We start from the raw sequence: 72089 nt of genomic DNA on the forward strand, positions 1-72089 counted from the left end.
TTCTTTTTCGCTGCAGCTGTGCTGGTTTGGGCTCTTTTCCGGGGCTTCTATTGGTCCAATGTGGTCCAATAGAAGCTTTTTCGGGGCTTCTATTGGTCCAATAGAAGCTTTTATGGGGCGGGGTTGACTTCGGGGGGGGGGGGGGGGGGGGGGGGGGAATGACGTAAGAAGTGACGCCAGGGGGCGGGGCTGATGACGTTGGAGGCGGGGCGGGGGTTGACTTCGGTTCGGGCTGATTTTGGGTGGGGAAATCCCGTCTGGCAACCGATTCCTTTCCTTCTAACGCTGCAAAGACAACGATTCAGCTCTTCCTCAGAGTAGCCGTCGGTTCACGTCTAATCATGTTAAGCAGCAGAAACAAAATGCCTGTAGGAGTTTCTACTCAGGTAGGAGTTTGTCCTTAGCTTCCTGCCCTCTCTATACAAACACTGCTTTCAGTTTTCTAACCTGGACCGCTGCAGTCAGCCCTGATGATTTTAATAGGACCAGAACAGACCCCGGACCCTTCGGATGATAAGGAATCATGCAAAGTACCTTTAAAAGAGCTGAACAGAATAAATGAATCATTCAGCATTAATCTAATAAGCAGTGGATGCCTGAAAAAAGTTTTCTGTAAATTCCATTTTGCAGGATTTAGCAACCCAGTATCTGTATGTGGAAGTTTTAGCCAACCTATCTGCAGAATATGCATTCTGAACATCAGGTCAGGTGAATTATCTTATACAAAGAAGTTTTTATCAGTTTAAAGTTAGGGTTAATATTAATGCATCTGCACTTAAAATGAATAAGTGTTGTGGGTACCAGCTGAAAGCGTAACTTTTGTCTTCGCCTCTTAAGTTATATGGATAACTTTTGACTGCACATGGAATTACATGGCCAAAGTTTGTTGACAGCTTTGTTTCAGACAAAAGTATATATGCATTTATAACCCGATGCTGATTGCACATGTGCTGTTGACTTTTAGCTGTCCAATTACGTACTTTTCCAAGGTTCTTAGTGTTTGGTATTTAAACTCAATGTTCATGATCACCCTAAGTTTCAGGGTGGAACTTAAAGGTCATGAAAATGTGTATGGAGTGGGGGGGGGGGGGGGGGGGGAGAGGAGGTATCAAAAGGCGTAAAATTTGCCTAGGGCACCTAATCCCCTTGCACTGGTCCTGCTGTCTCCTCCCTCAAGCATCCCTGTTCTCAATTGTTCATATTTTCCCATGCTCTCTCAAGCTTCTTAATCCTCCCCATCTCATGTTCTCTCTTCCTTGTTTTGCTTCTCTTGTTGTCCTTTCTCTTGTTCTACCCTTATGCTCTCCCACCCTCTCTTCTCCACCCCACCTGCTGCCCCACATTCCCCCTCTTCTCCCAACACACTCCTCTTTACCTACTCTATTCCTTTCCCCCCTGTTATATCCCCTCTCCTTCCCCTTTTTCACCTGATCCCCTTCACTTCCATACCTTTCCTCCCTTGTCCTCTTCTCCTTCTTATTCCCAGTTCTCTGCACTTCCTGTTCACACTTCTGCTCTCACCCCATTCTTTACCATCTCCTATTTATCTTTTCCTCTGCACCTCCACCTATTCTCTTGCTTTCCTTTTGTTCGCTCTCGTATCCATCTTTCTCTCCGTTCCCCCCCCCCCCCCAATCTCTTTCCTCTGCTACAGCTCTAGGAGAACATATTTCTCAGATGTGGCTGCTTCCCTCACTTGTCAGTCCAGGGAATGGATGAACAGCATCAGCAGGTCAGAAATGCTTCCAATCCACGCATGTGGCCCTATAAAAATGTTACCATATGCTTGCAATATCCTCCCAGTGGTGGGGTCAAAAACAGTGGTAGAAAGGTTAGTATAGAAAGCCCATGTCGCTGCTGCCCAAACAGAAGAGGCAGACCTAATAATAATATAAACAAAACACAAGAGAATCCCTAAATAGAAAGAGGATGGAATAAATAATTAAATGACCTTAACACTTAGGCCCAGATGCATTAAAGACATTGGTAATTCCCGTTCCCTACCGATTCCATAGCGAATCGGTAGGGAACGGGAATGCATCAACGATAGGGAATGCAAATGAGCTACTCGTTGTAGCTCACTTGCATTCTCTAGTCCTTCGGTACCTGAGTCGGAGAATCGGGACGTCCCTTTAGATTAGGTTCCTCTTCAGCCAATCAAAGCGGGCTTAGCTGGCTGTTGTCAGCGAAACGCGCTCTGATTGGCTGAAGAGACCAGGAAGAGGAGCCTAATCTAAAGGGACGTCCCGATTCTCCGGCAACCAGGAAAATAGAAAATTTTGCTGTGGAGGGGTAAGTGGCGCGGCGAAGACTAAATAGAAGGGGGAAAAAAACCACGAGCGCTGGCAGAGCAAAAAACTGCGAAAAAAAACATCTCTCACAAGCGCAGGGAGAGTACGTCCTTAAAGGACGCCCCTCACATGCGCTCCCTGCTTTTTTTTTTTTTCTTTTTTACCTTTTTTGGGGGCCCTTTTCCTTTCCGATTCCCTCACAGGAGCCCTAACAAGAGGTCAGACATCTCGTTAGGGTTCCTACGGTAAGGGAATCGGAAAAATGGTAGTGCATCTGATTATAATGGGCTGCAACGGTACTGCAGCTCATTATAATAGCTTTTCAATCATTTGCATTCCGTTTTCGTTGCCTGCTACCGTGGCAGGGAAAATGCCCTTAGTGCATGCCCGGGGTGAACTACTTGCGTTTTAAACTGGCTGGAACCAGTTTAAAACGCAAGTTGTGGGCTCATTAGGTTTTGTGCATCTGGGCCTTAAGGCATAGCGGAGCCACAGGTACAACCCTAAACTAATATGCAGGAGTGAAATCCGCACAGAGTGACGGGTACAACTCTAAACTGAGTGGAGGAGTGGCCTAGTGGTTAGGGTGGTGGACTTTGGTCTTGAGGAACTGAGTTCAATTCCCGGCACAGGCAGCTCCTTGTGACTCTGGGCAAGTCACTTAACCCTCCATTGCCTGCCGCATTGAGCCTGCCATGAGTGGGAAAGCGCGGGGTACAAATGTAACAAAAAAAAAATAAACTAAGGCACTGAAAAGTTTTGCAGAGAGGCAGGTACAGATCTAGGTGTCATTATAGATAATTTTGTCCAGTGTGTGGTGGCAGCGGCCAAAAAAAAGCAAACAGGATGCTAGGACTTATTAGGAAAGGGATGCAAAATATGACCAAGAATATTAAATTGCCTCTGAATCGCTCCATGCTTCAATCTCACACTGAGTATTGCGTTCAGTTCTGGTCGTCATATCTCAAAAAAGACTTAGGACGAATCTGAGGAAATACTCTTTCACGGAAAGAGTGGTGGATGCTTGGAATGGCCTCCTGGTGGAGGTCGTGGAGACAAAGACTGTGTCGGAGTTTAAGAAGGTGTGGGACAGGCACGTGGGATCTCTTAGGAAAAAAAGGAGTTAGTGGTAACTAAGGATGGGCAGACTGGATGGGCCATTTGGCCCTTATCTGCTGTCATGTTTCTATGTTTCTATATAGCAGAATTAGAAAAGGTTCAAAGAAGAGTGACCAAAATGATAAAGAGGATGGAAGTCCTCTCGTATGAGGAAAAGCTTAAAGAGGTTAGGGCTCTTCAGCTTGGAAAAGAGACGGATGAGGGGAGATATGATTGAGCTCTACAAAATCCTGAGTGGTGTAGAATGAGTAGATGTAAGTCGGATTTTTATGCTTTCAAAAAGTAGAAAGACCAAGGGACAGTCAATGAAATTACATGGAAATGCTTTTATAGGATGAAATATTTTTTCACTCAATGAATAGTTAAACTCTGGAACTTGTTGCTGGAGGATGTGGTAATGGCGGTTAGCATAGCTGGGTTTAAAAAAGATTTGGACAAGTCCGTAGTCTATTATTGAGACAGACATGGGGAAGCCACTGCTTGCCCTGGGATTGGTAGCATGGACTGTTGCCACTATTTGGGTTCCTGCCAGGTACTTGTGACCTGGAAACAGGATACTGGGCTAGATAGACCATTGGTCTGATGTAGTATGAAAAAAAATTATAAATTAAAACTCTAACCATCTAATTAGGCAGACTAGATGGACCGTGCAGGTCTTTATCTGCTCTAACTTACTATGTTATTACTTCCCAGCGTTCAGCAAACATATCCCTTTTACTACAGACTCCTACAATATCCCTTCTAATTATAAGCCTGCAGGGAATAGAAAGAGTGGTATGGATAGGGATGAGAACAGAATGTGCTGGGGACAGGTTGGGGGATGGGCTGGTGAAAGTGATTGGAATGGCTTGTGGTGGAGGGTGAGAAGAAAAAATCATTTGACCTCAAATATCATGAGGGATTCTTCTGCTATGTTAGATATTTCCATTTACTAAGCTTCTTATATGCATGCACCCTATTAAGCATTTTTCTCAGGGTCCATCCTTCCTTTGAACTCTTCAGTCGCCTCAGGAATGACATGAAAAACAAGAAAGAAGAGGGTGTTTTAAGGTTTTGCTTCTTCTAATGTTGCTTTGGAAGGCGTGAAAGTAGAATAATATCCCTGCTCTCTCCCTTGGACTTAGCAGGGCTGCCGAGAGTGGGGCAGGGGGGGCAAAATTCTTCAGGCCCAGCCTCCAAGGGGAGTGGGGCCAGTGCCGGGGTCTCTCTCTCCTGCTCCTGACGGGACCCGAGTGATCAAGTCCCGACAGGAGCAGGAGAGAGAAAACTCCAGTACCAAGCCCCCCTTGGAGACTAGGGAGGAGCAGACACAGCAGGGCTTCTGGCCAGGGCCTCTGGTTTGACTGGCGGGGATCCCCTCCAGGCCTCGCCAGCAGAAGAGGTTCTCCTCCAGCGCTGCACTTCACTGTCTGCCGCATTGCCTGCCAAGCAGCTGCTTTTCCCCCCAGGCTGTGCATGCTCAGTTTTGAAACCAAGCATGCGCGACATGGGAGAAAAATCAGCTGCAGGGGCAGACAATGAAGCGGCAGAGTGAAGAGCACTGCAGCGCTGGAGAAAGACTTCTGCTGGCAGATCCCTGCCAGCCAAGGTATTTGGAGTTGGGGGGGGGGGTGGTGGTGGCAACGGTGGTGATCCTGGGAGGGGGGGCGGCAACGATGGTGATCCTGGGGGGGGGGGGGCAGCAGTGGTAATGATCCTGGGGGGGGGGGGGGCTGCGGCCCTGCCCCAGGCCCAGCTCAGTCTCTTGGCGGTCCTGGGACTTACACAGAAAACTCTCCTCCTGCCCTGCTGTGCCCCAGTGCTGAGAGCTGTCTTGATAGGAGTGATGTAGAAAGTGCTAAGTGTGGAAGGTCTTTGTGTTTCAGGTCCCAGTAACCTTTGAGGATATCGCCATCTATTTCTCCCAGGCAGAGTGGGAGGATTTAGAGGAATGGCAGAAAGAACTCTATATGGATGTGATGAAGGAGAATTATGAGATCCTTAACTCACTGGGTAAGGGATCATTTTACATTTTTATTAGCAGACCTGAGCTTTTATGACCCCCCACCCCCAAAAAAAAAAAAACGGTTCTGAGTTTGAGGTTTCTTTCAGTGTGATTTGAGTATTAAACTCTGAACTGAATTGTACTAAGACTAGAGGTCTGTGCTTCAGGGGTCTGACAGCAAGAGGCTGAATGATTGTGTTAAGGAAACCCTAATCGGGAATCCTACAGCTGAAGGATACAGAATGTTGCTGTACAATAAAAGGGAGCAGTGAGAAGGCAGCAGATCTCAGTGTAAGAAGGTTTACACTGGTAAAAGGTTATCAATAGAAATCAAACAAAATAAAACATGGAAAAGAAAATAAGATGATACCTTTTTTTATTGGACTTAATACATTTCTTGATTAGCTTTCGAAGGTTGCCCTTCTTCGTCAGATCGGAAAAAATCAAATGAGTTAGCAGATAGTATATATAAGCAGTGGCGTTCCGACCCTAGCTGACACCCGGGGCGGATCGCCGATGCGACCCCCCCCCCCGGGTGCAGCGTGACCCCCCCCCCGGCGAAATGACCCCCCCTGGGTGCACGCCGCTGGGGGGGGGGGGGTGCTGCGGCGCGCGCCTGTTGCCCTGGAAATCGGACTGAAACAGGGCAACAGGTGTGCGCCGTTGCACCCCCCCAGCGGCGAGCACCCGGGGTGGACCGCCCCCCCCTTGGTACGCCACTGTATATAAGTGAGACATCCAAGCATTACTTTGACAGTCTGGCAGGGTGGGAGGGAGGAGGTGGGCATACCTCCTACCCACACCTCCCTCCCACCCTGCCAGACTGTCAAAGTAATGCTTGGATGTCTCACTTATATATAGTATCTGCTACCACATTTGCTTATTTCTGATCTGACGAAGAAGGGCAACCTTCGAAAGCTAATCAAGAAATATATTGTTATGTCCAATAAAAAAGATATCATCTTATTTTCTTTTCCATGTTTTATTTTGTTTGATTTCTATTGATAACCTTTAAGAGTGGACTAACACGGCTACCACACCTCTCCACTGGTAAAAGGAAATAGATCAATATGGTTCTTTAAAAAGGTGGCTGAAATAGTAAGAGCAAAGAGGGACGCATGCACATAATATTTTTAAAAAGCGCAAGCAGAGTGCCACCCCTTCTTGGGAATAGTCAGAATCCAAACTTACTTCCAGGGCAGAGTCTCTTTTTCACTGTGATCTGTAAAGTCTGGTGTTTACACTTTCATTTAAACTCTGGCGTTTGAGTTAGGGGGGAGGGTATGGGAGTCCTCTTACAAACCAAAAATGGGATCATGATTTATCTAGGTGTTCTTTTTGCTTTTTAATGTTTCTGCTTATCACTGTGGTCTGTTTGATTGCAGTCAGATACTCGTTTGCTGCTGTTTGTTTTTTTTTTTGGTTGTCTAGATTTGTTGTCTAGTTGTTAGACGTTGGTTTTGTTTGATCCTGAATAAAAATCATTACAATAGCGGGTAGGGGGAGAGGAAGTGACGTCAGCGTTGCAAATGGTGGCTTAAAACGATAGCTCCCGAACCAGCAACCGCAAAGCTTTAATTATAGGCGCGATCTGCACCACGCTGTAAGGCGAACCCCCAAGGGAAAGCGGTGTGAAAGCGGAGCGCAGGGGACGATGGCATCTGGAAGCGCCAAAACAGCTGATTTGCAGGCATTTGCGTTTAAACGCAAAGACGCCAAGACAATGCAGCAGCAGGAAGAAAATGGCGCGAGTCAAAAGACCGACCACGAAGTCTCGGCTCTCCTAGAGGGCGGAGTGGCGGACGCACCACAACAAGAAGTCTGGGCAAAGCTCTGCAATTGGTTCCAGGAGATCCGCACAGATTTAAAAGACCTAAAAGAGGTACGCCAAGATATAGCTGCCCTAGGTGCGGAGCTTCGGGGAGAAATGGCCGAACTAGGCAGCCGCGTGGTGGAGTTGGAGGCGGGCCTAGAAGAAAATGCGGAGACGCTGCAGACACTAGAGCAACGTGTGCAAGGCCAGAAGGCAGAGACTCAATACCTACTAGACAAAGTAGAAGATCTAGAGAATAGAAGCCGACGAGCTAACATTCGGGTACGGGGTGTACCAGAATTACCGGATTATGTGAATTGCGAAGTGGTGGTACAACGCATAGCGGCCCAATTGCTCTCGGAGCCGGATAGCCCACTAGACGCGGAATCCATACAGATTGAGAGAGCACATAGAGCACTGGGCGGTCGCAAAAATAATGCGCCAAAAGACATTGTGGCCTGCTTTAAAGACCATAAAACAAAAGAAGCGGTGATGCGGAAAGCTAGGGCGGCTGAACCGATCGAGTGGGATAGCTATCCCATAGCAATTTATCATGATTTGTCATCCACCACCCTGAAGTGGCGCAGCGAACTCAAACCCCTAACAAACCAACTGAGAGAAGCAGGGATTAAATATAAATGGCAGCATCCGTTCGCCTTGATGTTTTACAAAGAAGGCAAACAATGCAGAGTGGGGTCGATTGAGGAAGCACAAGACTATTTGGCGGCTCATGGATCAGATGAGGCTACTACAGCTCCGCAGAAAGCAGGTCAACCACGGAAAGAAAGGCCGAAATGGCAGCGAGTGTCCCAAGGAAGGGGGAGACTGAGACGCCAGCTATCAGATAAGCGGATGACCCCATCGGCGAGCATGGGATGACCATTTGACTATAGCCCTATGGGATGATTGTTATTAACAAAAGACTGGAGTTGTTTCACACTGAAGTTAACTAGCCCTGTGGTGCAGAGTGATGGTATGTTGAAGGTTGCTGAGTTATTGACGTGATTTCCTCTTTAATGGACATGCCAATATTGGGTAAATTGGCATGTCAAACACAGATGTGGGGGGTAGGAGGGGGGCTGGGAGGGGAAAGGAGGGGAGGGAGAGCACTAGGTGGTGGATATATAGGTGGGGAAAAAAATAGAATGCCATGTCGGTATGCACGTATGTGACGATGAATGTGCGAGGCCTAAACACCCCCCAGAAAAGAAGGCAGGTGTTCAGAGAGATGCTGCGTCTGAAAGCAGACGTGGTGTTTCTTCAAGAAACCCACTTAAAGCGAAGCCATGAACACTTGATGAAGCATAAAAGCTTTCCAATAATACAGTATGCGTCGAGTCTAGATGGCAAAAAGACGCGGGGGGTGATGGTGGCTATGTCTGGTGCTCACCCATGGTATATACATAAAACAATAAGGGACAAATTAGGCAGATATGTATTGGTGGTGGCATCCCTATACAGTATATTTTATACATTGGTATGTGTATATGCTCCAAATGAGGGACAGGGAGAATTTTTGGAGGAACTAGAGGAACTCATGCAAAAACACATACAGGGACAGTTTATGGTGGGAGGTGACCTGAATCTCACGATGGACCCAGCACTAGATAATTCGGGGGGAAAGGTGACCTATGCCAAAAAGGATAGAGTGGCCCTTAAGGGGTGGATGTTGAGATGGGGGCTAAAGGACCTATGGAGAGAGAGGCATGGGCCAGTAAAAGACTTTACATATTATTCACCAAAATATAATTCATATTCTAGGATAGACTTTTGGCTAGGTGAGGAAGCAATAAGGGATAGAGTGCGTGATGTGGAAATTGAACCAAGAACTTGGTCAGATCACTCCCCGGTGGTTCTAACCATGAGGGTAGTAAACGCGCCTAAAAGACAGTGGAAATGGAGGATGAATGAGGCTCTCCTATTAGACCCGCAAAATATAAGTACCATAGAAAACTATATAACAGAATACCTCAAATTTAATGACACGGGGGAAGTACAGCCTATTAGCATATGGGAGGGGCTTAAAGCAGTACTTAGGGGACAGCTGATATCACTTCAGGCCCACTGTAATAAAATCAGGGCGGAGCGGGAAACCACTCTCAGGAGAGCAGTAGCAGATCTGGAAAAAGCCCATAAAACTGACCCGGCAGATAAGAAAAAGGCGGCAGAGCTGCACGAGCTTAGGGCGCAATTAAATGAACTACAGTTGTCAGAAATAGCAGCGCAAATGCAGCAAACACAGCAAGAATAATTTGAGTTTGGGAATAGGGCTAGCAGACTACTCGCTTTTAAGCTTAAAAAGAGTGCGCAACGGAATGTCATTACTGGCATAAAGGATGCTCTGGGAGAACACCACACTCAAACAGAAAAAATACAGGAAATATTTTGGGAATTTTACACCAAGTTGTATCAGTCAGAACAGACAGCATCTGAGAATGAGATAGCTCAGTATTTGAAGGAAGTTGACCTACCTAAAATGGCCTATGAGGAACTGGAAACACTGTCAGGTCCTATGACACTAGAAGATATAGAAAGGGCAATCGCAGATCTAGCCAATAACAAGGCCCCTGGTCCAGATGGGTTCCCTGTCAGGTTCTATAAAATGTATGCCAAATGGTTGGCCCCTGTGTTGCTGAGGGTGGTGACCTCCCTAGAAACGGCCAGAGAACTACCATACTCTTGGAGAATGGCAGAGATAGTACTGATTTTAAAACCTGGTAAGGACCCGCTTCAGTGAGGATCGTACCGACCGATTTCGCTCCTAAATACTGATTACAAGATATTCACTAAAATGCTGGCTAAGAGATTACAGGGGGTAATGCCACGCTTGGTGCATGAGGACCAAGCGGGCTTTATCGAGGGACGGCAGACATTTGACAATATAAGATGTCTGCTCCATATTATTCAACAAGCGAAGGATGATGAAGCCCCAGTGATTGTGTTCTCGGTGGATGCAGAGAAAGCGTTTGACCGAGTAGAGTGGCCATTTTTGTTTGCGGTCCTAAAACAGATAGGACTAGACGGAAGATTTCTGACTTGGCTTCGCCTGCTATACGCTAACCCACTGGCAATGATTAAGATAAATGGTACACGTACCAAGCCGCTGTCTCTGAGCAGAGGTACACGACAGGGGTGTGCGGTCTCGCCACTGTTGTTTGCACTATCAATTGAGCCACTAGCCAGGATGGTTAGACGCCATCAAGAGGTACGGGGAGTGGTCAGAGGTAGACGTGAGCACAAGATTGTGCTGTTTGCAGACGATATCTTACTAACCCTTACACACCCAAGACAATCACTGGAGCGGGCGATGGAGCTCATGGATCACTATGGGCGCATGTCAGGCTTTAAAATTAATGCAAACAAGTCAGAAATCTTAAACCTCACGACGCCTCCAGGCGAGGTAGAACAAATACAGAGGGCTCACCCATTCGTTTGGGCAGAGAAATCCATCAGATATTTGGGAATCCAAATTACTAATCAGGTAGAGACAATGTTTCAAGCAAACTATCCCAGAAAGATAAAGGAGTTGTTTGAAGAGTTAGACAGATGGGAAGGTCTAAACATATCATGGATGGGCAGAGTCCATGCAATAAAAATGATGATACTCCCCAAACTACTATACCTGTTCCTGGCCCTTCCAATACCAATTCCCCGCTCGTTTTTCCAACAATTAAATAGGAAAATGTTTGCGTACATTTGGCGGAAGAGGCCGCCCAGGGTGCGCAGGTCGGTGATGTTCCAACTCCCGGCCATGGGAGGCATGGGTGTACCAAATTTCTATCTATATTATCAGGCTGCACAGTTGAGGATTCTAGCGGAATGGTACCCTGAAAATAATAAGAAATGGTTACACTGGGAGAGAGCATGGCTAGGAACCCGATACTTAGGAGCTATACTATGGGCCCCGGGGAAGGACCTCTGGGCAGCTATTAGACGGGCTCCGGTGGGGATAGGTCATCTCTTACACACCTGGTACCACATTCGAGCGCAGACATTCCCAGACAGGCTATCTGTGGAGCTCCAGGATTCCCACTGGGAAAATCAGAGAGTGTGTATCAAAGGTGGGCTAAGCAGGGACTCCATAAAATAGATCAGATATGGGATAAGGGGACAATACGGGAATTTCAGGATCTGCAGGTGGAGTATGGATTGGAGGAGAAGGATCTGGTATACTATCATTGTTTGAGAAATTATATACACAGACGAGCGAGGGAAGAACTAGAGTTGGCTGAAACAGTGCTCGAGAGAGCAATCAGGGGGGGAGGGGGCAGGGGCGGTGTGACTAGGCTTTATAGGGCCCTGCTGCTGCTCTCAACTCCCCAGGAATATTATGTGAGGAGATGGGAGTCGGTGCTCCAAACTAGCTTTACGGATGAGAGCTGGAGGAGTGTGTATAGATATTTGTTAAAGCCATCTATAGCACAACCCCTAATTGAAAATGGGTATAAGATGCTGTACTGGTGGTACTACATGCCGGACAAACTCCAGAGAATTTACACGCACATGTCTGCAGACTGTTGGAGAGGCTGTGGGATAAGAGGGACGTTTATGCATATTTGGTGGGAATGTCCAAAAGTCAAGGTGTATTGGGCACAGGTGCTGGAGATGGTTCATACAATGGTTAAGGTGACATACCCTAGTCAGGCAGGATACTGCTTATTACACCTTCGGCCCTCGAAAGTCAGGATACACTGGCATAAATTAGCGATCCAGTGTTTTGTAGCAGCTAAAATTATGCTAGCGAAGGCCTGGAAGCAGGTCGAAACACCAGGCATGCAGCTGGTGGCACGTAAATTAGATTATATATACCAGATGTCCAAGTTGACAGCAATTAGAAAAGGCCATGTTAATTTGTTTCAGAAGATATGGCTCCCATACGAACAGAAGAGAGAAATGCTTTTGTCACCACCATAGTGCGGGGGGGGGGGGGGGGGGGGGGGGGGGGGGGGGGGGAAAGGTTGCTTTATTTGTAACTGTTTTGAATTGTATGTGAAACATTGTCTGAGACTTGGCAAATGTTATTTTTTTTTTTGTTGAAATTGAAAAAGCAATAAAAATATTTGGAAAAAAAACAATAGCGGGTAGGGGGATGTAATTGTTAAAAGTTTGATTACTGTCTGTACTATTATATCTTTATTATGTATGTTTGGATATTGGATTCTCTGTTTACTCATTGTTGGATTTGTTTACTTGTCATCAATAAAAATTGTTGAAACATAAGCTCTGGAATTTGTTGCCAGAGGATGTGGCGAAAGCAGGACCAGCTGTTCCATGAAGCAGAAACTTTATCTCTGTAGCTTGTCCCAGTGATTTACACAATCAGTACCAGGGTAAACAAAATTTGTTAGCCTTCCTAATTTCTGTCAGCATTTCACTGTCTTGCTCTTCATCCTTTCAAGGTGAATGTAGTATACTCCACACACAGAATTGCAGCACCTCCTTACCTCTCTACCCTCATCTCCCCTTACGTCCCTACCCGTAACCTCCGCTCTCAAGACAAATCCCTCCTTTCATACCCTTCTCCACCACCGCCAACTCCGCCCTTTCTGCCTCGCCTCACCCCATGCTTGGAATAAACTCCCTGAGCCCATTTGCCAGGCCCCCTCCCTGCCCATCTTCAAATCCCTAATCAAAGCCCACCTCTTCAATGTCGCCTTTGGCACCTAACCACTATACCTCTATTCAAGAAATCTAGACTGCCCCAACTTGACATTTCGTCCTTTAGATTGTAAGCTCTTCTGAGCAAGGACCGTCCTTATTCGTTAATTTGTACAGCGCTGCGTAACCCTAGTAGCGCTCTAGAAATGTTAAGTAGTAGTAGTAGTTGTTTGACTCTATGTCCTCCTTAGCACATAGTGCCACTTCTCTGATGATTTGATCCACTGTTTAAATTGTACCCATGCATTACAGGAATGGGTAGACGTGAAGCGTCTGTTTACTCTTTCCAAAAACACCAGGATTAGGGGGCATGCGATGAAGCTACAAAGTAGTAAATTTAAAACAAATTGGAGAAATGTTTTCTTCACTCAACGTGTAATTAAACTCTGGAATTCATTGCCAGAGAATCTGGTAAAGGCGGTTAGCTTAGCGAGGTTTAAAAAAAAGGTTTGGACGGCTTCCTAAAGGAAAAGTCCATAGACCATTATTAAAATGGACTTGGGGAAAATCCAGTGCTAATTTCTGGGATAAGCAGCATAAAATGTTTTGTACTTTTTTGGGATCTTGCCAGGAATTTGTGACCTGGTTTGGCCACTGTTGGAAACAGGAATTCGGGGCTTTATGGACCTTTAGTCTGTCCCAGTATGGCAATACTTATGTACAGTGTCTTATTGGTCATCCTCTGAATGGGTGAGTGAAGTGATGTAGTACGTAAGATGGAGGCCTTGCGTGAAAACAAGGAAATCATTCAGATGAGGTGAATGAAGATCTTTTATGTGTAGATTGAAATCCCCTAGAAGGATAAGGTAGGAGGAGTCAAAAAGTAGATGTGCAATCATATATCGAAGATCTATGGTAGAGCTAGCAGCAGATGGCAAAGGATTATAGAATAGAAGAAAATCAATATAGCTGAATTCCTCTCCCATAAAGATATGCATTCAAGTAATGGATGTGGCTGGGAAGTATGATACAAATCTATAAATAGACCCCTGATTGAAGAAAGATAATCAAATAATATACATTTATTTGCACTTGATTTCTAGTGAAGGGAAAAGACCTCAGTGGCTGTCATACTTCCAATAAGGAATGCATGGAAGAACCTTACAATCATACCACATTAGTGATAAAAACCCTTCATATTTTTAATTATCTTCACAGAATTTTGTATCTATATTTTACTTATTGTGAAGTATTTATAGTCTTATTAAAAATCATCTACTGCATTCAAACTTGTCAGAATCACTGCTTAATATCAAAATATCGATATTCAAATATTCTCAAACAATTCTCAAACAGTTTTTTCAATCTCTTGGTATTAACCTTAGACTTGATGTTTCAAAAAGATAAGTAAAAAAAAACAACTTATGTTCTGTGGCTAATTGTATCTCCCAGGCCCACATTTCAGTGATTTAGAAGAATTAGACAAGTTGTAACTCCACCGGAACTAATAATGCAGCTTACAAACAAAATAATAGCAAGTAACTCAGTTCACGCATATCTGTAAAATACCATAGTCAGTACAAGACGCCAAATAAGTTCAGATGTGAAAAGAAAACTTGGGTTTCCTGAATGTGCTGTAGTTTTGTGTCTTCTTAATGGAACGATCTAAGGAGTTCAATAACATAAATACAGTGCAAGAAAAGACCCTGTTGGTGGTAACCAGTTTCAATTCACTTGTTAAGAATTTCAATTGAAGATCGTAGATGCCTAATAGGAAGATACTAAGAACATAAGAATAGCCATACTGAGTCAGACTGATGGTCCATCTAGCCCAGTATCCTGCTTCCAACATGACCAAAGTACCTGGCAGAAACCCAAACAGTAGCAGCATTCCATGCAGAACCCCAAAGAATAGCAAGATTCTGGAATCCTAAAGAGTACAAGATTCCATGCAGAATCTCAAAGAGTAGCAAGATTCTGGAATCCTAAAGAGTACGAGATTCCATGCAGAATCTCAAAGAGTAGCAAGATTCTGGAATCCTAAAGAGTAAGAGATTCCATGCAGAATCTCAAAGAGTACCAAGATTCCAGTCTACCAACCCTAGGGCAATCAGTGGCTTCCTCATGTCCGTCTCAATAGCAGACTAAGGACTTTTCCTCCAGGAACTTGTTCGAACCTTTTTTAAACTCAGATACGCTAACTGCTGTTACCATATCCTCCAGCAACGAGTTTCAGAGCTTAACTATTCGTTGAGTGAAAAACTATTTCCTCTTATTTGTTTTAAAAGTATTTCAGTGTAATTTCATTGAGTGCCCCCTAGTCTTTGTACTTTATGAAAGAGTAAAAAATTGATTCACTTCTACTCGTTCTACACCGCTCAGGATTTTGTGGACCTCAATCATATCTCCCCTCATCCATCTCTTTTCCAAGCTGAAGAGCCCAAACCTCTTTAGCCTTTCTTCATGTGAGAGGCGTTCCATCTCCTATATCATTTTGGTTCCTCTGCTTTGAACCTTTTCTAGTTCCATTATATCTTTTTTGAGATACGGCGACCAGAATTGAATGCAGTACTCAAGGTGAGGTCGCACTGGTGCACGTTTTGTTTCAGATATCTAGGAGCTACAATCTGGAGACCGAATCTTGAATTTACTGTTAAACTCAATTGGGAGCTAGCAGACAGAATACAATTTCTATACAGTTTTGAGTTGCTGCTGTAGAAAGAAACTTTCTTAACTTCTTCCCTGTGTGCAGGGCCTCTAAATTGAGACCTTTATGGTATTTTGCATATTTATTTATTGAAGTCACTGGACAAATTCTTTTTAGTCTTGAATTTACGCAGATTCAACACAGAACGATTATGGGAAAGTTAATTCATTGCTCTTACCCTGGAACAGGCTCTCCAACTGTCACCCCTGATATTATATCCCACATTGAACGAGAGGAAGAGCTGTACATCAGGAATGAGCTAAGATCAGAGGAAAGAGAAACTGGGAAAAGCAGCTGCTCAGGTGAGTCCAGTAATAAGAGGGACTGGGGTAAAACTGCAGAACTGAAGACTGGAATGAACAGCCCTTTTGATGACCTCTGTATTCATTTGCATAAGTACGTGCACGAGTCCTTTTCAAAACCTGGGTGCATACTATCATCTGAGAGCCATAATGTAATCTATTAATTTCATGTATAATTAAAACAAAACAAATGAGGAAAGCATGTGGAATGTGGCTTATGGAATTCTTTCTAACCCTTGTGCATGTGCGGGTGTGTTTTCCTTTGTTGTCTTGCTGTGTCTTTTGACCTGGGGAAGGGAATTAATGGAGCAATATCCAAACATTCTGTTGGTTTAGAAAGAATGATAAAATGAAACCAAATGTATGTAATATATTAAACCGTTAGATGTAATTTGTCAACAGATTTAAAAGGTATTAGTTTGTAGCACATGTAGCAACCATTAAGAAAAACATATGGTTCAGTCACTGGGTTTCACAGTAGAATTTATAACAAAGGAAATGAAATACACATCAGAATGACTAACAAGGGAGCCCATCGGGAATAGGGGTATGATGGTAGAAAAAAGTGGTGTAGCATCCTTTATGGAATTATTTTGTGTGTGTGTTTGTGTGTGTTTGTTTTTTGTCTCCAAAAGAGTAGAGAAGAGGGGAGAGTTTTAAAGAAGCTTTTTCCTAACTACTGTGTTTTGGTGTATCAAAGTTTCTATGCAGCAAAAGTTGAGCTACTGGTGCTTTTTTGTGTGTGTGTGTGGGGGGGGAGGTTTATTCTTCTGGTACCCCTGGTCTGATCTGTCCCATTTTAAAACTTAATATATCTTTTCACTGTTTTTCCCCTGTGCCAATTTTAGCCCTTTAGTTGAGTTTTCTTGACCCCTTATAAAATTCCTTTCCAGCATTCATTTGAGTTGGGAAAAAATGAACAGGTTGAGAAACACTATGATAGATATTTATCTAGTCAATATTCAACCTGTGGCTGTCGGTGTTTTTTTTTTTTTTTTTTTTAACTATCTTGAACCTTAGAGCTTGTCCTATCTGTCTCCAAATATCAGCCTTGAAAGAAGAGATCAACAAACTCAAGAAGGAATTAACTACAATTAAAGAAGCGCCCAGGATTACTCATTTCCCAGCTAATTTACCACCACCACTGCCTCAGAGAATGAAACATCAGAGGAGAATAGATGGGTCACAGTAGGCTCTGGTAGACTAAGATCTGTGACACAGAAACACTGGCCCTCCCAAGCTTTGCCCCTGTCAAATTCTTTTGCAGCGTTGCATCATTATGATAGCGAAAAAAGAAGTACTGTGGAGGAACCAGAGGCAATGAAAGCAGCACAACCCCAGAAACAACCCCCAACTAATGACAGAATTGTGAAAAGCAGAAATTATTACTGCTCGGAGACTCCATTATCAGAGGCATTAACGTAGGAGCACAGTTCAGGGGTTCTTCCAGGATCTTCAGCTACAAGATGTACAGACCAAATACTGAAAGTGATCCAAGAAGAGAGCGAGGCTTCTAACGCTGATGTTGTAATTCACCTGGGGACAAATGACCTGGCCAACAATAGCAAGTTTACAGCACAGATGTTATGATTGGGGTCAGAACCCCTCTCAAACTTACCTCTTTCCTGGGGGTCAGCATGGGGTTAATTGTTTCTCTTTACTACAGCTGTGTGGGTGGACTGAGTTAGCTCTACCTCTCTTTGGGTGTACTGGCTTCAAGTGCTTCACGGTGTTGCATTGGTGTGGGTTGGGCCTCTCTGGGTCAGTGTGCTTTTGCCTAGGTCTAGGGAGTGTGACATCATCAGGGAGGGCCTTGATAAGGAAGTGGTGTTGTTTCCTTCAGGGCCTTTGCAACAGTGGTGTTTGCTTTAGGTAGGGTGGTGCAGTGTGCACTTCTGACTTTGTGTCTAGTTTCCCTGCTTGCTTTTGCTAAGGGCCAGGTTAGTGTTAGTGCAGTGTGCACTGGTGACTGTGTGTTTAGCTTTCCTGCTTTTCCCTTATGGTTCCCCTGCTTTTCCCTCTTGGTTTTGGAAGCATTGCTATGTGTAGGGCTTTGGAAGCTCTGTTGCTGATAGAAGTACTTCAGGGTTTGGTGTTGTTAGGAACACTGCAGAGTTTGCTGTTAGAAGTACTTCTGGGTTTGTGCTATTGGGAGCATTGCAGTCTTTGCTGTTGGTGTTTGGTGATTTAGAATCACTTTTGGCTTATGTGTTAGCTTTCCTGCTTTTTCCTTGTAGCTCCCCTGTCTTCCCTTTTAGTGCTAAGGAAGTCCCTTTCTTGAGCAGGGCTTAGGAGCTCCTGTTTAGTATAGGGCTTAGGAAGTCCTTTTGTCAGTTTACTGTTAGGAACACTCCTGCTGGTTTAGGGCTTGGGAGCACGTAGATCAGTTTAGGTTTAGGAGCACTTCTGTTTCCAGTCCTGGTCCCTGTGTCATCCGGTATCCAGTAAGTCCTGCCGGCTACTCGAACCCAGGAGCTCTACTCCTGGGGGGCTTAGTAGCTAAGTGCAGGTGAAGCTGTGTGGACCACTCCGGTGTGTTCCAGTCCAGTGTTCCAGTCCGGGGAATTCCAGTCCAGTGTTCCAGTCCATGTGTTCCGGCTCGCTGGGCGGTGCCTGCAGTCCCTGTCAGTGTCGGTGTGCTTGCCCAGCGTTGGTTGGTGGGTTTTGCCTGCTGCTGTCGCTCCTCGTCAGCAGCCCAAGGGCTCACGTTTGCTCCAGAGCCCAGCCCCGCGGGCTCTGAACCTGAGAACCTGACAACAGAGAGTGTTCCAGAAGTTTGGGGAGGGACTGAAATCTTTGGTTCAGACTGTGGCTTTTTCTGATGTAATTCCTACGTTGGGGAGGGGAGAGGAATTCAATAAATGGCTTGAGTCTTGGTGTAAAGAAGAAGGTTTTAGATACATAGGAGAATGGGGTAATACGTGGAAAAATAACAGGCTGTACTGTAATGATGGGCTACATCTTTCTGTGATGGGAAAAAGGATTCTTGGGGAGAAATTCAGACAGTCCAGCTGATTTTCGAAAGAGATCGCCGGCCATCTTCCGACACAAATCGGGAGATGGCTGGCGATCTCCTGAATCTGGCCAAATCGGTATAATCGAAAGTCGATTTTGGCTGGCTCCAACTGCTTTCCGTCACGGGGCCGGCGAAAGTTCAAGGGGGCATGTAGCGAAGGCAGGACGGGGGCGTGCGTTGAGATGGCCGGCTGCGCACGATAATGGAGAAAAGAAAGCCGGCCTTGACGAGAATTTGGTCCACTTTATTTGGTCCCTTTTTTTTCAGGTCCAAGTCCCAAAAAAGTGCCCCAACTGACCAGATGACCACTGGAGGGAATCGGGGATCACTAACCCCCTCCCACCCTCAAAAAAACAACTTGCCTCTATGCCAGCCTCAAATGTCATACTCAGGTCCATCGCAGCAGTATACAGGTCCCTGGAGCAGTTGTGGTGGGTGCAGTGGACTTCAGGCAGGCGGACCCAGGCCCATCTCCCCCTACCTGTTACACTTGTGGTGGAAAATGGGAGCCCTTCAAAACCCACCCGAAACCCACTGTACCCACATGTAGGTGCCCCCTTCACCCCTTAGGACTATGGTAGTGGTGTATAGTTGTGGGTAGTGGGTTTTGGGGGGCTCAGCACCCAACGTAAGGGTGCCCAGATTCTTATCAGGAATACTTTCGGGCAGGCCTACCAGTCGGAGGTTGCTGCGTCTGGCCCTGTTCTCGAGCTCATCTTCTGCTTGGCTGGCCAGCTTTTCTTTTAAGCTTGAAAGGTCTGGTTCACAGAGCTGCCATGTGTCCTCCAGCTCTGAGACTCTTTTCTCTACCTCCGTGGTTCTGCTTTTAATATCAGCCAGCAGTCCGTTGAGCTTCCCCAGCTGTCCCTCTAACGAGGTGAATCTAGGCTCTAGCGCGGTTCTGACCGCCGCCGCGAGCTGCGCCAGCTGTCTAGCAGTAAATTCAGCCTCACCTCGAGGCGACGCGGCCGCCATCTTGGATTTGCTGCTAGCCATGGGTGTTTTTTCTCTTTCGCTTTTTGCACTCTTCCTCGTGTTTCCGAGCGGCATGGATATGAGATATTGTTCCATGCAACCTTCTCGGCACTCCAACGGGTCAGGTTCAGTTCTTCGGAGGATTTAATGGATCGCAGGGGACCAGAAACGAGCGGGGCTCTTGGAGCAGCACTGAAACGCTGCTACTGCTCCCACTGCATCACGTGACTCCGCAAGGATATCTTGTTTAATGACTGTTGTTGTAATCTGCCTTGGGAAGCCTGGTATTATAAAGATTGGAAGTAAAATTAAATTCTCCTTTCATTGGGGCACATGGAATCACATCTTCACCTAATCTCTTTTGTAAATGGATTATTGAGCATGTTTCAGGGACAAGTGGTTTTCATAAGTCAAAATTAATATTTAAACAGAACTAAATGGGCTATAAACCCCTAATGCAGTCCATTGGTTTTCTTATATTTTGTCCTTGTGATGACTTACACTGTGCCAAAACTGGAAATACAGTGAAACAGAATGATAGAATTCAGTAGCATCCAAAACTTATTTTTTGTTTTAATCATCTTTATTCAAACCACAACATGTTGGGTGATAAGCTTCATACAGATCAAGAAAAGACAAAACCGTGAACTGTCCAACATCGTACAATAAAAACTTTTACTGAACTCATGCGAATTAATTTCCCCTCCACCAGATTTGTTCCTGTCATTCAGCTCCAACTCTTTTACTGCTTCTCTCCCCTAGCCATCATTACTCCCAGGACACATCTATATACATTATTCCATCTCATCAAGCAGATCAATCCATAGACTGGTGGGTTGTGTCCATCTACCAGCAGGTGGAGATAGAGAGCAAACTTTTGCCTCCCTATATGTGGTCATGTGCTGCCGGAAACTCCTCAGTATGTTCTCTATCTCAGCAGGTGGTGGTCACACTGCAGCAGCTCTGGCTAGGTCTCCAAGCCTAATTGTTTAGGTTTTGTTGAGTACCTGGGGTTGAGGGTTCTTCTTGAGCAAGTGAAACCTGGTGGTTCCAGGTCCCTCCTTTTCTCCCCCCTCCCGCTGGCTCCGTTAAAAAAAAAAAGAAGAAACGAAAGCGAATTGAAGGTACAGCTTTCCTTGCAGCTGCTCACTGGGACACCATTTCATTGCAGCTCGGAGCAAGAAGCAGGTAATTTTACCGTTTTTAGTGGGCAGGGGGTTCCCCGAACGTCTTCCACATGGCTTATGGCGTCGTACAGCAAGGGCGCGAAAAGACGCTCCCCAGACCGCGTGCGCGCGTCTAGTGGGGAAGCGGGGGGTTCGGAGTCAGAGACGCCTTTTCAGAGTTGAGCGAGTTAGCCGGTTTGTCCTCTGTTGCGGCAGTTTTTCCCGCCTTAGGCGCCCATCCCCCATTGGCCGCCGTTCCGGTTTTGGCCGGCCACGCTGCTCGGATGGCTTCTTCTTGGGCCGCCCTCGTGGTGGGAGACACTAAAAAGGTGGCCGCCCTTGATTTGGGCGGCGGTAAAAAGTTGGCGAATTTGAAGCGCCATTCTTCCTGCGCGATTCCTTTGCGGAGTGACGCGGCGGACGCCATTTTGAATGCACAGCGCGCCTCTCCCCCGCTCTTAGGAGTGCAGGTTGAGAGTGCCTCTAGGACTGTTGTCCAGGCTGCAGAGCTGCATAGGCTGGGGGGTTTCTCCCCTGAGTTCATTTTGCTGCTGCATCAGGCCTTTCTTATGCAAAACGCTGCCCCTGCTCCCCTGTCTGACAAGGGTGATGAGGCTTCTATGATCAAACGCCCTCGGGTGGATCTCCAGGCCCTAGGGGACTCTGTGTCCTCTGATGTAGATGAGGGCAGCGTATCTGAGTTCTCCCAAAGGTCCTTCGGGGATTCTTTGGAGGAGGCTGATCCTCGCTCGGATAGAGTGGATGACCACTCTGCAGCACGGCTATTTCGCTTAGAGGATTTGCCCAACTTGTTAGTGCAGGCCATGAGCATTTTAAACATTTCCTCTCTGGAGGAAGGCCCGCTTTCAGCCTCGGCAGGCTCAGCTATTATGCTGGGAACTAAGCGCCCACCTAGAACCATCCATATTCATGAAGCCATGCAGACTTTAATTTCGGCTCAATGGGATGTCCCTGAAGCGAGCCTTAAAGTAGCCAGGGCCATGTCCCGTCTGTACCCTCTGCCGGAGGGTGATTGGAAGGCCTTTCTCTGGCCCACAGTAGACTCTTTAATCACTGCAGTGACTAAGAAGACGGCTCTGTCTGTGGAAGGTGGCACTGCTCTGAAAGACGCTCAGGACAGGAGATTGGAGGCGGCCTTAAAGTCGGCCTTCGACGCGGCCGCCTTGAGTTTACAAGCCTCGGTGTGCGGCTCTTATGTAGCCAGGGCATGCCTGACCGTTTTGCAGCGGGCTCCCCCCCTCGGATCCTTCCTTGAGGGCGGACTGTCCGGCCCTGGAGTCGGGCTTGGCCTACCTGGCAGACTTGCTGTATGATGTCTTGAGAGCCTCGGCTAAGGGTATGGCTCAGACAGTCTCTGCCCGGCGGTGGCTATGGCTTAAGCACTGGTCTGCTGACCATGCTTCAAAATCTCGTCTAGCCAAGTTGCCTTTTAAGGGCAAGCTGCTCTTTGGGGACGAGCTGGACAAGATCGTGACGGAGCTCGGCACTTCTAAAGGCAAGAGGTTGCCGGAGGTCAGGGCGCAGGCCGGCAGTGTTCGTCCTGATTCCTCCAAGGGCCGTTTTCAGGAAGCCCGTCAGTATCGCCCGGGCAAGTCGGGCTCCTCTTCCTCGTCCTCCTTCAAGCGGAATTTCTCCCCCAAGCAGCACTCCTTTCGCAGGGACCGCCATCCCAGAGGTTCGTCCTCCGGCCCTCCCCCAGGGTCTCGTACCCAATGACGGGGCCCTGGTCCATGGCCCAGAGCAGATAGGAGGGCGGCTGTCCTCATTTCTGGGCGAGTGGACCAGGGTAACTTCAGACGCTTGGGTTCTGGAAGTCATCAGAGACGGCTACATGTTGGAGTTCTACCAGCCCCTGAGAGACGGGTTCGTGAACTCTCCCTGCAAGTCTCCTGTCAAAGCAGCAGCAGTGCAGCAGACTTTGGACAACCTGATCTGCCTGGGCGCGGTGGTCCCAGTACCAGTAGATCAACTTGGCAAGGGACGCTACTCCATTTACTTTGTGGTGCCAAAGAAAGGAGGTTTGGCTCGGCCTATTCTCGACCTCAAGGGAGTAAATCGGGCCTTGAGAATATGGCATTTCAGAATGGAGACTCTACGCTCCGTGATAGTTGTGGTGCAAAAAGGAGAATTCCTGGCATCCTTGGACATCAAGGAAGCTTACTTGCACATTCCCATCTGGCCGCCTCATCAGCGCTTTCTGCGCTTTGCAGTGCTGGACCGGCACTTCCAGTTCAGAGCCCTCCCGTTTGGGTTGGCTACGTCTCCGCGGACCTTCTCCAAAGTCATGGTGGTCATCGCGGCTTATCTCTGCAAGGAAGGAGTGCAAGTCCATCCCTATCTGGACGACTGGCTGATCCGAGCCCCCTCCTAAGCAGAGTGCGGGAGAGCTACAGACAGGGTCATTGCTCTTCTGAGCTCCCTGGGATGGATCATCAACTGAGAGAAAAGCCAGCTGCGCCCGACTCAGTCTCTGGAGTATCTGGGTGTTCGGTTCGACACCCAAGTGGGCAGAGTGTTCCTGCCAGACAGCCAGAGTATCAAGCTGCGGGACCAGGTGGACCGGTTCCTAGCCTCCTCTACTTTTCGGGCTTGGGACTATGTGCAGCTGTTGGGGTTCATGTCGGCCACGATGGAAGTAGTGCCCTGGGCCAGGGCCCATATGAGACCTCTACAGCACTCTCTGCTGCGTCGTTGCACTCCGGTTTCGGAGGATTATGCCATACGCCTTCCCTTGGATCCAGCGGTGCGCAAGGCGCTGAGTTGGTGGCTGAGGCCAGACAAGCTGTCCACAGGAATGCCTCTGAAGACCCCAGAGTGGCCACAGGAATGCCTCTGAAGACCCCAGAGTGGATTGTCGTCACGACAGATGCCTGCTTGACGGGCTGGGGAGCCCACTGCCTGGGAAGGACAGCGCAGGGGCTCTGGTCTCCTGTAGAGGCGACGTGGTCCATCAACCTCCTGGAACTCCGAGCCATTCGGTTGGCGCTTCTAGAGTTTCTCCCGGTACTGGTGCTGAGGCCTGTACGGGTCCTGTCGGACAATGCCACAGCTGTGGCTTATGTCAATCGCCAGGGAGGTACCAGGAGCGCCCCTCTAGCCAAGGAAGCCATGAAGCTATGCCTGTGGGTGGAAGCGAATCTGGAACAGCTGTCGGCGGCTCACATTGCTGGAGTCATGAATGTCAAGGCGGACTTTCTCAGTTGCCATACTTGGATCCCGGAGAGTGGCAGCTGTCTGCTCGGGCGTTCTTGGACATCACGAAGCGCTGGGGCAAGCCGAGCTTGGACCTGATGGTGTCCTCGGCCAATTGCCAAGTGCCGAGGTTCTTCAGCAGAGGACGGGACCCTCGATCTCTGGGAGTCAATGCTCTTCCCCAGCAGGGGCCGGTACAGGAGCTTCTCTACGTGTTCCCGCCCTGGCCCATGATGGACAGAGTTCTAGGCCGGGTGGCAAAGCACCCAGGCCGGGTGATCCTGGTGGGTCCAGATTGGCCCAGGCGTCCTTAGTATGCGGACTTAATCAGGCTTTCCGTGGACAGGCCTCTGCGGCTGCCAGCAGAGCGGGGCCTCTTGCGTCAGGGTCCCTTGGTGATGGAGGATCCCTCCCCCTTTGGTCTTACGTCCTGGCTCTTGAGCAGAAGCGGCTGAGGAAGAAGGGCTTCTCAGACAAGGTCATCACCACTATGCTGAGAGCGAGGAAGCGCTCTACTTCTACCACCTACACCAGGGTTTGGCGTATCTTTGCATCGTGGTGCGAGGCAAGCTCTTTATTGCCCTTCACTGCTCCAATTTCTTCAGTGCTGGCGTTCCTGCAAGAAGGTCTGGAGAAAGGCCTGTCGCTCAGTTCGCTGAAAGTCCAGGTGGCGGCTCTCGCTTGCTTCAGGAGTCGACTGAAGGGTGCTTCCCTGGCTTCGCAGCCAGATGTGGTGCGCTTTCTTAAGGGAGTTAATCACCTGCGCCCTTCTCTGCACTCGATGGTGCCTACGTGGAATCTCAATCTGGTACTGCGGGCTTTGCAGAAGCTGCCGTTGAGCCGTTGAAGGCGGTCTTTTTGGTGGCTATCACTTCGGCCAGAAGGGTTTCCGAGCTCCAGGCGCTCTCGTGTAGAGAGCCGTTCCTGCGGTTCACTGAGGCAGGGGTGTCGATTCGCCCAGTGCCTTCCTTCTTACCCAAGATTGTTTCTCGCTTCCATGTGAATCAGCAGCTTTGTCTACCCTCCTTTCGTAGGGAGGATTACCCAGAGGAGTACCCGGCTCTCAAATGTCTGGATGTCAGACAAGTCATCATCAGATACTTGGAAGTGACCAATGATTTCCGGAAGTTGGATCACCTGTTCGTGCTGTTCGCAGGCCCTTGTAGGGGTCTGCAGGCATCTAAGCCTACTGTGGCACGTTGGGTCAAGGAGACGATTGCGGCAGCTTATGTGGCAGCAGGGAAGGTGCCGCCTATTCGGCTGAAGGCTCACTCTACTAGAGCACAGGCGGCCTCGATGGCCGAGTCCCGTTCCGTCTCCTTGGAAGAGATTTGCAGAGCGGCAACTTGGGCGTCTGCTCATACCTTCTCACAACACTACCGCTTGGATGTAGCTGCTGGGGCCGAGGCCCAGTTTGGAGCTTCAGTGTTGTGTTCTGGGATATTCAAAGTCCCGCCCTGGGTGAGTACTGCTTCGGTACATCCCACCAGTCTATGGATTGATCTGCTTGATGAGATGGAAGGTAAAATTATGTATCACTAGTAAATAAGGCCCGTTTCCGACACAAATGAAACGGGCGCTAGCAAGGTTTTCCTCGGAGTGTGTATGTTTGAGAGAGTGTGTGTGAGAGTGACTTTGTGAGAGAGACAGATTGAATGTGTGTGGCTGCAAGTGTGTCTGTTAGAGAGTGTGTGTGTGAGATTGACAGTGTGTTTGAGTGGGTATGTGAGCGAGAGCGAGAGTGTATGAGAGTGATAGAGTGTTTGACAGTGATTGTGTGACACATAGAGAGTGAATGTGATCGAGTGTGAGACATAGCGTGTGTTGTAGACAGTGTTAGAGAGTGAGAGAGACAGTGAGTGTGTGAGAGAGAGAGAGAGTGTGTGTGAGAGATAGTGTGTGTGACGGAGATACATCCCCCCCTCCCTATGTTGGCTGGAAGGACCCCCTCCGTCTGCGTCTGCCACTGTGTTGTCGCAGGACCCCTCATCTCCCTGTCTGGTCAGTCTCCCCCCCTCCTTTCAGGTCTCCCTACAGCCCTTCTCTCAGGGCTGTGGGTCGCCCCTCCCCCCTTCACCTGTGCTGTCAGGACCCCCTCCTCCGCCTCCACCTGTGGTCTGTGTACCTGTTCTGGCCCTCATCCTCCCCTCCTTGTGCCTGAACTGTTGCTTAGCCTGTGGCAACAGTGGAGAGAGCTGTGCAGGACCTCCTCTTCCAACCCCCTTGTCATGTTTGTAGAGAAAGAAAAGAGGGAAGAGGAAAAGTGGCATAATGTTTGTAAAAAGGAAGAGGGGCACCGCAGGCAGCGACAAAAGAAAACAAAAAGGAGTTTTGTGCTGCCTGTTCAGTCCCAGCTCGTATTCGCTGCTTGAAAGGACAGGAGGGGAGGGTGCACAGCAGGAGCTGACTTACTTTGGCAGATGCGAAGCAACAGTTCTTGCCCTCGTTAGTTCCACATTCAGCTGCCAAGGCCACCGGAGAAAACAGAGAGAGGAGAAACGGGTGCAGAACTCCTCCAGCACATGTGCACAGCAAGGCAGTGACACTCCTGGCTCCTCCCGAGTGACCCCTTCGCCTCTGACGCTCCTCCCTTCTTCTATTTGACTTCCCTCTGATAGGTCCCTCATTTGGTGTGACGCTCCTCCCTTTTCCTGTTTCAGTTCCCTTTGATAGGTCAGAGCGGTGCAGCTGTGATGCTCCTCCCTTCTCTGATAGGTCAGGGCAGGGCAGAGATGTACTCTGATAGGTCAGGGCGGGGCAGAGATGTAGTGTGCTTAAAAATGGTTACAGAGCTTCGAACATACGAACTGTTGAAGCCTCAGAGTGTACTTTAGAACGTTGAGGGTGCTTTTTATGTGCAGATGGGGCGTGGCCTAGGGAGCAGATGGGCGTGGCTGAGTACTGAGGGTCAGTGTTGCCAGGTGGGCGGTTTTACCGCCCAATTGGGTGGTTTTCCGCGACCCGCCGCAGGAAATTTTTGCCAGCGGTGGGTTGCGGTTTTTTGGGCTGTTTTTTGGGCGGTTTTTTCGGCCGCGGGGGGCGGGGTTAGTGACGTTTTGGGCGGAGTTAGTGACATTTTGGGCGGGGCCGATGACAAGGGAGGCGGGGCCGATGACGGCGGGGGAGGGGTTGATGACGGCGGGGCGGGGTTGATGACGGCGGGGGCGGGGGTGATGACGCGGGGGTGGGGGTGTCAGGGGCGGGGTTTGAGTTTGGGCGGGTTTTGGGCTGGATTTAGGCTGGTTTGGGTGGGAAAAAAATTTTCCACCTGGCAACCCTGCTGAGGGTGAGTAGTCCCAATAGCCTAGCCTACCAGGAGGACAGGAGTTCAGGGCTTCACTGCCACAGATGGAGTGAGCTTCAGAACTCTGAGGGGGTATTTTATTTATATAGATACCTGATAATTTTCTTTCCATTAATCATAGCAGATCAATCCATAGCCCCTCCCAGATATCTGTATTGTTTGTGTTCTGGTTATATTTCAAGTTCAAGTTTAGTCTTCAGTTCCTGTTCAGGAGGATTTCGTGTTCAAGTTCTTCCACTTGGATTTTCCTCGCGTTGAGACGATTTTGTGTTACAGTGAGGTGCTGCTTCCTCTCCCCCCATTTTGACAGTAACTGGATTGATAACTAAATTATGCCGGCGCTCCCTCCCGCTTCGTGCGGCAGTAGGGTAGCTTTGTATACCTCCCGCTTCGGTGGTGTTAGGGTAAGCCAGCTCCTCCCACGGTTGCGGTAGCAGGATAAGCCAGTTCCCCCCACGTCGGCGGGTGTGGTTCCCCTCCCCCGCTTCGGCGGTGGTGAGCTGGGCAGAGTGTCCCTCTGTGGGTGTAATTCTCTAAGTGCTGAGTCCTGCAGATGGAGCTTGGATATCGACATACTGAGGAGTTTCCGGCAGCACATGACCACATATAGGGAGGCAAAAGGATTGCTCTCTATCTCCACCTGCTGGTAGATGGACACAACCCACCAGTCTATGGATTGATCTGCTATGATTAATGGAAAGAAAATTATCAGGTATGATACATAATTTTACCTTCAATATCTCTCTTATAAGTAGTAGTAATAAACAATATTAAGTGCATTTTTATAATATACCACTGCATTCCACAAAACAAAAGGCGCAAGTTCCCACAGACCATCTCTCTTTTGATCTAGGCACAGGAAAAAAAGATTTTAAATGCACCCAGGTTTCAACCTAATTTGTTTGATATGGGATATAAATGTAATAAATAAGTAAATAAATAGATAGAAACTCTAAGGGCCCTGTTTACTAAGGTGCGTTAGTGTTTTTAGCTCGCCTACACTTAGTGCACGCGATAACCATGTAGGCGGCTATAGGGATATTGTAGGCACGTTCATGGTTAACACACGTTAAAAATGCTAACATGCCTATAACGCTGTGTAGTAAACAGGGCCCTAAATGTTGAGCACCTGCTTTTCATACATGAAGTCTGTTTTAGTGGTGCTTTACCAGGAGAAATAAATGTCTGCATGAATACAACACATGCTAGGGAGTCCCTATAACCAGCACCTACAAATGACACACTGATTACGATTTATAACAAATTACTATTCTACCCACAGCAGAGGCTCTCGCTCCACCATCCGCAGCAGAGGCTGTCGCTCCACCACCCGAAGCCTTTGCCAATGGTGGCACAGAGGAAGAAGATGCAGAAGGGGGGGCACATCCTCAGCAGAGGCCATCCAGCCACAGGAGAAAGCTACTGCGCCTCGCGACACAATTGCTGAGCCACAATGTGCACCTGGAAGATTACCGGCGCCAGAAATTGGAGCTGCAACGGGAAGCGCTGCAGGTGCAACGGGAAGCACTGCAGGTGCAACGGGAAGCGCTACAGGCCCAACGAGAAGTGCTACAGGCCCAACGGGAAGCGGTACAGCAGCTCTAACAGCTGGAGCACAGCATCGAGGGCCTACGCCGTGACCTGAAAGCACATAGTACAACCCTCATGCAGCAACAAGTGGCGACTACTTCCATTGCACAGCAACCGCCCACAAAGAAGAGGAGCTTGAGATCCTCAGCTCCCCCAGCTACTGGTCCAGCAGCCACCACACCAGCTCATTTTCTGGGTCCTGTGCCCAGGTTGCAGGGCAAGCCAGAGACCGCAAGGTGGCCGGACTTCCACAGGGCAGCCGAGAAAGCAGGCTGCCTTGTGGACACAGAGGAGTTCAGTGGGAGCTCATCAGAGGAGGACTCTCAACAGAGTTTCCCTGCAGCACCAGCTGCAAAGGAACACGGTGGGAGGGGACAGGGAAGGGGGCGGGGGGGGGGGTGCTGGGAGGAAGGAGTGTGAGGGTTGGAGGGAGGGGAATATGCACAGAGCGGGTGATGGTGGTGGGAGAGGTGGTGGTGGTGTGTAAGTAGTATGTGATAGCAATAAATGTCAACTTACTCTCACACAAAACTTGTCTTGATGAGTCTTTGCCTGGCTCTGACCCCCAGCTGGTGTGCACTCTGCTCTGCTCTGTTCTGTGGAGGGGGCTCCTCATCCTCTTCATCTGGGGCCTGCTACTGTGGTTGCTGTGGCTCTTCTGGGAGGGCCTGTCCTCTGCGCATTGCCAAATTATGTAGCATGCAGCAGGCCAGGAATATGTTTGCCACCTTTTGAGGGCTGTACAGGAGCTCCTCTCCAGAACAGTCCAGACATTGGAACCTGTTAAGTTGTCCGAAGGTGCGCTCGATGATGCCACGTGTGGTCCAATGTCTACTGTTGTAGTTCTCCGACGACCCTGTTTGTGGGTGCACTATGGGAGTCATGAGCCAACTCCGCTGAGGGTAGCCTCTGTCACCTTTGGGGAGAAAGAGGATGAGAAAGATGAGTGTGTATTGTTTGGAGTGGGTACCTTGTGGAGGTGGGCGGGGGGGGGGGGAATAGTGGGTTGTGGAGTGAGTTGGAGGGAGACAGTGCTGAGGGTTGCCCGGTGGAGGAGGTATAGTTTGGGCAGAACCATGCTGCACTTACCTAGGAGCCATCCGCCGGTGATCTCCCCTCGGTCAAACCTGCAGAAGATTCCTGAGTGCTGCAATATCTAGGCATCATGGGTGGAACCTGGGTATCGGGCATACATGTCTAGAATCTCCCTCTGGGCGTCACACACAACTTGCATATTGAGTGAGTGGAATGCTTTCTTGTTCCTATAAGCAGCCTCTCGTGCCCGGGGGGGGGGGGGGGGGGGGGGGGGGGTCTGAGTGTGACATGTATGCAGTCAGTGGCACCTAAGACCGAGGGGAAGTGAGCTACGGCGTAGAAGTCCGCCATGTTGTTCTGCAGGGCCTGGGGGGTGGTGGAGAAGGTGATGTACTCAGGTGTTTGTAAGGAAGGCATCAAGGAACTGGATGAGGCAGTTAGAAATGGAAGCCGGGTGAGACCCATGTTCACAGATAGGACAGACTGGAAACTCCCAGTGGCCAGAAAAGATAGAGAAGCAGTGATCTTTAGGTGCACAGGGATGGGGTTGTTCCTACAGGTCCTGGTCTGCAGCTGGTCACAAAGGTGCTGAATGGCAGCTCTATCAAACCGGTACCTAGTGAGACACTGTAGGTCAGTGAGGTCTAGGAAACTGCTACGTGGCCTGAAAACTCTGGGGCGTGAGTACCTCCTGTGGTGCCTCCCCTCTTCCTCCAACATGGGAGCCACCTGTGCATTTAGTGCCTCCCCTCTTCCTCCAACATGGGAGCCACCTGTGCATTTAGTGCCTCCATTTCCCCACACTACAGGTGCAATGCAGTGACACCAGTGCTCACCTCTCCCTACCAACCTGGTGAAACACAGCAGCAACAAACAGAAGCTGACACTCACTCACTCTCCCACCAACAACAAAAAATGCAATCACACACAGCAAAGCCACACTGCAAGCACTCTCTGACCCACTACAAACTCTCCTGCCACACCCTCTAGCCCAGGGGCGTAGCTGCTATGGGGCCACGGGGGACTGGGCCCCTGTAGATTTGGCCCTGGACCCCCCTGCCGGTGACCCTCTCAACCCCCCCTCCCGCCGCCTGCTACCTTTGCTGACGGGGACCCCAACCCCCGCCAGCCGAAGTCTTCTTCCTTCGTTTGGTTTCTGACTGAGTCTGACGTCCTGCAAGGCTTCGTTCCGTTTCTGTGAGTCTGACATTGTGCAGGACATAGTAACATAGTAGATGACGGCAGAAAAAGACCTGCATGGTCCATCCAGTCTGCCCAACAAGATAAATTCATATGTGCTACTTTTTATTTGTACCTGTCCTCTTCAGGGCACAGACCGTATAAGTCTGGCCAGCACTATCTCCGCCTCCCAACCACCAGCCCCGCATCCCACTACCAGCTCTGACACAGACTGTATAAGTCTGCCCAGCACTATCTCCGCCTCCCACCACCGGCTCTGGCACAGACCATATAAGTCTGCCCAGCACTATCCCCGCCTCCCACCACTGGCTCTGCCACCTAAACTCGGCTAAGCTCCCAAGGATAGGACGTCAGACTCAGTCAGAAACCAAATGAAGGAAGAAGACTTCGGCTGGCGGGGGTTGGGGTCCCCCGCCAGCAAAGGTGGTAGGGAATGGCGACGGTGAGCGGGGGGTCAAGAGGGTCATCGGCAGGGGAGGGGTCAAAGTTGTTGGAGGTGTTGACAATGGCGGGTGGGGGGGTTGGTGGGGCCGGGGGGGGGGGCTAAAATGTGCCCCCTCACCTCGGCTCTGGACCCCCCTACCGTTGAAGTCTGGCTACACCCCTGCTCTAGCCACTCACTCTCCAAGCAGCAAATGACAGTCTTCACAAACATGCTGCAGCAGCACACAGGACAAAGAGACAAACAGAGCCAACAAACAGGTAAGGGAATGAAATATGAACTTGGGGACAATGAATGGAGAGGAATAGGGGGAGAGGATGGGGGAGATAGAGGAAGGAGTAGTGGTGTCTGGGTTTGGGGAAAGCTGAAAAGGTAAAACACAAAAGAGACAAGTGAGGGTGAAAACATTCCGACACAGACCAAGGTAACAGGTACTCAACAAACTCTCAGCTTTCTCTCCCAACAACGATCTCGCCACTCTCCAACTCCACAAAATCGTTAATGGGTCTAAAGACGACTTCCCCCTTACCCTGGTCGCTTTTATTTCAGGTCTAACAAAGGACGCCCATGTTCCCTCCCATGTGAAACCATTTCGCTAGCCGTTACACGTTGGAGTCGCCCATCTCGTAACGCTGCCCATAACACGCCCCCCTGTGGGGACATCCTTAGATGGGCGTCCTCGCGCTGAGGACGTCCTTATGGCCCTGTTTCGATTATTGGATTTGGACGACCTTCTTTCACAGGGACGCCCATGTGCCTTTTGTGTCGCTTTTTGGATGCCCTTCTCTTTCGAAAATGAGCCCACAAGTCAACTTCATGCTTTGTAATATAATTTTTAATAGCATTTTCTCAGTTATTACCCAAATACAAATAAAATTATAATGTTAATTATACGACCACGTCTGCCTCTTATGGTAGTTAGGATAACCTGGTGCTGGAGATACCCAAGGTACTCAGGTTTGTCAAGATATTGACAATGAATATTCATGAGAGATTTGCATACAGTGGAGACAGTGCTTGTTATGAAATACTTTGAGACGTAAGCCTGTCTTCAAAACACCCCCTTTGTAATTTGGATACACTGCAGAAAAAAATGCATAGATAAATATCTGCAAATCAGGTTTTGAAAATACAGATTTGGACATTTTGAGACGAAATCCATCCAAATGTTGCTTTATGATGCTTTTTGGATGTTTTTCTCTTTTGAAAATGAGCCCCAAAATATGTCTAAAGTGCTTTCCCATTAGTGCACTTTTGAATGCAGAGCTTATTTTCATACTATTACATTATTGTATTGGGCTCAAAATTTTTTTTTTAAACATGTAACATAGTAAGTGACGGCAGTGGTGTGCTGGTAAATGTTTAACAACAGTCTCTCTCCCCGGTCCCCCTCTGCGCCCCCTGCCCCCCTCTGTGCCTCCCCCCAAATTGCAGAGCTGGCTATAGCCAGGGAGAGAGCCTGGGGGGGGGGGGGGCAGTGAATTACTCCAGGAAAAAAAAATTAAATGATCCCAGGTTCCAATCTAATTCATGTTTAATGTGCGATAAAATGCCATAAATAAGTAAATAAATATAAACTTTTAATGTTGAGCACCTGATTCTCAAAGTGAACATATTCTAAACACTATAATGAAAATAAAATGATTTTTTTTCTACCTTTGTTGTCTGGTGACTGTTCTTCTGATCATGCTGGTCCAGTATCTGATTCTGCTGCTATCTGTCCTCTTAATTCCGTTTCCAGGGCTTCCTTTGCATTTATTTCTTTCCTTTCCTCCTTTCTTCTAGAGAGTTGCACGGGGACAGAAATCTTACCCGTCCCCGCCCATCCCCGCAAGAATTTAACCCATCCCTACCCATCACTGTAAGAATTTAATGATACATAAAAGAAAATTCCAATTAGCTCCCTCAGTCTCTCTCTGGATTTGAGCCACAGCACTATAGGCAAGGAAGAAATGGAAGCTGAAACTTGGAACACTCTGGTGTGCACATGTAAGATTTGTCTCTGATTTACTGGCACTGTGTGCTGAGAGGTCACCACATGCACGCGCCAGTAGGTCAGGTGACATCTGATGCTCATGCCTGTGTCAGAGCTGAGGACTGCTCATCAGCCCGGGAGCAAAGAGGATTAATTGTAACATAGTAAGTGACAGCAAATAAAGACCTGAATGGTCCATACAGTCTGCCCAATAGTCACACTCATTATCAATTCATGATTAAATCAACGAGTGTGATATTATATACTTGATTGTGGTCTTTCTTTTGTGTTTCTGGAACATAGACCATAGAAGTCTATCTGGCCCTATCCTTATGTTCCAACTGCTGGAGTTGTCGTTGAAGCCTACTCCAGTCTATGCATCTTCTCATTTGTGGGACACAGATCGTAAAAATCTGTCCAGCACTGTCCTTATGTTCCAGCCACTGAAGTTGTTGTCTAAGCCCTTTCCAGCCCATCCTAAACCAGACTTCCATCTATTAGACACAGACCATACAAGTCTGCCCGGTATTGGCCCTAGTTAATCACAGCCAAAGTCGCCATCTAAGCATTACTTCACACATTCACATACATGCAGCCATTTAAGGTTAGGTTTTTTATAACTTCCATTTTCTAATTTTCTGTGTTCATCCCACGCCTTTTTGAATTCCATCATCATTTGTGTCTCTACCACCTCCTTAATAGAAGACTTTCCACATTTGTGCTGTTAAAGCAAGGAAGAAGAGGAGGAGGAGACAGCACTCAAAGAACTTGGTACTCAGTAGATGAGAGGCTGGTGCATGTGTAGCTTACACTTCCATGAGAACCCCGCAGAACTGCTTCCGTCCCCGCGGGAACCCCTCAGAACTGCTTCCATCTCTACTTTCTTCTTCATTTCTGGTCCTCAGCTTCTGCCTATTTTCTTCATCCATGTGCACTTTTTCTCCTCTCTTCTTTTTCCCTCGTCTCCTTCCTCACTCTTCCTCTCCCCTCCATCCATGTCCAGCATTTCTTCTCTCCCCTCCATCCACCCATGTCCAGCGACCCTTCTCTCCCCCTGCCCTCCATGCACCCATACCCAGCGACCCTCCTCTCCCCTGCGTTCCATCCACCCATGTCCAGCGACCCTCCTCTCCCCTGTCCTGCATGCACCCATCTCCAGTGACCCTCTTCTCCCCTGCCCTGCATGCACCCATACCCAGCGACCCTCCTCTCCCCTGCACTGCCCTCCATCCACCCATGTCCAGGGACTCCCTTCTCTCCCCTGCCCCCCTTCCTCCTCCAGCCACACACAATCAAGCGACTCCCTTCTCTCCCCTGCCCCCCTTCCTCCTCCAGTCACCCACAATCAAGCGACTCCCTTCTCTCCCCTGCACCCCTTCCTCCTCCAGCCACCCACAATCAAGCGACTCCCTTCTCTCCCCTGCCCCCTTCCTCTTCCAGCCACCCATATCCAGCAACTCCCTTCTCAACCCTGCCCCCCTTCCTCCTCCAGCCACCCACAATCAAGCGACTCCCTTCTCTCCCCTGCCCCTCTTCCTCCTCCAGCCACCCATATCCAGTGACTCCCTTCTCTCCCCTGCCACCCCCTCCCGAGTTGTCCATGAAATTCTTCGGAGCAGGCAGTCTTGCTGGGCAGACTCTCCCCCGCTGACTCTCCCCCGCTACGGATCGCTTTTCAAAATGGCCGCCGAAGTCTCAGCGGCCATTTTTAAAGCGCGAACCGGCAGCGGGGGAGAGTCAGCGACGGCAGCGGGCAGGCAAGACTGCCTGTCCTGAAGAATTCGATGCACAGGTGAGGGACCGGATCCGGAGGGAGGAAGGAAGAAAGGAGACTGGAGAGCCGGCTCGCACTTTCCAACAACCGGCTCGCAAGCCGGTGCAAAATTTAACAACTGGCTCTTGCGAGCCGGTGTGAGCTGGCTCCAGCACACCACTGCCTGTACAGTCCATCCAGTCTGCCCAACAAGATAAACTAATTTTACTTGATATGCGATATTTTATATGTATACCCCAGTTTGATTTGTCCTTGTCATTCTCATGGCACACACCATATAAGTCTGCCCAGCACTCTTCTTGTACTAAAAAGTGTGATAGGAAACTCTGGGGCCCTTTTACTAAGCTGCGTAGGCACCTACGCGTGTCAATTTGAAGTTGCCTACCGCGTGGCCCGTGCGGTAATTTCATTATTTACACACGTCCATTACGCGCCAGAAAATATATTTTATTTTCTGGCACACGGCAAAAATCAGGCGGTAACTCTTGACAACGTGCGTAGGCGATTGCCGCACGATTAACGCAAGAGACCTTGCCACTAAGTCAACGACTAGCGGTAAGGTCTCAGACCCGAAATGGGCACACGCCAATTTTAATTTTGCCACATGTCCATTTTCGGCAAAAATTTTAAAAAGGCATTTTTTACAGGCACACCGAAAAATGAATCTGTGCGCACCCAAAACACGCACCTACACTAGTACTGCCCAGTTTTTCCAGCACACCTTAGTAAAAGGACCACTCTGTAATGAGGTTTACTGCATGGCTTTCTGCATCGACCCCTTATAAATATAACTAAATATCGTTAGCTATGCAGATAAAGTTAACACTTCTGATCTACTACTACTTATCAACCAACATGTTTTGCTCTCGTCTTGATTATTGTAACCTGCTTCTCACCGGCCTCCCTCTTAGCCATCTCTCTCTTCAATCAGTCCAAAATTCTGCTGCGCGACTCATTTTCCGCCAAAGTTGCTAAGCCCATATTAGCCCTCTCCTTAAGTCACTTCATTGGCTCCCTATCCGTTTCCACATTCAATTCAAACTTCTCTTATTGACCTATAAGTGCATTCACTCTGCCGCTCCTCAGTACCTCTCCACTCTTGTCTCTCCCTACGCCCCCCCTCGGGTTCTCCGTTCTGTAGATAAATCTCTCTTATTTGTCCCTTCTCCTCTATTGCTAATTCCAGAATCCGCTCCTTTTATCTTGCTGCACCTCACGCCTGGAATAGACTTCCCGAGCCTGTGCGTCTAGCCCTGTCTTTGACCATTTTCATGTCCAAACTCAAAGCCCACCTCTTTACCACTGCATTTGACTCCTAACCACTACTCACTTGCCCTGTCCTTTTATCCTCACCTCTTTATTCCCTTACCCTTATTGTTCTGTCTGTTTACCTGTCTTATCTAGATTGTAAACTTTTTTGAGCAGGGACTGTCTTTTTTGTGTATGGTGTACAGCACTGCATATGCCTTGTAGCGCTATAGAAATAAGTAGTAGTAGTAAAACATTTTTAAAAATATAAGTTTTGGATGTTACTGAATTCTATTATTCTGTCTCTCTGTATTTCCAGTTTTGGCACAGTATCAACCATCACAAGTACAAATATAAGAAAACCAATGGACTGCATTAGGGGCTTATAGCCCATTTAGCTATGTTTCAACAAATGAGAGATCTGTTTCACACACAAAATATTTTTATTATTTTGACTTATAAACCACTTGTCTCTGAAACATGCTCAAACAACAGAATAATCCATTTATATATGTAAAAGGTAAACTTCTACAAAACAGATGAAGATGTGATTCCATGTGCCCCAATGAAAGGCGAGTTTAATTCTACTTCCATTTAATTTCAATATATTCCAGAGCTGCCAAGTTACCCATTCCAGGAGGTAGACTGTTTGGCCGGTCCTGGATTTCTGCCAACCTCATCCTGGTGCATTATGGTACCTGCAGCACTGATTTCAATGGATAGAATGATGGACTACAAGTCCCACACTGCTTTGGGATGTAAGTTTAAAACCAGAACCGGCCAAACAGTCTCCCTCCTGGAATGGGTAACTTGGCAGCTCTGATATTCCATCATCTTTATAACACCAGGCTTCCCAGGGCAGATTACAACAACATTTAAGATGAACCCATCCGGAAACAGGATATTCTCACTGAAATTTGGCCATCTGTTTTAGTGATATTCAATTGCCTATCCAGCTGAAACAGCTTTAGACTTGTTACAGATGGAGCAACAATAAAAAACGACAATGTGGATGCAGCAGCCCATAGGTTTGCTTGCTTTGGTTTTGAGTGAACGGGGATGACGGCTGCGCTGGGAAGGGGAAACGTGGATTGTCCTAATCGGCTTCCTTGTTTACAGTGGACTAGATAGGCTAAACTTCCACTCCTGTTTATTAAACCTCCTTGGTCCAGATTGGGGTGGAGGGAGGGAACAGGGGCGGAACTTGCTAGTTCCTGCTTGGAGGTCTAGCCAATGGGCTGAGTCCACCCTCCTGCTTCTGAGGGTGGATCTAGACTTGCTTTGGTTTCTGAGCTCAGCTCGCTCACCGTCACCGCCCAGGTCACATTCAGTTCGTGCGCGTGTCTGTAGTAGTACTGTGCTGCTATTCCTTCTTTTGCAGCTGCAAGGTGCGAATGGCGTAGAACTTGCAGCTTGAACTGATCTTAGTGCCTCCTGCCTAAGGTAAGGAAGGGAACGATGGGGGAATCTTAAGAATAGAGATGGCCTATTGGCCATTGCTGGAAGCAGGATACTATAGCTCATTGGTCTGCCTAGGTATGGCTGTTCTTATTTTTATTTATTTTATTTGTAGCATTTGTATCCCACATTTTCCCACCTATTTGCAGGCTCAATGTGGCTTACATTATGCCGTGATGGCGATCACCATTCCGGGTATAGAATTTCAAATGGTAGTACATTTAGGCATTGGAGCCGACTCTGTGGGTGCTTGAGCACCCCCAATATTGAGAAAATTCCTTGTATGTGTCCAGGGAGGGGTTATTTTCATTGGGCTTAGCACCCCCAATAATTTTGAAAAGTTGGCACCTATTCATTTAGGTGCATACATTCATTGTACGGGAGAGTACATTTTGGTATTGCATACAAATGATTTTGCATTGAAGTGCATACATACATGGTACAGAGGAATGCACTATGGCATTGCATAGAGGTTTCTAAGTTAAAGTGATAAAGTGAGTTGTAGTAGCATATGTTAGGTCATCGACTATAGAGATGTCGTTATCAATTTAGGAAAAAGATTGGTAGTGCATATTGTGTAGCTTTCTTTAATAGCAGTGAGGTTAATCAGTCAAGCGGCAAGAGTTCAGTTTTGTCTAGTTCGTGTAAAGTCTGTTTATTTTGTATTTAGGATGGAACGTTATGGTAAGCCTTCTTGAATAGGTTCGTTTTCAGTAGTTTGCAGAAGATTGTTAGGTCATGTATTGATTTTATGGCCTTCGGTAATGCATTCCATAGTTGCGTGCATACGTAGGAGAAGCTGGATGCATATGTTGATTTATATTTAATCCTTTACAACTGGGGTAGTGGAGATTGAGGAATGTTCTTGATGATCTTTTTGCGTTCCTATTAGGCAAGTCTTCGAGGTCTGACATATAAGTCGGAGCTTCCCTGTGAACGATTTTGTGGACCAGGGTGCAAACTTTGAACGCAATTCGTTCTTTTAAAGGAAGCCAGTGTAGTTTTTCTCTTAGGGGTTTGGCGCTTTCGTATTTCGTTTTCCCAAATATGAGTCTGGCTGCTGTGTTTTGAGCTGTCTGAAGCTTCTTAAAGACTTGTTCTTTGCATCCGGCATAGATGGCATTGCAGTAATCTAAATGGCTTAGCACCATCGATTGTACTAGGCTACAGAATAAGTCTCTGATTTTTTTTTTAATGTATGAAGAACTGTATAAATATGGCTGATATAAAAGATTTGTATGGGTGACAGATCTTTGCTTTTCTCGTCTGCAAACCAAAAGCTCATTGGTTAAATGCAGGAGTTCTCCTCCCCCATTCTCTATTTCTGTGGAAAAGGGAAGGGAAATGGGACTTGATATACCGCCTTTCTGAGGTTTTTGCAACTACATTCAAAGCGGTTTACATATACAGTGGTGGAAATAAGTATTTGATCCCTTGCTGATTTTGTAAGTTTGCCCACTGACAAAGACATGAGCAGCCCATAATTGAAGGGTAGGTTATTGGTAACAGTGAGAGATAGCACATCACAAATTAAATCCGGAAAATCACATTGTGGAAAGTATATGAATTTATTTGCATTCTGCAGAGGGAAATAAGTATTTGATCCCCCACCAACCAGTAAGAGATCTGGCCCCTACAGACCAGGTAGATGCTCCAAATCAACTCGTTACCTGCATGACAGACAGCTGTCGGCAATGGTCACCTGTATGAAAGACACCTGTCCACAGACTCAGTGAATCAGTCAGACTCTAACCTCTACAAAATGGCCAAGAGCAAGGAGCTGTCTAAGGATGTCAGGGACAAGATCATACACCTGCACAAGGCTGGAATGGGCTACAAAACCATCAGTAAGACGCTGGGCGAGAAGGAGACAACTGTTGGTGCCATAGTAAGAAAATGGAAGAAGTACAAAATGACTGTCAATCGACAAAGATCTGGGGCTCCACGCAAAATCTCACCTCGTGGGGTATCCTTGATCATGAGGAAGGTTAGAAATCAGCCTACAACTACAAGGGGGGAACTTGTCAATGATCTCAAGGCAGCTGGGACCACTGTCACCACGAAAACCATTGGTAACACATTACGACATAACGGATTGCAATCCTGCAGTGCCCGCAAGGTCCCCCTGCTCCGGAAGGCACATGTGACGGCCCGTCTGAAGTTTGCCAGTGAACACCTGGATGATGCCGAGAGTGATTGGGAGAAGGTGCTGTGGTCAGATGAGACAAAAATTGAGCTCTTTGGCATGAACTCAACTCGCCGTGTTTGGAGGAAGAGAAATGCTGCCTATGACCCAAAGAACACCGTCCCCACTGTCAAGCATGGAGGTGGAAATGTTATGTTTTGGGGGTGTTTCTCTGCTAAGGGCACAGGACTACTTCACCGCATCAATGGGAGAATGGATGGGGCCATGTACCGTACAATTCTGAGTGACAACCTCCTTCCCTCCGCCAGGGCCTTAAAAATGGGTCGTGGCTGGGTCTTCCAGCACGACAATGACCCAAAACATACAGCCAAGGCAACAAAGGAGTGGCTCAGGAAGAAGCACATTAGGGTCATGGAGTGGCCTAGCCAGTCACCAGACCTTAATCCCATTGAAAACTTATGGAGGGAGCTGAAGCTGCGAGTTGCCAAGCGACAGCCCAGAACTCTTAATGATTTAGAGATGATCTGCAAAGAGGAGTGGACCAAAATTCCTCCTGACATGTGTGCAAACCTCATCATCAACTACAGAAGACGTCTGACCGCTGTGCTTGCCAACAAGGGTTTTGCCACCAAGTATTAGGTCTTGTTTGCCAGAGGGATTAAATACTTATTTCCCTCTGCAGAATGCAAATAAATTCATATACTTTCCACAATGTGATTTTCCGGATTTAATTTGTGATGTGCTATCTCTCACTGTTACCAATAACCTACCCTTCAATTATGGGCTGCTCATGTCTTTGTCAGTGGGCAAACTTACAAAATCAGCAAGGGATCAAATACTTATTTCCACCACTGTATTCAGGTACTTATTTTGTACCAGGGGCAATGGAGGGTTAAGTGGGAATCGAACTCAGTTCCCAAGGATCAAAGTCCACTGCACTAACCACTAGGCTACTCCTCCACTCCTTCCTCTCCTTCCTACACTCTCATCTTTCCTGTCTCATCAGCTCGTAACCTTGGGGTCATCTTTGACTCCTCCCTCTCCTTCAATGCACATATTCAGCAGAATGCTAAAATCTGTCGTTTCTTTCCCTATAGTATCACCAAAATTTGCCCTTTCCTTTCTGAGCACACTACCAGAACCCTCATCCACACTCTTATTGCCTCTTGCTTAGACTATTGCAACTTGCTTCTCACAGGTCTCCCACTTAGCCATCTCTCTCCTCTTCAATCTGTTCAAAATTCTGCTGCACTACTAATATTCCTCCAGCGTCGTTATGCTCATATTAGCCCTCTCCTCAAGTCACTTCACTGGCTTCCTATCCATTTCTGCATACAGTTCAAACTCCTCTTATTGACCTGTAAGTGCATTCACTCTGCAGCTCCTCAGTACCTCTCCACTCTCATCTCTCCCTACATTCCTCCCCGGGAACTCCGTTCACTGGGTAAATCTCTTATCTGCACTCTTCTCCTCCACCGCTAACTCCAGACTCCGTTCCTTTTATCTTGCTGCACCATATGCCTGGAATAGACTTCCTGAGCCGGTACGTCAAGCTGCATCTCTGGCCGTCTTCAAATCTAAGCTAAAAGCCCACCTTTTTGATGCTGCTTTTAACTCCTAACCCTTATTCACTTGTTCAGAACCCTTATTTTATCATCCTCACTTTAATATTCCCTTATCTCTTGTTTGTCCTGTTTGTCTGTCCTAATTAGATTATAAGCTCTGTCGAGCAGGGAATGTCTCTTCATGTTCAAGTGTACAGCGCTGCGTACGTCTAGTAGCGCTATAGAAATGGTAATAGTAGTAGTAGTAGTAGTCTAGTAACGCTTTAAAAATAAATAGTAGTAGATCAGAAGTGTTAACTTTATCTGCATAGCTAACGGTATCCTAGAGATTAAGGAAACAGTGCCTCCCTTACAAGAGACCTGACTTTTTTTTTTGTATAATCAGTAGCGTATGCATTACATACATCTATTTTGCTGTAATAAAAACATATTGAATATAGCAGCAGTCTCAAAGCACTAGCCCTTCGCTTGCACATTGTCCTGTTTTAGTTATGTGGACTCTCAGAATGCAGAGACCTTGTTGGGTTTATTTATGTTTATTAAAACATTTAGTCCCCTCTTTACTAAGTCATGATGTAGGCGCGCTAGCATTTTTAGCATGTGCTAACGCTAGAGCACACCCATAAATTCCTATGGTGAGCATTTCTCAGGAGCCTTATTTGCCCTTCCTCCCCCCCCCCCCCACCCCCCTCCTGGAAGGAGAGGAGTCATTAGATTGCAGCATGAGTAGAAGTGCCTGCAGATTCAGACGGATTAGCATGACAGTTTTACATGTGTTGCCAATATAATATATTTATTGGTAGATAAGAAGAGAAAAGGAAACAGAAGAAGATGATCTTCAAAGTAAAGTCAATAGCAGTGCTCTGTTTCCCTTCCCCGTCCTCCTTGTCTGGCTGGATTGAGGGAGGGATGGGTCTGGTGTTCATTAAACCTCCTTGTTCTGGTCTGTGAGAGCCACACCCACACCTGACACATCATCAGTGTGCGCCAAGCAGGCGAGAAGCTGCTGTGCTTCCAGGGAAAGAGCTAGGGGAAGAAGTGACAATCTCTCCTGCAGCTGCAGTTCCCCTCTCTCCCAAACACTCAGAGCCCCCAGGTCATTTCTAATCCTGCAAAGCAGCAAAAGCAGAGAGGAAAATGCCTGCAGGAGCTTCTGCTCAGGTAGGAAATGGTCCCCAACATCCTGCCCTCTCTATACAAACACTGCTACAGCTTTGTAACCCGGGACGCTGCTGAGTCAACTCTGACTTTAATAGAATCCAGAGGGAATCTGATGATGGGGAAAGACACTTTGCAACCCTCCTGAGTATAAGAAGACAGATCAGGAGTCCCACAAAGTGATTTTAATTAATAAAGATAATAAACATTTCAATATTGAACTATTACATACATTTATTTGGGGTGAAGGCTCCTCCCTCTTATATGAATCTCTTCCTTCTGCACCAAATGCTATTTACCGGGGCTTGGAGATTTGTTATATGGATTTTTCACTAGAGGACACATGCTTTTTCCATTGGCTACCTTATGGAGACTGACTGTATTTCAAAAGCTTTTGATTTGTGTCACTATAGTAAACTGTCTCTATTTGAAAGGAATTTTCACCTCAATTGAAATAAAGAGCAACTGGGGAGAGTTGAAGTGCTCAGAATTTAAGTTTTAATGCTATTATCTTTTTATTTTTTTTTTTCATTTATTTAGAAAAGCTGGAAGAGAAACCAGGATCTATTCAGGTTATTTTAATTAAGTTAGGGGTAGGGGCCCTTTTACTAAGGCGCGTAGGCACCTACGCTTGTCCAGTGCATGTCAGTTTGTAACTGCTGCCCGGCTACCGCGTGCCCTGGGCGGTAATTCAATTTTTTTATGTGCGTCTGAAAATATTTTTAAATTTCTACCATGTAGTGCTAACTGAGTGGTAATCGGCAGTGTACGTGCACTGACGATTACCGCTCGGTTAATGTGTAGACCGTACCGCTAAGTCAATGGGTGGCGGTAAGGTCTCTGGGGCCTAAATGGACACGCTCCAATTTTTATTTTGCCGCATGTCCATTTTCAGCCCCCCAAGGTGCTGGAAGCATTTCTACTGGATATGATGCAAAAAGTGCTGATTTTGGAAGGGTTTGTTTTTCAGGTCCCAGTAACCTTTGACGATATTGCCATCTATTTCACCCAGGAGGAGTGGGAGGATTTAGAAGAACGACAGAAGGAACTGTACAAGGATGTGATGAAGGAGAACTATAAGAACCTGATCTCACTGGGTAAGGGAGAATTTTAATCTTTCATTTACAGCCATAGACCGCCAAGAAAAATAGAATTCTGAGCATGAGGAATTCCCAATGTGATTGGGTAATAAAAAATGAGAAAGTGAGTACTGCGCTGATCACTTTGCTTTCTGTTAGCTGTAAGGCATACAGCAGATACAAAACGAGCAGGTGGAAAAACCAGAATAACGCTTGGCTACGTCAGAGACGTGGAGCAGCATTTTAGAAAGAACATCCAACTCAGCATGTCGCAAATGGACGTCCATCTTACTTGTGTTTTAGGACAGGATACAGCTTGTTCCAAAATACATATGGGACGGACGTCCATGTGCTGGAAATGTCTAGCATGAACATCCGTTTTACAAACGTAAACATCCAAATTATGAACAGGGTAAAGCAAGGGACTTGGGTGTTTGTGTGCTGCCACACAGACGTCCATCTTATAAAATGTCCGTACAGAGTAGAGGGGTAGCAGTGGATTGAGAACCAAGGGACTTAGGTTCAAATCCCACTTCAGCTCTTCTTTTTTAATATATATTTTTTAATTGTGAACCCTCCAGGAACAGAAAAATACCTACTGTATCTGAATGTACATCACTTCAATGGCCTTCAGGCTTCCAGGTGTCATATATTCAGATACAGTAGATTTTTCTGTCCCTGGAGGCTCACAATTTAAAAAAAATGGTTCAAATAATGATGATGCTGTCAGACTAGATGCATTTGCATATGTACAACTATGACATGTCTGAATGTTTACAAAATGTTTGACTTTCTTGGTTTTGTTTGACGTGATACATCATCAATAAAAAACTGTTGAAATATATAAAAAAAAATGGTTCTCAGTCCACTGCATTCACCATTAGACTACTCTTCAGATCCGCATGCTGCTCTGTTAAGAATGTCCGTAATACCTGAAGGTGTCATAGAGCCTGGTATCCCTTGACAGCTTCACATTCAGGGGAGAGGAGGGGGGGGGGGGGGGGATTAAGTTGGCATCATGCCTTAATCCCTCCAATGGACAGCTGCTCAATCAGAGCACATTTCTGTAACCTGGATGTGACGAGAACCAGGTCTAAATAACAACTTCCATCTTTTTAGACATTTATTGCCACACTGGGACAGATCAAAGGTCTATCAAGCCCAGCATCCTGTTTCCAACAGTGGCCAATCCAGATCACAAATACCTGGCAAGATCCCGAAAAAGGTCAATACATTTTATACTTCTGTGATCAGAGTTGGACATCCATATTTTGGCACTTCCCTAGTCTTGCCCCGAACAGGCCTGGACTATGCCCCCTTTCCATGTGGACGTACTGCGGTGTTAGATGTCCATATCCTGGCTCTATTTAATCAGGATTTGGACATCCGTGCAATATGAACATCTAAATTCCAATTTTCAGAAATCCAAAACAAGAAAAGAGCTTCTAAAATAACCACCATGGTGTAGTATTGGAATGTAGGGCTACCCATGGGCTACATGTTTCCTGGCAACCAGTCATAAATATTTGACAGGTCCCCCCCTAGACATTTGGGCTCTAGATATGTGCTTAGTTTGCTACTGCTTTGATCCAGTCATTCCCAGAGCAGTATTAATTGGCAGTATACATAGCAACCGGTAAGAAAGCTGTGTGATTCATTCAGTACATTTCACAGTAGGATGTACGACAAAGAAAATGAACTAAACGTGAAACATTAAAGGGCAGCCTATCAGGGATAGCAATTAGAGGGGTGCCTAGCGGGGGAAAGCATGTGGAGTATCCTGATGGAATTTTGTTTCTAGGCCCTGTGAGAGAGAGTACGTGTGTGCATGTGGGGCTGTGGTGGTGACCGTGAGAGTAGAGAAGAGGGGAGGGGGAGTTGGAAAGGGGCAATTTCCCTAACTGCTTCACTGTATGTAAGTTTGTGTGGAGAAAAAGAGAAGAGTGGGGGAAGATAGGCTCTTTCCAATCAATAGGGGAGACGTATATTTTTAAAAAGTATATTTATTATAACAGGTTGACTCAACCCAGCTGTGTTTTGGCGCCTTCTTCAGGAATCTTCCTGCTCTGAAAGAGAAGGAGCTGCATGTTCTTCGAAATTGGTTTTTCTTGGAGCATTAATCATCCAAGTACTCGAAATACTGTTGGAAGACTCCTGAAGAAGGCGCCGAAACACAGCTGTGTTGAGTCAACCTGTTATAATAAATATACTTTTTAAAAATATACATCTCCCCTATTGATTGGAAAGAGCCTATCTTCCCCCACTCTTCTCTTTTTCTCCTTATATTGTTTCGTGGGGATTAAGTGCGCCTCCACACTTCGTGTGGCTTCCTTTTTTAGACTGTAAGTTTGTGTGGTGCAGAAGCTGGAACTCTTTGAGGGGGCTTTTTTTTTAGGGACTTATTTTTTCTGGAAACCCCCATGCCAGATTTGTTATCTGGAATAGAGAATGACATGGGGATGAGGACCCATGGTAATCCATGGTAATGAACCCCCCCCCCCCCCCACCTGCATTTATCGTGGGCGCGGGAGCAAAGGGAAGGAAGGGAGAGAGGTGCTGGAGTCCCATGGGGGGTGAAGGGGAGAAGGAAGGGAGAGAGGTGCTGGAGTCGAGGGAGGGAAGGGAGAGAGGTGCTGGACCCATGGGGGGCTGCTGGAGGGAAGGGAGAGAGGGTGCTTTTCCTGCAGGGAGGAGGGCAGAGAAGGGAGAGGGAGATACTGAGCCAAGGGGATGAAAGAAGAGGGAATGGAATACTGAACATATAGTGGAGGGAGGGAGAGAGACACATTGGTATGGGGGAGGAAGACAGGGGAGAAGCTTGACACAGGGAGGTACACAAAAGCAGAGGGGAGATGATGGGCATAGAGGGGAGCATAGGGACAGGGACACAAAAGGTGAGATGCTGCATGCGGATGGTATATGGACACAGAGGGGCAAATGCCAGACATGGGGAGGGGGTATATGGATACAGAGGGAAGATGCTGGACATGGGGGAGAGTAGGGAGATGCTGGACTTGGGGAGCATAAGGACATAGGGGGAAGGTGATAGGGACATAGAGTGGTGATGAATGCGGGGAGATGGACACACATGGGGAAAGATAGGTACACAGAGATGGAAGACTGATGGCGAGCATGGAGAAATAAGAAATGTCAAGGGCAGGAGACCGTGGCGAGGGAGTTGAGAAGACAGAGAGAAACAGAAATCAGAGCCTGGGACCAACATGGTTTGAAAATTAAAGTGACCAGACAACAAAAGGTAGAAAAATAATTATTTTCTATATTGTGATTAGAATATGTGAGATTTCAAATGTGTATCCTGCCAGAGCTAGTGTTAGACGTGGCTAGGGCCCAGGGCAGAAATTTGGGAGGGGACCCCTAAAGCCCACCACTAGGATGTGCCTTCTTCAGCTTCCAGCAGGCTTAGAGCGCTCTGTGGCCAGTGGGCAGTTGTCCTAGTTGCACTCCCCTAACCCCATCCCTGGCATGTGTGATCTTTATATTTTTCATGGTTTGGGTGGAAATGCATCTCTTTCTATTTCTTTGGTGTGGCTTCTTGGGGTTTTTGGTTTAACATATGTTTACCATTTTTGGTCAGCTATTGTATATTTGGCATTTGTGTTCTGTGTGTGTGTGTGACTGAGGTATTCTGTTAGCATGAATTTTCTATGTAGCATTCTGTAGTAATTCGTCTTGTTCAGTTTTCCTGATAGTGGAGGGGATATTTGTGAGGAGGGAGTGGTGACCGGGGCTTTGTTGATCCTTGTTCTGAATTGTTTGTGATCTATAAAATGACAATTGTACAGAATATTGTTTCTTTATATACTTTAATAAAATGATTTAAATATCAAACATATAAACGGCGAGTGACCGTACTCACTCGCAAATGTGCAGTAGAGACCTTCTCTGCCCCGCCCCCACGTCAATACGTGATGACGGGGGGCGGAACACAGAGGGTCTGTACTGCGCATTGCTGAGGGAGGGACACCGCCGTCTAACGCTCCCCCCACCCGAGTCGCCGCCGCCGCCCACCTTCTACCCGGTCGGGCCCTCGCTCCACTATTGAAACAGCGAGGGTCCGGGAACGCAGCACTGAGCTCTGCTGAGCTGCCGACATCGCCCTTCCTTCTTCTCTGCCTTTGTCCCGCCCTCGACGACGTTACATCACACGAGGGCGGGACAGGCAGAGAAGAAGAACGAAGGCCGACGTCGGCAGCTCAGCAGAGCTCAGTGCTGCGTTCCCGGACCCTCGCTGTTTCAATAGTGGAGCGAGGGCCCGACCGGGTAGAAGGTGGGTGGTGACGGCTCGGTGGGGGGGCGCGAACTCGGAGAGGGAGGGGCAGCGGCAAACTCGACGGTGGGGGCGGGCCTTTCAACCCCCCCTTCCTATAATAGCCCGTTTTTACGGGCTCAAAGGCTAGTAAAATCATAATTGTTTGAGGCTTGTGCAGATGGGATCAGACAGCGCTCACGGGGGGGGGGGGGGGGGGCATTCTCTAATCTGGAAGTCATTCTGACAGAGGCAGATGAACACTGGGAAATTAATGAAAGGGTTACTTTGTAGGTATTTATCAAGTTTGCTTTTATTCTGTTACTTGCTAAACAAATTGTGATGCGTCTCATTTATGCTGGATGAAAAGTGTAAGTCTGTTAAGTGCCTTAATAGCTCTTGCATACCCAATATGTGTTTTTTTTCTTTGTCTAATTAAATAAAGAATTTGATGTCATACTTTAGTAATTTACCAGAAAGAAGCATCTTCCATAGAATGAGATATGAAGCAGAAGGGAGGGACAATCAAAAGGAATGTGAGAATATATTTGTTACTTAACATAGTAGATGACGGTAGATAAAGACCTGTACGGTCCATCCATTCTGCCCAACATGATAAATTCATTGTATGTGATACTTTATATGTATACCAGACCTTGATTTGTCCTTGCCATTTTCAGGGCACAGACCGTAGAAGTCTGTCCAGCACTGGCTTAGCTTCCCAATTACCGATGTTACCACCCAATCTCTGCTAAGCTTCTGTGGATCCATTCCTTCGTTGTGCTTATCCAACACAGCTTTGAATTCCGTTACCGTTTTCATCTCCACTTAGGGGGCAATTCTCTAATCGGGCACCTCCAGTTAGGTGCCTCAATGCCACGCATGGAAAGTCTATTCTATATTGGCACCTGGATCCTGTTATAGAATATTAGCAATAACTTGGCATCAGCATGCCTTACGTTAAACCAGTCATAGATTTGATGTAAGTGCGGGCAGCCAAATGTAGCAAGGACTCATGCAACTTATATTATTCTGTAAGTGTGCATGGAGAAAAGATGCTGCTTATCCTAGAAATAAGCAGTGGATTTTCCCCAAGTCCATTTTAATAATGGCTTATGGACTTTTCTTTTAGGAGGCTATCCAAACCTCTTTTTTTTTTTAAACCCCACTAAGCTAACTGCTTTTACTACATTCTCTGGCAACAAATTTCAGAGTTTAATTATACATTGAGTGAAGAAATATTTTCTCCGATTCATTTTAAATTCACTACTTTGTAACTTCATTGTGTGCCCCCTAGTCCTAGTATTATCAGAAAGAGTAAACAAGCAATTCACGTCTACCCGTTTCACTCCACTCATTATTTTATAGACCTCTATCATATCTTCCCTCAGCTGTCTTTTCTCTAAGCTAAAGAGCCCTAGCCGCTTTAGCCTTTACTGATTCGGAACTCTTCCCATCCCCTTTATCATTTTAGTTGCCCTTTTCTGCACCTTTTCTAAATCCACTATATCGTTTTTGAGATGCAGTGACCAGAATTGCACACAATATTCAAGGTGTGGTCGCACCATGGAGCGATACAAAGGCATTATAACATCCTCATTTTTGTTTTCCATTCCTTTCCTAATAATACCTAACCTTCTATTTGGTTTCTTAGCCGCCAATGCAAACTGAGCAGAGGCTTTCAACGTTTCAATGTATCATCAACAATGATGCCTAGATCCCTTTCCTGGTTGGTGACTCCTAATGTAGAACCTTGCATTACATAGCTATAGTTTGGGTTCCTCTTTCCCACATTAAACATCATCTGCCATTTGGATGCCCAGTCTCATAAGGTCCTCTTGTAGTTTTTCACAGTCCTCTTGCAATTTAACAACGTTGAATAACTTTGTCGTCAGCAAATGTAATTACCTCACTAGTTACTCCCATCTCTAGATCATTTATAAATATGTTACTTCCAACACAGACCCCTGTGGAACCCAGTATCAACCCTTCTTCATTGAGAATACTGACCATTTAACCCTACTCTCTGTTTTCTATCTTTTAACCAGTTTTTAATCCACAATAGAACACTACCTCCTATCCCATGACTCTCCAATTTCCTCTGGAGTCTTTCATGAGGTACTTTGTCAAATGCCTTTTGAAAATCCAGATACACAATATCGACTGGCTCATCTGTATCCACCCCTTCAAAGAAATGTAATAGATTGGTGAGGCAAGATTTCCCTTCACTAAATCCATGTTGACTTTGTCTCATTAATCCATGCTTTTGAATATGCTCAGTAATTTTGTTCTTTATAGTAGTCTCTACCATTTTGCCTGGCACCGACGTCAGGCTGACTGGTCTATAATTTCCCAGATCACCTCTGGAACCTTTTAAAAAAATCGATGTGACATTGGCCACCCTCCAATCTTCCGGTAGCATGCTGAATTTTAAAGATAAATTACATATTACTAACAATAGTTCTGCAAGTTCATTTTTCAATTCTGTCAGTACTCTGGGATGAATTCTATCCGGTCCAGGCGATTTGCTACTCTTTAATTTGTCAAATTGCGCCGTTACATCCTCCAGATTTAGTGAGATTTCATTCAGTTTCTCTGACTCGTCAGCTTTCAACACCATTTCTTGCACTGGTATCTCTCTCCCCCAAATCTTCTTCAGTCATCTAGCGGTTCAACTGATTCTTTTGCTGGCTTTTTGCTTTTAATATACCTAAAAATGTTTTTACTATCAGGCTTATTTTCGAAAGAGAAAGACGCCCATCTTGCAATTTGTGTCGAAAGATGGGTCCTCACAGGGTCGCCCAAATTGGTATAATGGAAAGCCGATTTTGGGCGTCCCCAACTGCTTTCCGTCGCGGGGACGACCAAAGTTCCCGGGGGCGTGTCAGAGGCGTAGCGAAGGCAGGACTTGGGCGTGCCTAACACATGGGCGTCCTCGACCCATAATGGAAAAAAAAGGGCATCCCTGACAAACACTTGGATGACTTTACCTGGTCCTTTTTTTTTCTTACGACCAAGGCTCAAAAAGGTGCCCGAACTGACCAGATGACCACCAGAGGGAATCGGTATGACCTCTCCTTACTCTCCCAGTGGTCACTAACCCCGCCCACCCTCAAAACAATTTTTTTTAAATATTTTTTGCCAGCCTCAAATATCATACCCAGCTCCATGACAGCAGTATGCAGATCCCTGGAGCAGTTTTAGTGGGTGCAGTGCACTTCAGGCAAGCGGACCCAGGCCCATCCCCCCCCCCCCCCCCCCACCTGTTATACTTGTGCTGGTAAATGTGAGCCCTTCAAAACCCACCAGAAACCCACTGTACCCACATGTAGGTGCCCCCCCTTCATCCCTAAGGGCTATGGTAGTAGTGTACAGTTGTGGGTTTTGGGGGGCTCAGCACACAAGGTAAGGGTGCTATGTACCTGGGAGCTTTTTCTGAAGTCCACTGCAGTGCCCCCTAGGGTGCCCGGTTGGTGTCCTGGCATGTCAGGGGGACCAGTGCACTACGCATGCTGGCTCCACCCACGACCAAAGGGCTTGCATTTGGTCATTTCTGAGATGGGCGTCCTTAGTTTCAATTATCACCGAAAATCAGAAACGGCCAAGTCTAAGGATGACTATCTCTAGGGACGACCTAAATTTCAAGATTTGGGCGTCCCGACCGTATTATTAAAATGAAAGATGGACGCCCATCTTGTTTCAATAATACGCCCTTTCGCTGAGACGTCCTTCGAGGATGTCCTCAGGAAAACTTGGGCGCCCCTTTCGATTATGCCCCTCCACGTGTTTTTGCCTCCAACGCAATCTTCTTTTCAAAGTCTCTCTTTGCCTTCCTTATCAGTGCTTTGCAATTGACTTGCCATTCTTTATGCTGTTTCCTGTTATTTTCAGTTGGATCCTTCTTCCATGTTCTGAAGGATTTTATTTTAGCTCTAATAGCTTCCTTTACCTCACTTTTTAACCATGCCGGCTGTCATTTGGTCTTCCTTCTTCCTTTTTTAATACACGGAATATATTTGGCCTGGGCTTCCAGGATGTTATTTTTGAACAGCATCCATGCGTGATGTAAATTTTGACCTTCGCAGCTGCACCTCTTAAGGTTTTTGGTTTTTTTTTTTCACCATTCTTCTCATTTTATCATAGTCTCCTTTTTGAAAGTTAAATGCTAGTGTATTGGATTTCCTGTGTGTACTTACAGCTTATATCAAATCTGATCTTGTTATGATCACTGTTATCAACAGGCCCCATTACCATTACCTCCTGCACCAGATCATTCGCTCCACTAAGGTCTAGGTCTACAATTGTTTCTCCTCTTGTTGGCGCCTGAATCAGCTGCTCCATAAAACAGTCCTTGATTCCATCAAGGAATTTCACCTCTCAACCGTGCACTGATGTTACATTTACCTAGTCAGTATCGGGGTAATTGAAATCACCCATTATTGTGTTGCCCAGTTTGTTAGCCTCCCTAATTTCTGATAACATTTCTACATCTGCCACTTCATCCTGGCCAGGTGAATGGTAGTACACTCCTATCACTATCCATTTCCCCTTTACACATGGAATTTCAATCCATAGGAATTGTAATATGTGTTTCGTGTCCTGTAGAATTTTTAGTCTATTCGATTCAAGGCCCTCCTTAACAGTACAATGCTACCCCTCCACCAATTCGATCAACCTTATCACTGCGATATAATTTGTATCCTGGTATGACAGTGTCCCACTGGTTATCCTCCTTCCACCAAGTCTCAGAAATGCCTATTATATCTATTTTATAATTTAGTACAATGTATTCTAACACTCCCATTTTATTTCTTAGGCTTCTGGCATTTGCATATAGGCATTTCAAACTATGTTTGTTGTGCCTATTTACATCTTGCTCAGCAGTTGACAGTGATAATGTGCAATCTTGAAAATCTGTCTGCTTTTTGTTTAAAGACACCTGGTCAACTATGCTCTCTATTGCAACCTTGCTATCGGGATGCCCTGTCTTCCCTGTTTTGGTGATATCTTTGAAAGATATCTTATTCTGAACCATGCGCTTTTGAGCGACTGTCGGCCTTTCCCCAGTTTCTAGTTTAAAAGCTGTTCGATCTCCTTTTAAAATACCGATGCCAGCAGCTTGGTCCCACCCTGGTTAAGGTGGAGCCCATTCTTTTGGAATAGGCTCCCCCTTCCCCAGAATGTTGCCCAGTTTCTAACAAATGTAAAATCCTCCTTTCACCACTGTCTCTCCATGCATTGAGACTCTGGAGCTCTGCCTGTCTCTTGGGCACTGCGTGTGGAACATGGAGCATTTTTGAAAATGTTACCCTGGAGGATCTGGATTTGAGCTTTCTATCTAAGAGCCTAAATTTGGCTTCCAGAACCTCCTCTCTCCTACATTTTCTTATGTCATTGGTACCCACATGTACCAAGACAGCCGGCTCCTCCCCAGCACTATCTAAAGTCCTATCTAGTTCACAGGTGAAGTCCGCCACTTTCACACCAGGCAGGCAAGTCATCAAGTGATCCTCATGTTCACCAGCTATCTATATGCCTAATAATTGAATCACCAACTACAACTGTCCTAACCCTTCCCTTCTGGGCGGAAGCTCCTGGAGACACATCCTTGATATGAGAGGATATTGCATCCTCTGGTGGGCTGGTCCTGGCTACGGGATTATTTCCAACTTCACCAGGGTGATGCTCTTGTTTTAGGAGGCGTCCAAGGCAGCACAGGGGCTGCCAGACTGGAGGTGCAATTTCTGTACAACATCCCTGTAGGCCTCCTCTATGTACCTCGCTGTCTCTCTCAGCTCTTCCAAGTCTGCTACTCTAGCCTCAAGAGAACGGACTTATTCTCTGAGAGCTAGGAGCTCTTTGCATCGAGCACACACATATAACCTCTCACCAGCTGGGAGATAATCATATATATGACACTCAGTGCAAAAGACTGGATAGTACCCCTCTTGCTGCTGGACTGCTGTCTGCATCTTAGTATTATACAGTTGTTTAATTAAAACTTCTTCAGGTACTAGGGATATTAGATGAATATAAAGAGCCTTAAGATTATATGGTATAATGTGTAATTTATTTAGTGTTTGCTTCCCAGAAACTAATTAAATGTAATTAATACTAATGAAAATGTAATTAAAACTGTTATGAAAACACTCCTCTTGTTATCCTAATTAGAATAATGACTATAAATGAAGAATTGTGCTAGGGGTGGGTTCCTTAAAGGTTCAGGAGGCTGCCCTTTCCAGTTTTCCGGGGCAGGATGAGGGGCCACTCCCTGGCAGCACATGGGGAGGTGGCCCAGTTTTTGAAGGGGGTGGTGCATTTGTGCTCTTCGGTGCGACCCTCCTCTCCCTCGTGGGACCTGAATCTGGTTCTCCATGCTCTCTCCAGGGCTCCCTTTGATTCTTTGTGGTTGGCCTTCACTAAGGGCCTCATGCTCAAGATGGTTTTCTTTGTTGCAGTTACCTCAACTCGGAGAATCTTGGAGCTTCAGACTGTCTTGTTGAGGACCCATACCTTTCCTTTTCAAGGACTTGGTGTCCATTCACACCATTCCTTCCCAAGGTGAGTTCTTCATTCCATGTGAACCAGGAGGTCTGTTGCCCATCTTTGTTAAAGAGAGTCATGAGCCTTCAGCCTCTACACTGCACAAGTTGGACATCTGGTGGATGCTGCTGTGTTACTTGTTGAGGACAAATGACTTTCATCTCTCCGATCATCTTTGTCCTTTTCCTTGGCCCTCAGAAAGGCCAGTTTGTATCCAAGGCCTTGATTGTGAGTTGGATCAAGGCAGTTATTGAGACCAACTACATTTATAAGAATCGTCAGGTGCCACTGGAGTTGAGAATGCACTCAACTTGGGCATAGGTGCACTCAACTTGGGCATAGGTGATGCCTGGGTGGTTGCCTTGGAGGAATTTTATAGAGTGGTGACATTGTCATTGCTCCATTCTTTAAGTAGAAGAAATGTATCAGGCCACAGATGGAACAAACAAAGCAGATTCAAATGTCTGAGGAAGCAATATTTTATTCAAACCTGACACAGTCCGTGTTTTGGCTGTTGCCTTCATCAGGGGTCAGTCGGAAGTAAAAAAAAAAAATCTTGTGAGGCTGGAACTCAAAAGATGGGAGAAGCAAGTCGGAAGAGACATACAAATTTATGGATTAATCCCCAATGGCGTTAATAAGGCTACCCTTAATCAGTTGATACATGCTTGGGTTAAAAAATCTACAATGTACTTATCGCTATCAGTTATTTAAACATGCTAACAAATCTAGAACTTTTCTGGCTCATTTAGCTTAAAAAAATTGAGACCCTTGTAGAGTATTTCAACTAAAGGATGTTAGGAATTGTTGTCTGATTAGAACAGAGGAAGGCATTTGCAAAATATTTAAGGAGGTTTTTTTTTTTTTTTGCCAGACTGTATGCCCCTCCTGAGGATATGGGTTTGGATAGCATCATGTATCTCTCTGGTCTACAACTACCTAAACTTGATGATTCTCAGAGAAATCTTCACCCCTGTATCGGAGGAAGAGGTGCAGTATGTTATCAAACAAAGTCCTTTACGTAAAACTCCTGGAGTAGATGGTCTCTCCTCCGAATGTGATATGATTCTATGTCCTGAAATTACTAATTGCTCGACAACAGTGTTTTAACTCTTTTATAGCTACATGGACTATGCCTTCCTCTTTACATAAGGCCCTAATGGTGCTCTTGTTGAAGCCAGGTAAAGATCCGCAACTGGCAGATTCATACAGACCAATCTCACTTATTAATTATGAGGCTAAAGTTTTTGCCAAAATACTGGCTAATAGGTTGGCCCAGATTTTACCTCACATTGTGGCTGAGCCTCAGGTTTCATATGTTCTTGTCAGGTGGTGAACAACTTGAGACAGTTAATAGCTTCTCTCGAAAATAGAGAGGAATAGTTTACTCACTATGATTATTTTCCCTAAATGGCTGTATTTTTTCCAAACACTTTCCAGATTATTTACATTCTAATACTATAGTACAGCCACTTAAAATACTGTGGAGAGATGGCTAGATTTTGTGCCTTTGACCCAAGTTGTAGTAATTTTTTACCTTTACATAGGAATGCGGATTTCAAGCCAAGTCTGAATAATCCTCGGATGGCAAGACGGATAGACTATGGTTTCGTGTTATTTAAACATTTATTATTACCAGATGGAAAAATGCAAGACCACTTTCAGTTTTGTTAGGAATTAATCCAGATTTGGCAGATAATTTTGCGTACCAACAAATATCGCATTACATTCAATCTCTAAATAGTTCTTTTCTAAGTATTGATGTGGATTTTAAATTTCAAGAGTTATTCGGCATGCCCTCCAAGGATTTGATCTCTCTCTCTCTTTATTGCATAAAAGATCATTGGCTTGTATACTCCAGCGAGACTTATCTGCTCTGTCAACCCATTGAAGTGAAGACTTACACCATTCTGTAAGCTTTAGAGATCTGTTCAGATTGATTAGAGCCATGCCTTCCTGGGCAGGAAGCGCAGAATTACGAGCGTGCCAGTATAGGGTCCTTTTAAGAGTTTACAGATTATTGGATGCAAAGAATTGAGTAACCTTATGTCTGAAATGCTCTAGAGAAATACTTTTTTCATATTTTTTGGAGATGAATGAAGATATGTCCATTTTGGAGGTCCCTAGTAAGGTATCTAGAACGTATACGTCATCCTTTTAGGTCAGGCTACTACTTTGGGATTAAGAGATAAGGCTTGCATTTTGGGGGGAAAAGTGTATATTACAATACTGTCACATTGCCACTGGCGTAACAGGTTACACAACCTACTTTTAATGGTGCTTCTAGAGACACGCCTTACTTTTACGCAACAGAAGCGTTTTTACTCTATATGAGGGGCTTATATTCAGTCCTTGGCTCTAAAGATGAGAAGACATATTTTAAATCAACTAGGCGATTTCCCTTCTCATATAGTAGGACATGTTTCTTCTGGTTAAATCCAGTCTTAATATAATTATGTTTTGAAGGGGGGGAGGGTTATGGGGAGGTTGTTGTGATGCTCATAGGCTGGTAAGTGTTAGCCTAGGGAGTTATAAGATCCAAAGCTCCCTAGATATATAGATTGCAGAACTGAGGGAAGATACTTGTTGACTTTTAGTTTTCTATTCTATTTACACCAGTCCTAGAGGGGAATGAAGGGGATTGGAATTTAGGGGGGGGGGGGTCATGTAGGAAAGTTCTTAATATGAAAATGGTGATGGACTACAAGAACTGTACATGTAAAATTTCCTGATATTTTTGACTGTTTCTTTGCTTTTGTGTGTAAGTTTGTACTTTACCACCAATAAAAATTGTTTGAAACCAAAATAAAACAATGCCCGTCTCTTCAGCCCCTCTTTCGTAAGTCCCCTCAGCTACTCTTTCACAACCTCCCTCTAGTCCTCTAGCCCAACTTTCACAGACCCTCATCACTCATCACCTTCGTCCAGTCCTTGTGCCTTCCCTCTCCCATGGCGGAAGGAGTTAAACTCCCTACAGGACAACCTTAACCCTCCATGAGCAGTTCCATAGTAAGCAGCCAGTTCTATTGCAAGTGCTGGATTTTTCATCCCTTCCTGTAGTTGTGGAATCATAGAAGATCATGGCTCCTGGTTATAAGAGACAAAACAGTGGGGAAGAATTCAAGCACTTATGGGATAGAGACAAAGGCACCTCAGTGGTGGAGAAAGGGAGGGGAGGAGACCAGAGATTGATAAAGACCTGTGACAATAGAGGAGGCAGACAGAAATGTGGAGGCCACATGAAAAGGGAGGTTCTTTTCTGTCCACATTTTTCTGTTTTTATATACTGCAGCTCTCTATTGTGTCTCCGTTAACTGAGGTTTTGAATATTTTTGTTTACCGAAAGTGAAAAATACCATTTAAGCTGGAATTTTATTCTAATTCCTCAGCTTGGGAAAATTAGAGTGACTACGGCAAACCTAATGTAGTGTTTTTACTCCTGAAACAGGCTCACAGATTGTTACCCCTGATGTTATATTCCACATTGAGCGAGAGGAAGAGCTGTACATTAAAGAAGAGTCAGAGGAAAGAGAGACTGGGAAAAGCAGCTGCTCAGGTGAGTCCAGTAATAAGAGGGACTGAGAGAAAACTGCTGAGCTGAAGAGTGGAATAAGCAGCTGGGAACTGCAGAGACCTTTTCCTCTGGAGATCTCTCTTATCACTCACAGGCAGAGACCCCTGCACAAGCTCCTGTGGAGATTTCTCTCATCATTCACAGGCAGGGTCCCCTTCATGGCCTCCTCTGGAGATGTCTCTCATCACTGACAGACAAGTGTCCCCTTCACAAGCTCCTTTAATTACTCCCAAGGCCCCAGTCTCATAGGCTGTCCCATTCCAAGCTCGGTTATTCAAAACCATAACACCTTCTGAAGGCCATAATATAAGATTAGAGCATGTAATAGACAATAAATGCCATATCTCTTGTTTATTTATTTATTTATTTATTTATTTGTTGCATTTGTATCACACATCCCACCTATTTGCAGGCTCAATGTGGCTTACATTGTAACGTAATGACGCTCACCAGTTCCGGATCAAGAAATACATAATGTTATTAAAGTTAAAGTCAAACTAGATAAAGTAAGTTAAGCAATCAAGTGTACAAGTTTTTTCCGGGGAAGAAATCAAGTGGTAAAGAGTTAAAGTTCAGTAGTTGACAGTTTAGGTGAAGTAGTCGTATAGAAAAGTTCATTTTGTCTGTGTCTGGTACAGGTTTCCTTGTCTGGTATTTGGGATAGATCAGTTGAGGTATGCCCTTTTGAACGAGTTGGCCTTTAGTAATTTTCGGAATTTTATTACTTCGTGCATTGATTTTATAGCTTTCGGGAGTGCATTCCACAATTGCGTGCCCATGTATGAGAAGCTGGATGAATTCATCGATTTATATTTTAGTCCCTTGCAGCTGGGGTAATGGAGATTCAGGAATGTTCGTGCTGACCTTTTTGTGTTCCTGGTTGGTAAGTCTATGAGGCCCGTCATGTAGACTGGAGCTTCACTGTGAATAATTTTGTGTATCAGGGTGCAGATTTTGAAAGTAATACGTTCTTCGGGGTTTAGCACTTTCATACTTTGTTTTTCCAAAAATTAGTCTGGCTGCTGTGTTTTGAGCAGTTTGGAGTTTCTTAATGACTTGTTCTTTGCATCCGGCATAGATTGCATTGCAGTAATGTAGGTGGCTTAGTACCAATGATTGTATCAGGCAGCGGAAAGTTTCCCTTGGGAAGAAAGGTTTTACTCTTTTGAGTTTCCACATTGAATGGAACATTTTCTTTGCTGTGTTTTTCGCTTGGATTTCTAGAGTGAGATTTCAGTTGATTGTGATTCCAAGAATTTTCAGGGTTTCTGAGGGTATTTATGGTGGTGGGTTTATTCGTGTTGTATTGAGATGACATAATGACATGGAGAATGGCTGAATTTTTTGAAGCTGGCAAGAATCAGTAATACAGGGCCATGACTACCATTGAACAAGCTGAGCAAAACGTTCAGTGGCACCCAGTGGTAGGGGCCACCTGCTGTCGAACTGAAGTGGCCTCTGCTCTCCATACCTGCTGTCTGGCATTTCTCTCTGTCTCTTCCTGTCTCCCTCTCCTCTCCCCTGCAAGTACACTGTCTCTTTGTAGCCCTCCACCCTCAATGGTCCTTCAAATGTATAGTGACAGTGATGAAAATAAGTAGCCTCTGGGTTACCCCACCAAGGCCTTTCCTCTGCCACATCTTGCCTCCTCAGGACGTTACATCAGAAGAGGCAGGACACAGTAGAGGAAGGGCCATGGCAGGGCTGGCCAGAAGCTCCTCTTTTCATTATTGTTGCTGCAGGCATGAGTTTGGAGGATTTATTGTTGCTGCAGGCATGAGTTTGGAGGATCGGGGGGGGGGGGGGGGGGGCTAGAGAGAAGCACCGGACCCATTTGGGGGGGGGGGGGGGGAGAAGGAAAAATGCCAAAATGGGGCTGGAGGGGAAGATGGAGAAATACTGGGTCTGGGGGGCAGGGGAAGAGACTAGACCTGGGAGAGGGGGAGAGATGCTTGACCTAGGGAAGAAGCAGAGGAGAGCGAGTGACAGAAAGACCTGGACCAAAAGGGTGTATCTTGGGGTGGGGAGTTAGAGATTGGACCAGGAAGAATAGAGGGGGAGAGATGCCAGACCACAGGGGAAAGGGAATCAGGGTGAGAGAGGGAGAGGTGCTGGTAGGGGAGGCAGGGGCACCAGGGGGAGAAAGGGAGATATGCTGGCCCTGGGAAATTAAGAGAGAAGGGAGAGGCTGGACATGGGGAGGGACAGGATCACAGAGAAGAGAGGCTGGGCATGGATAAAGTATAAGGACAGAGACACAGGTAGCCTGGCAGGGTTTAAAAAAGTTTTGGATAATTTCCTAAAAGAAACATCCATTATTAAGATGGACTTGGGAAAATCCACTGCTTATTTCTAGAATAAGTAGCATAAAATCTGTTTTACTGTGCTGAGATCTTCCCAGGTTCTTGTAACATGGAGGGGCATAATTGAACTGGGTGCCCATCTTTAAGGGCGTCCATCTTTCGTTTCGATAATACAGTCGGGGACGCCCAAATCTCAACATTTAGGTCGACCATCTTGACATTTAGGTCGACCTTAGAGATGGCCGACCTTGGTTTTCGCCGATAATGGAAACCGAGGACGGCCATCTCAAAAACGAACAAATCCAAGCCATTTGGTCGTGGGAGGAGCCAGCATTCGTAGTGCACTGGTCCCCTCTCACATGCCAGGACACCAACCGGGCACCCTAGGGGGCACTGCAGTGGACTTCACAAATTGATCCTAGGTGTATAGCTCCCTTACCTTGGGTGCTGAGCCCCCCAAAACCCACTATCTACAAGTGAACAACACTACCATAGACCATAGCCCTTAAAGGGTAACGGGGGGCACCTAGATGTGGGTACAGTGGGTTTCTGGTGGGTTTTGGAGGGCTCCCATTTATCACCACAAGTGTAACAGGTAGGGGGGGATGGGCCTGGGTCCGCCTGCCTGAAGTGCACTGCAGTACCTACTAAAAACTGCTCCAGGGACCTGCATACTGCTGTGATGGAGCTGGGTATGACATTTGAGGCTGGCATAGAGGCTGGAAAAAAATGTTTTTTAATTTGTTTTTTTTGGGTGGGAGGGGGTTGGTGACCACTGGGGAAGTATGGGGAAGTGATCCCCAATTCCCTCCGGTGGTCATCTGGTCAGTTCAGGCACCTTTTCGAGGCTTGGTTGTGAACAAAAAGGGACCAAGTAAAGTCGGCCAAATGCTAGTCAGGGATTCCCTTCCTTTTTCCATTATCGGCCGAGGACGCCCATCTCTTAACCACGCCCTTGTCCTGCCTTCGGTACACTGCCGACACGCCCCCTTGAACTTTGGTCGTCCCTGTGATGGAAAGCAGTTGAGGATGCCCAAAATAGGTTTTCGATTATGCCGATTTGGGCGCCCTTAGGAGAAGGACGCCCATCTCCCAATTTGTGTCAGAAGATGGGCGCCCTTCTCCTTCGAAAATAAGCTGGATAGTAACATAGTAGATGATGGCAGAGAAAGACCTGTACGGTCCATCCTGTCTGCCCAACATGATAAACTCATATGTGCTACTTTATGTGTATACCTGACCTTGATTTGTATCTGCCATTTTCAGGGCACAGACCGTAGAAGTCTGCCCAGCACTAGCCCTGCCTCCCAACCATTAGCTAGCCCTGCCTCCCAACCATTAGCCCCGCCTCCCACCACCGGCTCTGCCACCCAATCTCCGCTAAGCTTCTGAGGATCCATTCCTTCTGAACAGGATTCCTTTATGTTTATCCCATGCATTTTTGAATTCTGTTACCGTTTTCATCTTCACCACCTCCCACAGGAGGGCATTCCAAGTATCTACCACTCCCTCCGTGAAAAAATACTTCCTGACATTTTTCTTGAGTCTGCCCCCCTTCAATCTCATTTCATGTCCTCTAGTTCTACCGCCTTCCCATCTACGGAAAAGGTTCGTTTTCGGATTAATACCTTTCAAATATTTGAACGTCTGTATCATATCACCCCTGTTTCTACTTTCCTCCAGGGTATACATGTTCAGGTCAGCAAGTCTCTCCTCATACATCTTGTAACGCAAATCCCATACCATTTTTGTAGCTTTTCTTTGCACCGCTTCAATTCTTTTTACATCCTCAGCAAGGTATGGCCTCCAAAACTGAACACAATACTCCAGGTGGTGCCTCACCAACGACTTATACAGGGGCATCTTGTGACCTGGATTGGCCACTGTTGGAAACAGGATACTGGGCTTGATGGTTCTTCAGTCTATCCCAGTATGGCAGTGCTTATGTTCCTAGATGCTGGACAGAGTAAGATAGGGACACAGAGGAGAGATGCTGAATATGGGGGGAGGGAGGAAGATGGACACTGAGAAGGCAGATTCAGAACATGAGATGAGGATAGGAATGGGGACACAGAGGAGACGTTGGACAAGATGGATACAGACACAGAGGAAAGATGGACATTGGACATAGAGAGAAGAAATGTCAAAAGGACAGCAGGCCCTGAAAAGTGAGTTGAGAAAAGCAGAAAAGAGACATTGAGACCAAAGCAATGCCCAGACAACAAAGGTAGAAAGTATTTTTTTCTGAATTTATTAATTGTAATAGGTCAGCTTTGGGAAATATGCATTTGATACCTTGCTTTTTTTTTTTTTTTTTCCCTCAACTGAGATTCATCAGTAAACTAAAAGGGATGATATCTAATTATGATTTTCGAATAATTATACAGAGTTTGATTTTAACAAGGTTGGATTACTGTAATTCCTTGTATTTAGGCATGGAAGCTACCAGAATGCAAGAATTGCGGTTACTGACTGGCTCACAGAAATCGGATCATATGACTTCAATTTTAAAACAACGTCATTGGTTACCTCTTAAATGCTGTTTCTTGTTCAAACTGCTCATGTTGATTCGTCAAAGGGTTTACTCTATAGTCAGGGGGGCCTCAGGAAGCACTCATCAGGAGCTGCACCTCAGAAGGGCGGCATCTCCCCCTTTGTGGCATTTTATGTCACGGTGACGTTGCAAACCCAGCAGTGGCAGCGATTCCCATACGCTGCCCTGCCGGCACCCGCCTCTTCCCTTTACTGCATTCACCTCTCTGATGTAACTTCCTGTTTTATCAGAGGCTCAGGCAGCCACAGTAAAGGGGAGGGTGGTGGTGGCGGCAGGGAAACATATGGGAATCGCTTCTGGGTTTGGAATGTCACCGTGAGGTAAAACGCCATGAAGGGGGGGGGGGGGGTGGCATGTCGGCCCTGGGGGTGTGGGCAGCATGTCAGCTCCGCCTCAGGCAGCATTTTGCCTTGGGTCGGCCCTGGCTATAGTACCAAAGTACATAAGTAATGCCACACTGGGAAAAGACCAAGGGTCCATCGAGCCCAGCATCCTGTCCACGACAGCGGCCAATCCAAAGTATTTTTCAAATACTTTGATCTTATACCAGCCAAGGTGATCTCTACGTTCAGAAAGTACTAAGCAATTATGTGTCTCGATTTGTAAGTAGGTGGATACTCATAAGAAAGCTTTATTGGTTGCAGGGGTGTTTCTTTGGAATCAATGACCTGGTTATCTGAGATTGTGTTCTGACAGATCAAATTTTAAGAAACTTTTAAAAACATATTTCTTTGTGAAATACTTTGGTGATGACTAATCTGAAACTCAATATAGATATTCTTCAAGGCTAGTAGTGATTTAATGGGTTTTACGTTATTGTATTGTTATATAAGTTTTGAATTATGTATGTTTACATTGTAACCCACTTTGGGATAAAACGGGATGTAAATAACTTCACATTTTCTTAGTGAAAACAAAAACCCTGCGTAGATGTTTGCTCCACGTTAGATATACATAGAGCTTTATTCCTATGTATCTATGTTGTAAATTTAGGAGTTTATTTTCCATCTAATTAGGGGTTCTTTAAGGATACAAAAAGCAGAGTTTATCTGCGTTTGCTCATCACATGCTTTTACTGGCGGAATCAAACATGTATGTTTCTGTCACTTAGGAATCATTTATTTATTGGGCTTTATTAATCACCATTATGAAGAAATCCACCCATCACATACAAGGCCCAAAAACTGAGCAGAGGATACAGGCCAAGAGAGGGGTGGCAGAAAACTAGGGGAGGAGGTGCCTTACTAGTTTTTATCCAATAAACATGTATTTTAATTATTTTTGCATCAGGGTGTTTATCAGTGTTTAATTAGTGTTTATTGGTTAAAGCCATTCGTGTGGAGTTTGTTCTGTTTCCCTCAATAAGGGAAGAGAAAGTGCTTTAGCAGCCTTGTGCCCTGGTCAGAGGGTCACTGCTGGAGCCTGAAGACCTCAATAGGGAATTCTCTTCATCCTATGTTCCCTGTGCAAGCTGATTTCTGATCTCTCTCTCTCTCTTTTTTTTAATCTAGAAAATGATGATCCAAGAAACAGTAATCCAAAGACATGTTACTGGAAGCTCAGGGAGACTCCAGAAGGGCACAAGGTCTTAGAAAAAGATGGAGAGGATCCTTCTTCATATTCTGACTGGGTGAGGAATGAATACAGCTCAGAAAACAAGCAAAGAACTTCAGTGGGAGTTTCTGCTGATAACTCTTCTGTATGTATGCAAAGTGCTAGCAGTATCGCACACACAGGGGACAAGCACAGAATTCGGACAACAGAACAGCAGTATTTATGTGATATATGTGGGGTGGTTCTCAAGGATCCTGTGACGTTGAAATCACATCACCAATCTCACACTGAAGAGAGACTGTTTATCTGTACACACAGTGGGAAGACCTTCAGCCAGAAGGGAGACATTCGGAAAGAAGAGAAAACTCACTATCTAGGTTCTGAATGTAGGGAAGTTTTTAGCAGGAAGGGAGATTTAATGCAACGTGAGGAAATCAAAGAAGGTGAGAGCCTGTATATGGCTGTAAATGATGAGAAAAGCTGTATTAGAACGGAAAACCTCACAGCCTATCCCAACATTCACACAGGAGTGCGACCATTTTCCTGTTCTAAATGTGGTAAAAGCTTTTGGCATAAGACAAACCTTGTAAAACACCAAAAAATCCATACAGGTCCAAGACCATTTTCATGTACTACATGTAATAAGAGTTTCTTTACTAGGGGACTGCTACTATCACATGAGAAAATCCACACAGGAGAGAGACCGTTTTCCTGTACTGAATGTAATAAAAGCTTCTTTCAGAAAAAAGTTCTGAAAATGCATCAAAAAATCCATACTGATGAGAAACCATTTTCATGTACTGTTTGTAATAAAAGTTTCAGGCACAAAATAGGGCTTTTGAAACATCAAAAAATCCACCTGGTTGAGAAACCATTTTCCTGTTCTGTGTGTAGTAAAAGCTTCAAGTTAAAAGTAAACCTAACAACACACCAGATCATCCACCATGGTGAAAAATCATTTTCGTGTGCTGTGTGTGAAAAAAGCTTCAAGCGGAAATCTAACCTGAAAATACATCAAAGAATTCACACGGGTGAGAGGCCATTTTCATGTACTGTGTGTGATAAAAGTTTTAGGCAGAAGACAGGCCTCACAAAACATGAAAAAATCCACGCTCTTGAGAGGCCATTTTCATGTACAGTGTGTGGTAAAAGCTTCAAACTAAAGATAAACCTTACAACACATGAAATAATCCATACGGGCGAAAAATCGTTTTCATGTCCTGTATGTGATAAAAAGTTCAATAGGAAGACAAACCTCACAATCCATCAAAGAATCCATACAGGTGAGAAACCTTTTTCATGTGCTGTCTGTAATAAAAGCTTCAGGCAGAAGGTTGGCCTCGCCAAACACCAGAAAATCCACACTGGCGAAAGGCCATTTTCATGCCCTGTGTGTGCTAAAAGCTTCAGACTGAAGATAGGTCTCACAACACACCAGATAATCCATACTGATGAGAGGCCATTTTCATGTAGCCAGTGTGATAAAAGATTCAATCGAAAGGCAAACCTTATAACACACGAAAAGATCCACACGGATGAGAAACCATTTTCATGCTCTGAATGTGATAAAAGCTTCAGGCAGAAGAGAGCCCTGTTAAAACACCAGAGCATTCACACTGTTCTGTCACTAATTCATTGAGTACTCCTAACCCCGGGGTTATGGATTTAACTTTAACCCTACACATACGAATGACCCACAGCTAACGTCGCATCTACTGTTTGTAGATGATTTGAAGCAAATCAGCAGTTAGCCCAGCAACCTCAAGCGCTGAAGAACTTTTCGGATGCTAGCAGGATGTCATTCAGCCTGTACAGATGTGCTAAGGCGACCTTCACTGGAGGAAAACTAACCAAAACTGACAATAGATCTCTGACCGAAGACTGTAACAGAAGGAGCTTGAGCGAGTGCATAAAAATACCTGAGCACATTCAGGTATAAAGAAGAGTGCTAGCAATACATTAGAGAAGTTTAGAGAATCCCCTGACGATCAAAGTTTATTCTTGTTATGGTATGAGCAGAAGAGACCTGTTTGGAGGCACTCAAAGTGCACTTACTGGAAGCGAAAAGAGAAAGAAACAGTTAAACAAGGGCCTACACAATCGGGGGGTGGGGGGGGGGGGGTGTTAGCCACAGAGTGGTAACTTCTGGAGGAGGCTGCTCAGACAATAAATATTCTCAGTCACGTTAATTTGGATCAGGAGTCAGGACAGGCTGATTTTGTTTTCATTCTGCTCGCGGGAACCAAGAAAGAAAGAGAACAGATAAAGAAGAGAGAAGCGGGGAGGGAAACAGGAGATAAAGGGGAGGAAGATCAGGAGAAAGAATGGACTTAGAAAAGGGGAAAGGAATACAGTGGAGAGGAGGAAAAGGATGGGGAGGAGGAGCAGTAGAAATGAGGAATTTTGGGAAAGGAGAGAGGAAGAGAGGCTGGAAGCCTAGAGTAACAGGATCTCGGCTATAGAAGGACGATACATCAAACAAATGAATGGAATAAAATCTCCACTGTAGAAGAGCAGCTGGCTTCTCCAATAGACTGCATGAGTCTCCAACAGCTATTGCAGATTTAGTAATGGTTAATAATAATTATACCACATCATTTCACATTGCTAGAGACAGCACTTGGAACTCTTGGTTTGATACTTACTTTTATAACACTACCTGGATGTATGCAGCACAGTGCAGTTGTGATAAGTACTCGGGTACAATGTGTCCCCAGCCTCCGTCGGCTTATTTGAACGGAATATAAATTCTTCTGGCCTGTGATACTGAAGCAGTTATTCGAAACGCTGGCCACCGTTGATCATGGTCGGTTTGAAGAGATTGGTGTGAAGGAAAGAAAAGAGACCTAGCAGCCAAAGCTAAGTTCTATAATTTGATCTGTGGGCTGTTTTAGGTAATAATGGAGGGTTTTGCTGATGATGACGAAGCCCTGCTCCCGTTAGACTGTAAAGTAAGTCTAGGAGCTTCTCGAGGCTTTTCCTCCTGTAACACTCCTTATGCTTGCTTACGTTGTAAAAGAGAACCCTTTATATTTTATATTGTGTATGATTGGGTGATTGGATATCTCTCCCTCTAAGTATTATTTAGTTTGCCCCTATACGTTGCCATCCAAAATGCAGGGCTCATATTATCCCTCTTCCTCTGGCTACCAATAGATTTCAGAGTTAAATTCAAGATCTTTACACTTACCATTAAAGCCTTACACACTGGTGTACCTAACTTAGCATCCCTTATGTACTCAGCCATCCCCTACGTTCTATTAACAATCACAGATTGATCCTCCCAGGGCCATCCTGTGCACGTGGAATACCACCAGACATAGTGCCCTATGGAATTGTGCACTGAGACTTCTTATAATGTTTTCAGATCTAAAGACTTTTTTTTTACAATGGCTTTTGAGCTTCCTGAGAATTAATATTCTCGTCCTTTTTATTGCTGGTCTCCCAATAGATGATAACAGTGCAGAAGATATTGCTCTAGAGTGTTTGCTTGACTGTATCCTTTATATGATTGTGTACTTTTCCTGTTATTTTATGGGATTTTTGTCTTTTAATGGTTTATTTTTACCTTGTAAACTGCTTTGACTTTCATTTGCTTATCTGTGTGTATCACATATGCATGCGGTATACACACTCACACCGCAATTTCCTGATATTTAGAAAGCGATACAGACTATGGCTGAGACATGGTCTGAAAATATTCAGATGGATTTCTTGAGTAGGCATGCTGTGGACCAAAGAGATTGGGATCTGTCAGGGAAGGCTTATGCCATAATCACAAGCCAGTGGAGGACTCAGCAATGGACTGGATAGTGTTGAATCCGGATGCCAGTGTGCTCCTTATTTTTCAGTTGCAAGAAGGAACACAGGGCAGCGGGATTGGATACCCTTCTGCACAAGTGGCCTCAGACAGTTGTGTTGTATGTCTTCCTCCCCCCCCCTCCCCCCATGGCTTCTGCTGAGCCAAGTGTTGCAAAAGATGCTATCTCGTTTGGAGTTGGTGATTTTAGTAATGCCATCAAGGTATGCAAATCTGGTTCGATTGAAGGTAGAGGCGAACCTGAAGTTACCTCATTAGAAGGGTTTTCTCATCCAATGACCAGTGGTCATGGAAAACTCATTTCACTTTTGTCTTATGGTTTGGCCTTTGAGATGGTGTATTTGAGGCATAATGGTTACACAAACGGGGAGATTGTTATTTTCTTGCAGGCTAGGAGATGGTCTACCTCATTGACTTATGCTACTATTTGGGTTCCTGCCAGGTACTTGTGGCCTGGATTTGCCACTGCTGGAAGCAGGATACTGGGCTAGATGAACCATCGGTCTGCCCCAATATGGCTATTCCTATGTTCTTAGAGTGGAGAGCTTTTGAAGCTTGGTGTGCAAAGAGAGGTTTTCCCTCATTCTTTGCCCAAATATTGCTAGTTTGGCAAAATGACTTTAAAAAGGTCCTAGCCGTGGCATCCATGAAAGCTCAAGTAGTAGCATACTGTTACTGGAGTCATTTGGAAAGTTCTCGCCTGGGTGTTTTTTTTCAAGGACATGGTATATTTGCAGCCTCTGGTGCATGTGGTAGGTCTGGAATGCAATTTCAAGTTAGTTATTCCAGCAGGAAGTTAGGGGTGATTTTAGACTTATACATTTTTTGATGTTTTGATACTTAGGGATGATTAGTGATTTTCATAGGTCGGACCAGACCACTTGTTTGCGATATTTGGTGGTACTAAGCAAGACAAAGCAGCTACAAAAGAGACTATTGCACATTGGCTGAAACAGACAGTCATTTTGGCTTAAATTCTCTCCTTTTTAAAAACTTTTTATTTATAAACTTTCATTGGAAATCATAAAGATCAAACACTTAAAGAAATAATGTAGCCAGAAGCAACAGGAAAAATAATGGATAAAGAAACAAAAGAAAATAACATACACAATAATCTAACCCCCGTAATATATAAGAAGCCCACAATAAGGGGGAAGGAACCAAAAAAGAAAAAGGGCAAAAGATGTTACAAGAATATATAGGAAATAAACAGAAAAAGAGTAAAACTAGCCAGCGGATTTGAACTTTCGATTGATAAGTTCTGCTAATGATATGGTGCTTACTTTAGAAGCTCTGTTCATGTTTTACATGTCTGAAAACTGCCACTTAGACCAGCCATATTGCTTAGACGTCTAAATATGGATTTTATAAAGTCAAAATATGGACATCTAACACTGCAGTACATCCATATGACAAGAGGGAGTGGTGTGGATGTGTTTTGGGCGGGATTAAGGAGGAGAAAAGATGGACGTCCAGCTCTGATTGTAGAAGGGGTAGGGACATATTTAGACCTGGTCTTTGGTGCATCCAGATTACAGAAAGGTGCTCTTATGGAACAGTTCTCCACTGAATGGAGATGAAGTTGTATACTTCAATTAAATCTGATTAGCTAAATCTAATAGCTATCATAAATTGGAAGAACATGGACAAAACATTTTGACTATTCCTGTCGGATGGGAGCGTGGGCAGAGAGGCTCAATTATTCCTATTGGCGGGAGCTTCGGCAGAGAGGCTCAACGATTCCTGTTGGATGGGAGTGCGGGCAGGGAGGCTCGACGATTCCCATTGGGTTGGAGCGTGGGCAAAGAAGCTTCACGATCCCTGTTGGGTGGGAGTGCCCAAGCGTGGAGAGCCTTTGGGAGACAGTTCAGAAAACAGCTTGTCCAATGGCGGTAATAGAAGCTGCTTTGGGAACTAAAGAGCATATATTCTCTAAAGCGAGATATGGTTTCAGCAAGATATGAGATATGCCTCATCCTTTTAGGTTTTCAGGCAGTGGCTATCTCAAACAAATATGTCACAGAGATGTTAAGTGCCTTACACAGGGACAGATTACCATGACTTTTTCTAATCAGGAGACCTTTCTTGTCTTACAGAGGAATTAGGACAAGAACGAAGCAAGCTAAAGCACAGGAAGTGAGAGTGATTGTCAATAATGAGTCTCATATTTAAAGAATGAAACAGTATGTGATTGGACAGACATCCTTCTTTATTTATAATTATTTCTTATGTGTGTTTATTTTGTCCTTATTTCCATTCTATAAATCCTTTCTTTTCAGGAGAATAAGTTACAAATGTGGTGTTATCTGGACAAAATCATGATGGTTTGTTCTGGGTGATGCTTTTTTTTTGGACTCTCCATATAGGACATTGACTGTATTTATATTGTATGAAACTTTGCAGATTATTAATAAAAATAAAAGAGAGAAAAAAGAAATGTGTTTTCTGTTTTTAAGTACCATGTTCAGTATTGTTCCCTCCTTCATTGGTTCCTTAGTGTTTGAGGAGAGCCCTTTAAAGGGAGTCCAAGATCTCAATATTTCCAAACTTATAGATGGGGTGGTTCAGTTATTGCCCAGCAGATTAAAATCTCACATTAGCACCCCCCCACCCAATAATCACCACCATTGCAATCTTATGTTAGCTTTTGACTGAATCTCTATTCGACTCTTGGTCTCTGGTAGGTCACTCCAATATAGACAGAAGTGTCATTTCCCCTTTCCAAGGAAAGCTACAGCATCTCCTCCTTTCCCCACCCCCTTGCATTTCTGAAGCTTTAATATATAATTTTGAAGTAAAATGCATCTCCTCCTCCTCCCTTTTCTGAACGGTCTATAGCCTAATATTTATCTATATCCCAGTCAAGGGACTCATTGCAAGTCACAGTATCTAGTTCTGCCTCTGCCAAGAGGTTGCAGGGTTGAATTTTATTATCCAAACTATCATGACAGACTTGATCGACCTACCAACTAGCAACACATCCGAATCAACACGAACGTACCTAAATCTGCACTACCCAAGCTGCAAAGGACTCAAATACAAATCAGCTTACGTGTCCAGTTTTCTCTACATAAGCACACAACTGTGGAACGCATTACCAAAAGTCTTGAAAACTACGAACGACCACCTAAACTTCCAGAAAACACTAAAAACTAACCTGTTTAAAAAGGCATACCCTACCGACCCAACGTAAATGCCTGATCTCTGCAACATAACAAAACTAAAGAACGTAATGGACATAACACAACTCTTCCGTTGTATGATTCCCTAGTGTGGCTGTGCCACGTGAACTTTATCTTACCACAACATCACTTTG

At 45.9% G+C, this 72089-nt stretch overlaps 1 protein-coding gene across 3 annotated transcripts; it reads left to right on the forward strand.

The window, feature by feature from the left end:
- The first annotated feature begins 272 nt into the window (after positions 1-272).
- Positions 273-29263, forward strand: LOC115465078 (protein ZNF783-like). 3 transcript variants are annotated; one of them, XM_030195487.1, is made up of 4 exons: positions 273-386; positions 5276-5402; positions 15695-15814; positions 28771-29263. In XM_030195487.1, exons 1-4 carry the CDS (start codon positions 342-344, stop codon positions 29091-29093), a joined length of 615 nt encoding a protein of 204 aa, XP_030051347.1. In that variant the 5' UTR covers positions 273-341; the 3' UTR covers positions 29094-29263. The 3 variants fall into 3 exon arrangements, with proteins under 3 accessions (XP_030051347.1, XP_030051355.1, XP_030051361.1); XM_030195495.1 differs by having other exon boundaries at positions 28774-29263; XM_030195501.1 differs by having other exon boundaries at positions 15701-15814.
- Positions 29264-72089: the final 42826 nt, after the last annotated feature.

This window comes from Microcaecilia unicolor, chromosome 1 (genome assembly GCF_901765095.1).
Source record: "Microcaecilia unicolor chromosome 1, aMicUni1.1, whole genome shotgun sequence".
Classification (NCBI taxonomy): Eukaryota; Metazoa; Chordata; class Amphibia; order Gymnophiona; family Siphonopidae; genus Microcaecilia; species Microcaecilia unicolor.

Excerpts from the sequence above, each read along its gene's own strand:
- LOC115465078 (XM_030195487.1), top strand. The coding sequence starts at position 342 with ATGTTAAGCAGCAGAAACAAAATGCCTGTAGGAGTTTCTACTCAG. Across the intron at positions 387-5,275 it reads CTGTAGGAGTTTCTACTCAG|GTCCCAGTAACCTTTGAGGA; the intron begins GTAGGAGTTTGT and ends TTTGTGTTTCAG. Across the intron at positions 15,815-28,770 it reads TGGGAAAAGCAGCTGCTCAG|CAGAGGCTCTCGCTCCACCA; the intron begins GTGAGTCCAGTA and ends TTCTACCCACAG.